The 69584-nt window shown below is 52.1% G+C and overlaps 3 protein-coding genes and 1 pseudogene across 3 annotated transcripts; 3 read left to right on the plus strand and 1 right to left on the minus strand.

Annotated features, from left to right (window-relative positions):
• The first annotated feature begins 3053 nt into the window (after window positions 1-3053).
• Window positions 3054-5162, plus strand: LOC129131925 (serine/threonine-protein kinase pim-1-like). Its single transcript, XM_077192441.1, has 5 exons — window positions 3054-3593; window positions 3680-3730; window positions 3966-4329; window positions 4557-4733; window positions 5000-5162. Exons 1-5 carry the CDS (start codon window positions 3054-3056, stop codon window positions 5128-5130), a joined length of 1263 nt encoding a protein of 420 aa, XP_077048556.1. The 3' UTR covers window positions 5131-5162.
• A 16221-nt stretch (window positions 5163-21383) lies between these two features.
• Window positions 21384-34842, minus strand: LOC129131803 (olfactory receptor 14J1-like). The gene is made up of 2 exons (XM_054650805.2): window positions 34820-34842; window positions 21384-22167 (listed from the first exon to the last, which is right to left on the minus strand). Exons 1-2 carry the CDS (start codon window positions 34840-34842, stop codon window positions 21384-21386), a joined length of 807 nt encoding a protein of 268 aa, XP_054506780.2.
• Window positions 34843-35011: 169 nt separating this feature from the next.
• On the plus strand, window positions 35012-48199 carry LOC143696319 (serine/threonine-protein kinase pim-3-like; annotated as a pseudogene).
• A 9257-nt stretch (window positions 48200-57456) lies between these two features.
• On the plus strand, window positions 57457-59739 carry LOC129131851 (serine/threonine-protein kinase pim-1-like). The gene is made up of 5 exons (XM_054650841.2): window positions 57457-57996; window positions 58083-58133; window positions 58364-58733; window positions 58961-59137; window positions 59404-59739. Exons 1-5 carry the CDS (start codon window positions 57457-57459, stop codon window positions 59532-59534), a joined length of 1269 nt encoding a protein of 422 aa, XP_054506816.2. The 3' UTR covers window positions 59535-59739.
• Window positions 59740-69584: the final 9845 nt, after the last annotated feature.

The raw sequence follows: 69584 nt of genomic DNA on the forward strand, positions 1-69584 counted from the left end.
TAAAACAAGGAAACCTAGAGATGAGACCGGTGTTCTAGGCACAGGACTGGGAATTCTGAATAGCATTGATTCGGAAGTACTAATGAACAAATTGGCTGCTACGACTAGAGATCTGTCCAAATTACAGCAACCACAGATGTCATCTCTGTTAGCCTTGGGGACACACCAGTGGATGCTGTCAAACATTTTGCCAAATTGGGGAAGAGTAAATGTGAACGATCACAAATTGGTGATTGATGCACCCAGTGCTGCACAAAATAATGTTTCCTTAGCCCTCAGCTGTATCCAAGCACAATTGTGGATGCAGTCAGTTTCTGCCTCGATTGTAAGAGAAGGCGAGGAAGGCACTTTCCCCACAGAAATTCGGAAAATAATCTGGGACAATGTCACCGATTTTGAAAGAGAATTCCAATCCTGGTGGAAACTGGTGAATTTTACCTATAATGCCATTTCAAATACAGCTACTGCTTTTGTCTTGACCATACACAATGCCTCTGTACATCTAGTTTTTCCTGTTATTGCATTAGGAATAAACCATGACGGAGCTGTTCTCTATCCTATAGAACATAGGGGATGGGCTCATCAGTTTGATGGCACATGGCAAACTGTTGATTTGGAATCTTGTATTATCCGAGAACAACTGGGGTTCATCTGTGAAGGCAATGTAATTATAGCTCAAGATATCTGTTTAGACACGGAGCAAAACATCTGTCATTTTGAGATTCGTCCTAACGAGACTTCTAAAACAGTTCTTACATCCATAGGCAATGGATGTGCGTGTTTTAGAACTATTTGTGATTCTGTGCTTGTAGATGATATTGTGGTGGATACAAAGAATCACTCCAACTTCTGTGCTTGTAACTTCACTAAGATTACAGGGTGTGATATCGCTTATGAAGCTAAAGTCACCTCTCACCACCTATTCCAATCCAACTACACACTGCTTCACAAGCTAATGCCCACCCCGATTGGGATGAACTTCACTCTAGTGAGACGACTGATGCTCCATCAAGACCTGATCCAAATCCTCGAGAAAATCAAGGAAAGCGGACAGAAAACCCTGGTGACTGTTCATCATGATGCAGTAAAAATACACCGGGTTATAGAGAGGGTAAAGCAAGATGGCGAGCACAGGTGGTGGGATACCCTGTTCGGGTGGGGTCCTACTACCACAGGTGTCCTAAACAGTATATGCCATCCCATTGTTGTTCTTTTGATTCTGATTGTGCTTGGTTTTATTTTGTCAGCAGTTCTATTCGTTATGAATTGGAATATGATGAAAAAGCTAAGGAAATTGGCAGCTATAATTAGTGCACATAGCTTAACTGATGAGGAAACTCAGTTAACGCTTGCTAGTGTTAAAAATGTGAATCACTTGTTTCCAAAATTTTAAAAGTTTAATAGTAATAAAATATTTATAAAAATAGTAATACAATTAGAGTAATAATAATTTGGACAAACTGAATTAGGACAATATGAGACAATAAAGACAAAGAGTTACGGACGTCCGGGTACCTTTTTCTGGGCAGCACGAGCCCGAAAAAGGACCCCTGTTAACAAAGGATTAACCCTTAAAAACAATAGCCTGTTGCATATTCATACACTTCATACATGATGCATCAATTCCATTCAAATACAGGATTCTGTCTGGTCATCGTCAACTTCTTCCTCCAAGTCCTAACAGTGCCTTCGAGGCAGGAAGAAGTTGGTTTCTTCTGATAAGAGGGCCATAAATTCTTCTTCTCTGAAAGATTTAGGTGTCCTGTGGCTGCTATCTCGCTGCGAGTCCTTTCTTTTTAAAAAAGTATCCTACATAGCATCGTTTCTATTTTAATAATTTTTATAACCTAAAACTATATTTAACACAGTACTTAAGAAAACTAATACAGCATTACTTTCTAACACAACACATAGAATATTCATTTTAATATTTGCGAAAAGGCAATCATAAAATACATGCATTTTTCACACTAGGAAGGAACTAAAAAGATTTAATGATCAAAATTGGTAAAAAAAAAATGGGGGATTGTAATAAGTAGCAATACGTTTGTTCATTAATTAAATCAATAGCTAAAAAATTATACAATATCAAAGCAATAACTAAATAGCTAAAACCGCTTGATTCTTAAATGCGCAGCCACATATGGTTGCTTGGCTTGCAGGAATCGTATAGTGCTTTGGGAATTCCATGGTAAAGATATACCTTATAAGGAAAAGTTCACCCAGAGGTCACAGAGGAAGGCTGTAACAACAATCCTTAAACTCACAAGAATTGCCTAGGCTTGCAGGAATTGTATAGTGTTCTGAAAATTCCACTGTATAGATATGCCTTATAAGGGAAAGTTCACTCAGCGGTTAAAAGAGGAAGACTTGGAGCCTTCATCCCACGACCACCAGAAGGCAGAAAAAGACCCCCTAGCAACTGAACGAGCAAGAGCAAAAGACAGACCACGTCATCCCTGAACCCGGGAGAAGAAGGCAATAAAAGGTGAACCTTGGGGATAGGAACGGTGCGAGCCTAGAGGAGTGGAGACTCCCGGCCGCCCAGCGCTGAACTTTGCTTATTCTTGCTTGCATAATAATAATAATAAAAATAAAAATTGTATGATCCTTAAATCCAGTGAACTCGTTTATCACACCCATGAAATGTTGCGTCTCACGCAAAGAAGAAAGAAGCCACAAGCCAACACTCTTCTTTATTGCTACACTGTTTTCTTTGGTTACTTCTCTGATAGGAATGACTTTGGGGTGCGATTTGTTTGTTTCTCTCTTTCGTTCCTTGGGGCGCGCGGCGGCTCCTCCGTTGGGTTCGCGGGGCAACGGAGGAACGGCCGCGAGCTCCGGCGGCTCCGCAGCAGCAGCAGCAGCAGCAGCAGCAGAAGCAGCAGCAGCAGCAGCAGCAGCAGCAGCAGCAGCAGCAGCGCTTTTCTCAATCGATTTTCCGATCGACTTTTCCCTCGCTCCGCATCCCCTTCTCCCTCCCACTCACTGTATTCCCGTCCCGTTCCGTGCCGGGCCGTGCCGTCCGTGTTCCGCCTCTCCCAGCCCGGCTGATGCCGCGTCCCGCAAGGCGCCCCTCGGCGGGGCCGCCCCGTGCCCGCCCCTGCCCGGCCCGCCGTGGTTCCGCCTCGGCCGGGCTCTCTCCGTACCGGCTGTGGCGCCGCTGGAAGAGCCGCTTGCTCTGGTGCTGGCACAGCATCGCGGTCTTTTGGCTCGGCCTGGCGCGGGCTCTGGCCCAGCCCCGGCCGAGGCCCCGGCCACGAACGAAGCCCCTGCCGCGGTTCCGCCCGCAGCCGCTCCGCTGCCGCCTGGCTCCCGCCCCGTGGCCGAGAGCGTGGCCGGCAGCTTCCCCGCTCCGAGCTCCGCCGCTCGCCAGCTCGGCCGCCGGCCCCGAGCCGCCGCAGCCCGGGGCGGCTCGGCAAGCAGCAGCGCGCCGGGCGGGCGGGTGCCCCGGGCAGAAGAGCGGCAGCGCGGTGCCGCCCGCACGGGCGGAGAAGCCTCCCCTGGAGCAGCTCTACCGGCAGGGCCCGCTGCTGGGCAGCGGCGGCTGCGGCAGCGTTTACTCCGGGACCCGGCTCGCCGACGGCGCCCCGGTAAGAGACGGGGCCGGCTCGGAGGGCGGCGGCGGGCGGTGGGCGGCGGGCGACGAGCTCAGCCCGCCGTTCGCCTTGGCTCGCAGGTGGCCATCAAGCGAGTGTCCCGGGAGCGCATCTCGGAGTGGGCGCGGCTGGTGAGTGAGCGGGGCCAGCGGGAGGAGCCGGCGGGGCGAGCCGGGCGGGGCTGAGGCGAGGCCCGGCAGGGCGGCAGCCGGAACGCTGCGAGGGCAGCGAGCGTGGAGTGAGCGGGGGCCGCGCAGCGCCCCGGGCCGGGCCATGGCGAGCCGCGGCGGGGCCGGGCAGGGGCTGCCCGAAGCGCGGCGCAGCATCGGCCCCGCTGACGGCATCGCGGTCCCCCCGCAGCGCAAGGGCGCCCTTGTGCCCCTGGAGCTGGCGCTGCTGTGGATGGTGTCGCGGCCTGGCTTCCGCGGCGTCGTGCGGCTCCTGGACTGGTTCGAGGTGCCCGAGGGCTTCGCGCTGGTCATGGAGCGTCCGCAGCGCTGTCAGGACCTCTGGTACTTCCTGCACCAGCGGCGGTTCCTGACGGAGCCCGTGGCGCGGGGGCTGTTCCGCCAGGTGCTGGAGGCCGTGCGGCACTGCAGCAGCCGCGGCGTCCTGCACCGCGACATCAAGGCCCAGAACGTCCTCGTCGACCTGGCCACGGGCGAGGCGAAGCTCATCGACTTCGGCTGCGGCGCGATCCTCCAGGACACGATCTACACCCGGATGTCAGGTGAGCCCAAGCCGAGGCCCAGCCGGGCAGCTGAGTTCCCCGCTTTGCTGGCAGAGGGGGAAGAGGGGGGAAGGATGGAGGGGGAATCCTTCTTCAGCCAGCTGCAGCCAAGTTGCTTTTTGGCAGGGCAGGGGCTGGCTGTTGTGGAACGGGAGCTGGCTGGGAGGGAGGGAAGGAGGGCGGGAGGGAGCAGCAGGGGCCTGATGAGCTGCGCCTGTGTCCCATAGGAACGCCGGAGTACAGCCCACCGGAGTGGATCCTCTTTGGCTGCTACCATGGCCAGCCAGCCACTATCTGGTCCCTGGGCATCCTGCTCTATGAGCTGGTCTGCGGGCACCTTCCTTTCCACACCAACAAGGACATCGTCCGGGGCCAGCTCGTCTTCCCGCCTCGGGTGTCTCAAGGTGGGGATGCGCCTTCAAGGCACGAGGGGAAGAACGGGCTTGGGAGGGGCAGCTGGCACATAAGCATCCTGCTCTTGCAGCTGGTGAGGAGGTGGATCTCCTGGGCTTAGCTGGAGGAGGTGGCACCAGTGCCTCTGCGCTGGTGTCCTCCGCAAGAGAGGATCAATAGGAAGCTTTTGGGTGCAGCTCTGAGCACTGCTGGTGTTGCCTGGGCACTGTGGAATGTGGGAGAGCATGGACAGGAGCCTTCTGGTTTCTCTCTGCAGAGTGCCAGCACCTCATCAGGTGGTGTTTATCCATGGACCCCACACACAGGCCATGCTTGGAGGACCTTTTTGAGCATTCTTGGCTGCAGGAGCCCTGCCTGGCCCAGGCGACAGCAGAGATGCATCCCTGAGCACAGTAGGATCCAGGAGCCCAGCAAGCAGCAGCGGCACGCGTCTCGTGGCACTGGAAGGAAACCCCGGAGCGTTTCCTTGCGGCCGCGGCGGGGAGGAGAGAGCGCAGCCGAGGAGATGCTGCTTCCGCTGGTCCCCACGAGCTGTGGAGGGAGCGGCTCCGTGCTGCCCATCCCATTGGAGAAGTGGTGGCAGTGCAGTGAAGGTGACACGGATTGGGACAGAGGAAACATCCCCCTGCAGCTCAATGGCATCGTGATGTCCCCACAAGCCGAGGCACAGCTGGCGTGTTCTTCTGGAGCACAACGTGGAGCTTGGAACACCATCCTGGACCTGGCCGCTGGCGGGGCAGAGCCAATTGGTTTTGGCTGCGGCCCCTGCCTGAAGGACACGCTCTGCACTCCGATGGAATCAAGATGAGTCCCCAGCCGGCGCAGGGGCGGGGGGATGCTGGTGCTTCCAGGCAGGGCAGGGCTCGGCCTGGCCACGTGCCGGAGGTTCCCCGCTCGGCGGCGCTGGGGAATATTAATTTTTCTGCCGGCCACTGAGCTGCTTTTTGGCGGGACAGGGGATGGATATTCTGGAAGGGGAGCCGGCTCCTGGCCTTGCTGACAGCTTCTGCCAGCCAGCCTGGCACGGGCTGAGGCGGGGGCAGCCAGCCTGACAAAAGCATCCATCCATGTGGATGGGGGGTGGCAGATGGGGGGACGGGTTCTGAAGCCATGCCCCAGCTGGTCTGCTCTGCAGGCCCTTGAGGAAGGGGTGCGTTTACGGGCAGGAAAGGTGGGGATTTTCCCCACCCCTGGACAGGTTTAATTCTCACATGGAGTGGTCAGACCCTCCTCAGGCCTGTGAAACGGTGACAGGCTTTGTGCTTTTTCTTGTTTCCAGGTCTTGTTTTGAATTGACTTTCATGCAATTGTTCTTTTGTTTTCCCAGGAGGATTACACCTGGTGCCCAGACCGGACAGGGAAGCACCTGCAGCGTCCGTGGAGCGCGTTCAGTGCCAGCGGTGCCCCAGGGGCCACGGTCTGCAGGGACAGCCCCTTCCAGAAGGACGAGGACCTGGTTTGGGATCGGCTCCTCTCCTGGCAGCAGCTCTCCAGAGGTGGGCACCCGGCTCCACAGCTCGGCTGGCAGAAGGGCTCCGGGCAGACGGCAGCGGGCACACGGGCATCCCGCTCTTGCAGCTGCTGAGGAGGTTGCTGTGCCATGATTAAGCAGAGGAGGTGGAACGTGGCCTGCCACGCTGCCCTTCTCTAAAAACAGAGAATGGGTCGGGAGGTTTGGGCTCTGAGCAGAGCCAGCAGCCTGGCCCGGGCACAGGCCATGGCGGGACAGGGGGACAGGAGCCTGCTGCCACTGACCGTGGCTCTCTGGTTTCTCTTCGCAGGCTGCCAGCACCTCATGCCATGGGAATGGCACCGCTCGGCCTGCCAGCCTGGGAGGGCTGGAGGGCGGCCGGTGTTCATTTGCTGTCAAAATAAATTTGTTTGGGTTTTTTTTGTCATCGTCATCATCAGAGCATTTCTTTCCTCCTTTTCCAAGCTTTTGGCCTCCCTTTCTCCAGGGTAATCTTTTTGTGTCCTTCCTCAGCCTCTTGATGGCATTTAGCAGGGGGGTTAAGCAACGTGAAGAATTCAACAACAGCTCCTGTTGCCAACTGCAGCAGCTCCTTCAAGAGCCCCTTCCAGTGAGGTCTGCATGTGCCTTGCAAAAGGAAGTGCTTTGCAGCCATGGGGTTGTCGCCCTGCTGCAAAAGCTGGGAGGAACTCAGAAATGGCAAAATGCCAATTTGGCTCAACCACCACCCAGGTTCTTCATCTTTTCCCTCTGCTCCGTGATAGGGAGGCAGGGCTGGACTCCAGGAAGGTTCAAGTTCTTGGTGCTCCCTGGCATCAAAGTGATCAAGTAAACTCTTGCATGCAGGGACTGCAACAGGGCTACTTGTCAGAACCCAGGAAATTCCTCTGGCTGCCCTGGAGGACTCGAGCCCCTGTCCAGGGGGCTCAGAGACCTTGGCACAGAGCCCAAGACCCCTGTGCCTTTGATTTAGCCCTTGGATAAAACGATTACCAACCTTATATGAAGAATCGTGAGCCATGAAAGTTTTAAGTAGAATGAAAATGAATTTATCAGGGGATGAAAAATAGATTTTTGGGGTTTCTAGAATGGGGATTCAGGGGGCAAGATGGAGCAATCGGAGCATGTCCAGCCTTTCTCCTTCTTCTTCTTCTTGGCCTCCATCTTCTGCTGTGATGTTGGCTCTTTTAGATTGGTCTAGAGTAGAAGCTCACTGTCTAACATAGGTAATAGGTATTGGAAAATAATTGTAAATATCACACATGTAGTTTTTAGTATAAAAAGATAACACCACCTTGGGGCAGGCAGAATGCCTCTGTCTTGCTGAGCGGACCTCGTCAGGACAGGAGAAAGAATTTTATAGATAAGATACAAGAAACAACCTTGAGACCAAGAACGGAAGAGCTCTGACTCCTTCTTCAAGCGCTGGGATGGGAAAAGAGACTTTCTAACGTATATCAGGGTCACTCTGACCAGCTAGAGATCCTGAGATCTCCTAAGAAATGTTTTTTGGGTTCTTTTAAATGTTGTTATTTTCTTATACATGTTCAGCTGTTCTAAGAAGTTACTTGCAAGGTCTCTAGGAGAAGATTTTTTATTAAATAAAGAAGGGGGAGTTATGGGGGCCAGAGATCCAGCCAGGGAAGAGCTTGCTGTGCTCCCCTGGAGGGCCAACTCCTGACCCACTGACTTTCTGCAGTTAGGGCGAGCAAATATGACCCCCAGCTGCCTTTGCAACTTTATGTTGATCTCCCAGTACTCATTGGTCCTTCCCTTTGTGTTCTGCCCCTGAGCCCTTATCCCATTGGTTACCAGTTTTGTCCCGCCCCTTGCCTTCCCTATATAATCCCGTTTTTCCCTGGTTCTGAGAGTTTCTGTCCCTGGCTCCCTATGCAGAGTGCCCTGCTCTTAATAAAGGCTTCTTCTCTGTGGAATGCCATGCAGAGCTCCAGCCTTTTTTCTCCGTGTCACCTGAAGAAGGAAGCTGAACATCACACGCTGGTCTGGGAGGAGGATGTGCCTGTGCCCCTGAGCTGTCCTTCTTAGGAGGCTCTTCAGGAAGGTTGTGGCACCCTTACCACGGCCACCCTGCCGCCACAGCAAGCAAGAGCCTCAGAAATGCCCTTGTTCCTAGAGGCTGCTCTTGTTCACTTGCTACTGATGAGTAATTTGGGATCACAGCCACCAGGACAGTCCTGGAAGCCCTGGAAGTTTCCTGCTGAAATACTCAGCATCAGTCAATGAACAATACAGAGTGCAATACACATACTCCAGCCACATGGCTCTGTCCCATCAGCTTCTCCGTGACTGGATGTGACATGTTTGGGGATTTCTGCTCTTTGGGCATTTGTTTCCTCTTGCATTTCATTGGATTGAGGCAGTTGTTGCATATAGGTTTTATGGGCAATTTTTTTTCCTCCATAGGGAGAGTAGAAAAGAATACAGGGAGAGTAGAATAGAATACAGCAGCATGCTTAGTTGGTTTATTAAAATCAATGAGTTAGAAAGTAGAAAGCAGCTATGGAACTGAGGAAAAGGGAATATTAATAGACTATGATAAAACACTCCACAGAAAACACAATTATGCTAAAGAGTATCCTTCTCCTTTTGCAGAAAGGCCCCTCACCGAGGACATAACCAGGGTGGGACAGAAAGCTGCATCAAGAGCTTGTGGGGGGAAAGGGAGTTCTTTGTGTTGTAATGCCTATGGAAATTCTGTGCAGTGACAGAGATCTTGTAAGAGCTGTAAATTGGTACAATGCCTTCAGGCCTAAATTCCAGCTAGAAGCATGCTCCCAGAGCAGCAACCTTTCTGTCACTGCTCTTGGACTGCAGCTTCAGAAACAGGCAAAACAGACCTCAGCTTAGAAAATCTAAAAGCTCCTTTTCGGTTCCTTGATCAGATTCAGGATATACTAGATTGCCAAGCAGTATGGATTCTATTTGCCACCTGTGTGCCAGTTGTCTTCTGTTAATTGGGCAGTTTTCCTTATCTCTTCCACAGCCAATCCTCCCTCCAGGGGAGACATCTGCTGATAATGGGCTATTGAATGTCACTGCATGGCTGATAAGAACTACAGCATCCCATTGGGAGATGCTCCGCCCAGAGGGAGGAGCCAAGCATTCCTACCCAGATATAATCTTGAAATTCTGGAACACCAGCACAGCTTCTCCACTGGATTTCCCAGAGGAACAGCAGCTGCCTCTTCCACTGGATCTTCAGAGGAAGACTACACCTTTCTACAGGATCCCTGCTCCAAGAGAACCACACCTGACACTCCAGGAGGGTTGCAGCCACAATTCCAATTGGACTGCTACCAACACCCTGACCCACAGGGTGTCAGGTTGTATTCTGACTCTGTCAGTGCTGTTTTGGTTTACTGCATTGTTTATTTTATCTTTTTATTTTCTTCCCTAATAAAGAACTGTTATTCCTGCTCCCATATTTTTTCCTGAGAGCTCCCCTTAATTTAAAATTCATGACAATTCAGAAGGAAAGGATTTACATTTTTCCATTTCAAGAAAGGCTCCTGCCTTCCTTTGCAAACACCTGTCTTTCCAAACCAAGACAGAGGAGCCAGCTCTGTTATACATGTAAATACTTAACACGAAAAAAGCAAGAGCCTCAAAAAGGCAAAACAGCTTGGTAATTTGTAGAAAGTAACTTTGATCAAAACCAAAATGTGTTAATAGATCGGTCTGAAGATGACATTCACAATTTTCCTGGTGATATTGTACACTGTACTGTAACAGTGGATAGTAACTGGACATAGCCAGTAAGATAACTGCATATGCTTTTCAAAGTTAGTATTCATTGAATTATTCATTGAATTCTCATCCTTCTGTACACTTCAGCTCTGCTGTAAACTTCAGAGACATTTTTTCACAAGCTTCTAACAAGTTACTCTGGATCCATAATTCCTGAGACCAAAGGGAGCCCAAATGCCAAGTGGGATTACTCTTTCTCAAAGCCTGGAGTCACACAGAATGAAGCAGTACTTAAATCATCGTGTGCATCCCATACACATAACAGTCCAGTTACTGACCATCTGCAATAATTTTTTGACTTTTGCTACAAATTACCTTCAAGAGTAAGCTACAAATAATATCTTGAACCTGTTTAAATTCAGGGATGGCATTGCAATTGCCCTAAAAAATTCTAAGGGCACCTAGTGCTGTTGCAGTAATACAAGAGAACTGTAAGTGTGTATTACTAGTTGTTATTCATATTAGGTAAAAATGGATCAGCTCAGCTTTGCAAAGCAAGAAAGAAGTCATGGAGAGTTGAAATGATGGAGTTGGGACAGTGTAGCCAGTCTGCTTTTTGTGAGAGATGCTCTTAAGCAGTGGCAGCAGTAATGTACTCATCTCCTGTAACTTTGCTTCTTGTGATTTACTATCCACCTCTGCAATTTTTTCTGCTCTGTTTTTTTCTTTATTTCTTCAGCTGAGTACCAAAAGGAAACACAGAACTGCAATGTTGCTACAAAAATAATAGATCTTTCTTTCAAATTAAAAAATACCCAGAGCTTTTAGAAAACACAACAGAAGTGTTGCAAAGCATAAACAATACAAGATATTGAACAGTATTTTGACATTATACTACATCAGCCAAAGAAATGGATAGTGGGGCTTGAGGAACAAGGATAGAAATGAAGTTTTGTTAAAAGGGCTTATTTTGGTCTCTATGTGGTTACTGTCATCACCCTGATGTAAATACTTCACAATCTATTTAAATTTTCCTAAGTTGTATTATTTTGCAATCAGCTATGATTTTTTAAATTTCTCCTGCACCCATAACTGAATGATCTGAGCACAATCTCCAAACAAGACAAATGGTAAAGTAGCAAAGGGCTGCAATAACTGAGCAGCCAACAGGATAAGCCACACTGGCATCTCTTGGCTTTGCCAAATCCTCTGTGAGTGCTTTTGTTTCTTTTCCTCTTTGGTTTAAAATGCAACACATTTTCATTCCTTCTGATGACTCACCTCTGAAAGAAAAAGGCAGTAGCTGTTTTTGGCAGGGTAAGTTGCATTTGCAAATTGGCTCAGCTTGTTGGCAGCAGAACTGCATTTTTTCTTATCAAAGCTGCTCATCAGCTTGAGTGGGGAGAAGGCGCAAAAGGATGAGAGAGGCTGGTGGAGCTCTGATGGTGTGAGGATCCAATGGTGCAAAGAGCTGGAAGGTGAAATCCCTTTTCTTGAGTTCAGGGTCATTAGGCAAAGGGAGGGTGTGCCTGAGAGCTCAGTTCTGTCAGCCATATTCACCTAGTAAAAGGTTTTTTTCCTGCACCTGTGTGTGTGGCCAATGCCAAGGGATGGCAGCTCTTTCTGTTGTGGGGGCATTGCAGCCTCCAACTGCAGACTATGCAACCTGAGCTGCATTGAAATGTGTTCTCCAGGGCTCCGTTTTGGGGCTAGTCCTGGTTAACATCTTTATTGATGATCTGGAGGTGGGCATTGAGAGCACCCTCAGTAAATTTGCAGATGCCCAGTTGGGTGGGAGTGTGGATCTGCTGGAGGACAGGAAGGCTCTGCAGTGAGACTTGGACAGACTCGATCAGTGGGCCAAGGACAAGGGCGTGAGGTTCCACAAGGCCAAGTGGCACATCCTGCAGGTCACCAGCCGCCTCAGGGTGAGCCAAAGTGTGCCCAAGGGGGCAAGAGGCCAATGGCACCTGGCCTGGATCAGCAGCAGTGTGGGCAGCAGGAGCAGGCAGCGCCTGCCCCTCTGTGCTGGGCACTGCTGAGGCCACACCTCGAGTGCTGTGTCCAGCTCTGGGCCCCTCGGGAAAAAGGACATTGAGGGGCTGAGTGTGGCCAGAGAAGGGCAGCAAGGCTCACAAAGGCTCTAGAAAACATGGCCCATGAGGAGTAGCTGAGGGAGCTGGGTTTGTTCAGTCTGGAGAAGAGGCTCAGGAGGGACCTCACTGCTCTCTCCAACTCCCTGGTAGGAGCGTGCACTGAGGGGGGGCTGTTCTCTTGTGCTGGGCCTGCACTGAGAACCAGAGGAAGTGGCCTCAACTTGAGAGGAAATTCAGGTTAGATTTTAGAAAAAAAAATTCACTGTTCAGGTGTTCGGGCCTGGGAATAGGTTGACCAGAGAGGTGGTGTGAAACACAAAGCTGTGTTTCATGTCAGGTACAGACAGGTGACGTGTGTATTTGTGAATGCGAAATGTGTGGACCCCAACAATGGGAGAGCTCTGAATTCTAGTAATAACTGAGGAAAATAAAGCATGGAAAAAGGCCTTTGAACCTATCTTTTGTTTGCAATTAACCCTGGTTGATATAGAAGCATTGGAATTAAGGTGTTAAGGATGTTGCTTTTTGCTTGCAGTTAATCCACAAGGAGCTCTGCAATAATAACCTTTTGAAGTATAATTTTAGAATATTACTTATATCCTTGAAACTATAGCTTTGGAATATATATAAAGGAAATATGCTTATCTCACGCCCTATGGAAGCAGAGAAAAACAGCTTGAGAAAGGAAGATGAACATCACCTCAAGGATTTATGGTTTCAACCAAAGGGAAGCTGGACATCACTGTTGTTAGATTTATATTCTCTGCAATTAAAAGGTGGACCCACATCTGGGGAGCTGGACTCCACCAGATGGGAATCGTCTTTCTTCTTTCAGAAACTGAAAGAAGAAAGATGATCCCGCCACCATCTGGGATCCTCCTTTTGAGATACATCCTGAGAAACTAAGATCACAATAGTGTATAGAATTGTGATGGAATAATTTGGAATAAAAATTGCTGATGAGTAAAAAATTGGAAATAGAAACTGCTGAAAAAGCTGATGAGTACCCCTATAAATACCTGTAACCCTCAGCTATCGGTGTGCAGTTGGAGGGAAAACTTCCCCCACTGTACCCAGCACTGTATTGCTCATACTTTACCATATTAAAGAATAAATTGATTGCTGCTTGAATATTGGCCTAGTCAAGCTTCTTATTCATAACAGAAACTAATAATATTTGTAGTACTTTTCGTGCCATTTTTATAATATTTTTCTCTGATAGTGTCAAGGTGGGGGGGCACTTTGGGGTCCATGGAGACATTTCTGGGACACATTTGGGGCGGTTTTGGGTCTGGGGAGGGAATTCAGATAGAACTTGAAGGTCTGGAGGACACTTGGGGGAGCCGGGTGAGCACTTGGACGGGGCATTCAGCGATTCTGAGGGACAGTTCAGGGTCCGGGGCAGCACTTGGGGGTCCAGGGGGGCCCTTGGAGGTCAGGGAGGGGAATTCGGCGCCCTTCGGGGTCCGGGCGGGCCCTTGGGGGCTCGAACGGGGCTCTCTGGGGCCCGGGGGGGTGACTGGACTTGTAGGCGCGGGTATCATACGGTTTAACAGGGCTGCGGAGCATCACGGGAGTTCGAGGCGCAGCTGCAATGGCTCTCGGAGGCTCTCGGGGCATGACGGGAGATGAAGTCCTGTTTGGAATAGCGCTTTCCTGCGCCGCGGAGCATGATGGGAGCTGTAGTCCCGGAAGTGGTTGGAACGCGGCGTTTGGGGGTCCGGGAAGGCTCTTGGGGGACACTTTTGCGTCCGAGCCGCGAGTTGAGGTCCTCGGGGGGAGCGGAAACGCTTCAGGAGCCCTTGGGGGGAGCTCAGGGAGCTCCAACTGGGCTCTTTAGGGCGCCGGGCAGGGCAGGAGTTTTAGGCGCGGGACTGTGTTCTGAGGGGCTCTGGGGCGGCGGGGGATGAGAGGAGATGAATTCCCAGAAGTGGCTGTACCGGGCATCTGTGGGGTTGGGAGCACTCAGGGGCTCCGGGGGCGCTTTTGAGGTGTCCCGAATGGGCGCTGAGGGGGCACTGAGGGATCCTGGAGGGTATGGGGAACACTTATGGGACAGATGGGGGGGGATCCCGGGGTTCTGTAGAGCGCGGGACATGACGGGCATTGTAGTCCCGGCTGCAATGGGCTGTATCCGGCCGTGGGGCATGATGGGAGTTGTAGGCAAAAAGAAAATATGGCGGCCGTCTAGGCACCGCCCCCAGACCCAGATCGCTGGTGCTGATTGGCTGTGGTCGGTGATGGGCGGGAGCCTCTGCAAATGGGATGCGGTGAAGGTGGGAACAGCCAAATCACCCTCCTCCACTCCCTCCCAGTACCGCCCAGTTCATTCCCAGTACGGACCTGCATAAGCCCAGTAAAGCCCAGTTCATCCCAAGTCGAACCCAGTTCAAACCCAGTGCTCCTCCTATCCCTCCCAGTACAGCCCAGTCCCTCCCAATACACCCAAGTTCATTCCCAGTCGTTCCCAGTTCCTCACAATGTCATCCACGGTATTTCCCAGTGTCCCCAGTCTTCTCTGCAATCACCCCAGTGTCCCCAGTTTATCCCAGTATCACCCAGTGTCACTCCAAATATGTCCAGGGACTCCCAAAGCGTTCCCAGTGTTCCCCAGTATGTCCCAGTCCTCCCCAGTGTTTCCAAGGACAGTTTAATTTCTCACGGTGGCCGTGGCAGACAAACCCAGCAGTGGGGTCAGTGCAGTGCCCATGGCCACAGCCCCTTGCAGTGGCCCAGTGCAGCTTGGGCTGATGATCCACCCTCACAGCTGGCCCAGGGCAGCTCTGCAGTGGCTTTGGTGGCACCTGGGGCTGGCACACACCTGAGCAGTGTGTCTGTTTGCAGTGGGGAAACTCAGGAGTTTCAGATTGCTTCAAAAAACCCCAAAAAGGGAAAACCCCTCTTAGGCTGGGTGCAGCCAGCTCTCCAAGCACAGCAGGTCCCAGGGGAGTGAGGACAGACAGGATGGGGCTGGGCACTGTGGAGCAAGGTTGTCCACACTGGGTCAGAGCTCCAGGCACAGCTTCTGTGAGCAGGCCAGAGAAGCTGAGGAGAGACCCTGGGTCAATATCAATCACAGAATGCTGCAATCACCTCTGCTCTAAAGAGAAATAAAATAAAAATACATCATTTAAAATAAGAATGTCTGTTTCTGACAAGTTCTTTGAAATCTTTCTCCATCAGAGGAGTAGGAAAACTTTAATGACCTGCTCAGGGCTTTGGTGTTGTTTACATCAGACTCAATCCCTGAGAGTGTCTTCAAAAAACTTCTCAAGAACTCAAACTTAAATTGAAACTCCAAACTTTCTTGAAGTTTTAATGGATCCCACTGAGGGACACGACTGGGGAAGTGTCCCCAGGTTCCAGTTAGAGCAGAACCCTGGAGGCAGTGATGACAGCTGGGGACAAACAAGGCCAAGGTGTCTCTGGTGCTGAGCAAAGCTGGATGTGTTTGAGGAATGCCAAGGGCCAAGGCCTGAGCCCCAGGGCCTGGCCAGGCAGATGCTGTCCCTCCCTCCTTGCTCAGGGCTGTTGCCGGGATGGGCACTGGCATGTGAGGATGTGCAATGCCAAGGGCAGGAGCATGGGGCGGCCCCTGCCAGGCTGCTGAGCAGGGACAAGGAGGCCATGAGGCCCCAGGCCTGCAAGGGTCACTTGTCTCCTGCTCCTGCCTCAGGCCCAGGCCCAGCAGCCATGGCCAAAGTGCTGCCCAAGTTGGCTCTGGCAGGGCTGTCTTGCAGCTGCTGCCCATGCCTGTGCCCTGTGCAGCCCAGGCTGTCCTACGGTGTCCCTGCCCTGCGCCTCTGTCCCTGCAGGCTGTTGGCATCCCCCGGCTGCCCCACCTGGCTGGGCCCTTCCTTTGCTGACAGCTCTGCCTCCGGCCTGCCTCTGCCTGCCCACACAAAGCCTGGGGCTGATACCAAAAGGGTTCATTCCATTTTTACCCTGCCTGGGAACTTTCAGCACAGGAAAAACGCATGCAGGGGCTGCTTTCCCAGCAAGGATGGTTGGAAGAGAAGAAGACATCTGGCTCAAGGGTGCAGGGATAGAGAAAACAAGGAGTGAATCTGGGAACTTGGTGTGGGTTTTATGGAAATGGGTAAATTGTAATTCATATTTAGCCACTGTGTATAAGCAACACACTGGTAGAATTACATGTCCTCATAAGGTTAGGAGTTATTTCATGTTGCACCTTATGCATCAGTAAATGATGCGCTCTTTAATAGCAAATGAGTGTTATGGAGTCTTATTCTGATATTTCAGACATTTGGTGACAGCAGAGGCTGACAAGGACTCAGCTGTGACGCTGTGGAACCCCATGGAACAAAGGGTCCATTGTGATGTAGTTGAACCCCATGCAACCAAAAGTCCATTGTATCAGAGCAAGGCCTCATGGAACCAAGGAGAGCATTGCTGACCGTGTGGAAGCTCATGGAGCCATGGGGTCATTGTGACAATGTGGGGCTGCATGAAACCAATGGTCCATTGGGACACTGCAGAACCTTCTGGAATCAAGGGGATCATGTTCTGCTCTGGAACCTCAAGGAACAAAGGATCCATGGTGACACTGCAGTGCTCAGACCATTGTTGACAGTGTGAAAGCTCCTGGAACCAAAAGTCCATTGTGACACAGCAAGGCCTCGTGGAACCAAGGGTCCCTTGTGGCTCTGTGGGGCTTCCCAGAACCAAGGAGACCATTTGGACACTGTGGGGCCTCATGGAACCACCTGGCACTGTGACACAGTGGGGCCACATGGAGCCAAGGGGCCACTGAGACACTGAGGAACCTCATGGAACTAAAGGTCCATTGTTACACTGAGGGGCCCTGTGGAATCAATGGGACCATGGTGACACCGTGGTGCTCCATGGAACCAAGGGGCCATTCTGATTCTGCTTTGCCTCATGGAGCCAAGAGGACACCATGACACTGCAGGGCCTTGTGGAACTAAGGCAGCCTTGTGACACTGCAGGGCCCTTGGAACCAAGGGTCCATTGGGAGATTGCAGGGCCTCATGGAACCATGGAGACCATTATGGCCCTTCAGAACCCATTGGAACCGAGGGGCCATTGTGACACTGCAGGGCCTCGTGGAATCAAGGGGACCACAGTGACACTGTGGGGCTCCATGGGACAAAGGGGCCATTCTGACACTGTGGAACCGAGGAGACCATTGCTCTGCTATGGGCCATCATGGAACCAAGGAGACCATTGTGACACAGCAAGGCCTCATGGAACCAAGGGCACAATAGTGACACTGTGGGGGTCCCTGCGACCAAGGGAAGATTCTTAAAGTGCAGGACCAAGGAGACCACTGTGACACTGGGGCATCATGGAACCAAAATCCATTTTGACACAGGAGGGTCTCATGGAACCATGGAGGCCATTTTTACACTTTGAGGCCTGGTGAAACCAAGGGGCCATTGTGACACTTTGTGTCTCCATGGAACCAAGGAGTCCATTGTGACACTATGAGTCCCTGTTGGGGCCAAAGGGCAATTTTGGCCCTGTGTGGCACCACGGAACCAAGGGACCATTGTGACCCTACAATGCCCTGTGGAACTAAGGATTCATGGAACAATGTGGGACTCATGGAACCAAAGGTCCATTGTGACATTGAGGGGCCTCATCGAACAAAGGGGGGACAATTGTGACACTGTGGGGCCCAATGGAAGCAAGGGGCCAGTGTGACACAGCTGGGTCTCATGCAGCCAAGGGGCCACTGGGATCCTGAGGAGCCCAATAGAACCAAGGGGCCATTGTGACACTCTGCAGCTGTGGAGACCCTTAGAGGCATTCCCTGGGTTAGGGAGACACAAGAAGCTTCCCTCAAAAGCTGTTTGACCCCATTGGCTCCTTCCCCTTGTTCTGTGTCCCTCAGCCACTCCCTCCCCATTCCCCCATTGGCCCCCATCTTTGTACTGCCCCCATGGCACTGATCAGCCCCTTCCTCTGGAGATACAGAAACCTGGACTCCCCCCAGGAGTCCTGCCTTGTGACCCTGAACATCTCACTCCACGGCTGAATCAAACATCTGTGGATCCCATGCAAAGGCCCTTTGTGCTTCCCTACCCTGGGCTTTATTAGCAGCTATTCCAGCTGCAACAATGGTCCATCATGGCAGTGTGGATCCAAGGACACCATGGTGACACTGTGGGACCTCATGGATCCAAGGGGCCAATGTGACACTGAAGAACTTCATGGAACCCAGGGTCCATTGGGACACAGCAGGGCCTCATTGGAACACAGGAACCATTGCTGACAGTACAGAAACTCATGGAACCAAGGGGCCATGGTGACACAGCAGGGCCACATGGAACCCAGGAGGCCAGTGACATTTAGGGACCTCATGGAACCAGGGTCCATTATGGCACTGCAGAAACAAGGAGACCATTGTTGATGCTATGGAAGCTCATGGAACCAAGCAGCCATTGTGACACTCCAGGGCCTTGTTGAACCAGGCAGACCATTGTGACACCACAGAACCTCATGGCACTGAGGGTTTATTGTGACACAGCAGGGCCCATGGAGCCAATTGTCCATTGTGACAATGAGGATCTGAGGGGACCATGGTGACACCATGGAAGCTCATGGAGCCATGGATCCATTGTGACAAAGCAAGGCCTTGTGGAACCAAGGAGACCATTGGGACATCATGGAACCTTAGGGAACCAAGGAGACCGTTGTGACATCATGGAACTTCTGGAACCAAGGGTCCATTGTTACTGTCCAGAACCAAGGACACCACTGTGACTGTACTGAACCTCACGGGACCAAGATTCGATTGTTATGCACTGGGGCTTCATGGAACCAAGGACCCATTGTGACACAGCAGGGCCACATGGAACCAAGGGTCCATGGAGATACTGCAGATCCAAGGAGACCATGGTGATGCTGTGGAACCTCATGGAACCAAGGGGCCATTGTGACACTGTGGGGCCCCATGGAACCAAATATTGATGGTGACACGGCGGGGCTGCTTGTGACCAATTGTCCATTGTGACCCTGCAGATCCAAGAGACCAGGGTGACACTGTGGCAGTTGATGGAACCAAGGGGCTGTTGTGACACACCAAGGCCTTGTGGAGCCAAGGAGAGCATTGTGGCAGTGCAGAACCAAGGAGGCCATTTTGACAGTACGGAACCCAATGGAACCAAGGGTCCATTGTTCTACAGCAGGGCCTCATGGAACCAAGGGGCCATTGTGAAACTGTGGGGCATAATGGAGTCAAGGACACCCCTGATACTGAAATCTGCTGGATAGAAACTTCTGAGCGGACTTTTGAGTATTTGAAAGCAGGTCTTCTTTATTACAGCATGGTGGTCACTTGGGCCATCCTTCCTCCATTCGAGTGCACTGAGCATCAAATGAACAGGGTTTTTATCACACACACTCATTATGTATCCATTAGCTATGCCCACTTCCTTTGAGTTTATTTGACATAGTTGCACCCCTTATCACATGTCCTTTTATGGTTCTTTGGGTTTTGTCTTCAACATCCAGTGTCTTTTTTATGTGGCTGTTCTTTGACCCCCACTTTTGAGTAAGGGCAATATTATTGTTCTGCATAACTTGTGTTTTGTCAGCCTTGCAGAGCTGAGCTGGCATCCTGCTTGCATTTTGTGTGGCTTCTGTTTGCCAGAGGCATATCCTCAATCAGTTTCTCCAAGGCTGTGCTGTTCTGTTCTACTGTCCTTGACAAGAGTAAATGTTGTTCTGTTCTCCTGTCCTTGTCTCAGTGCTCGCCCCGCATGAGGCGTCTGCAACCCCCCCAACCGATGGGCCTGGGGTGGGCAAGTGTTCCTGGGGAACAGGGATGGGACAGCTGGGCTGGACTGACCCAAGGGATGTTCCACTCCATGTCACGCCATGATCAGCAATCACCTGAGAGAAGCAGAGGGACAAGGGGGGTAGGGGATTAATTTCTTTTCTAAGACATTTTTCTTTCAAAACCACACCTACACACACAGAACCCTGTCCTGCCACAAGGTGGTTAAATGTTTTCTGCTGATGGGAGATTTCCTGTGGATTTTCTTTTTTTCTGTTTGTGGTCTTTGCTTTTTGTGGTTGGTTTGTTTGTGGGGTTTTTGTGTTGTTGATGGTGGGTTTTGCTTTGGTTTTTTTGGTTGTGTTTGGAGTGGGTTTTTATGCTTGGGTTTGGGTTTTTCCCTGTTGAATTGCCTTTCTTCTGATACATGAGGATTTTTCTGCCTTTTCCTGTGTCTTGGTTGGCACCTGATGGGAAGAAAAATTTAAACAACTCATTCATCTTGCCCAATTCTGTTTTGCTGGGCAGCATAGAAGGAGTCAATGGACAGAGCTTTGGGAGAGGCTAAAGGGTTAAAAGGCAAAACCTCCATTGTGTGGATGAGCACGTTGCAGGAAAAATCCTTTGCTCCCAGCACCGTAATATTTTCTGTATTCAGTATTCTGTTGTATTTTTGATAAGGTTTTAATAAACCTTTTAAATTTTTTGGAAGTGGGCATAATTTCTCACACCTCCATGCAAGGACAAACAACCTCCTGCAGGTGGGGAGAGGCCAGTGCTGGTAATGGTGGCTGCAGGGGCTGCTGTGGGACAATTGCCCTGGGCCACCTTCCCAGGCTGTCCCAGAACAAAGACACAGCCCAGGCCCTGCTCTGCTGCTGCCTCAGGTCCATGCCAGGAGCTCTGGCTGGGCCAGGACACTGCTGTGAGCCCCCCCTGCACACTCCCCCCTGCCCCAGGCCCTGGGCTTTGCTGGGCCAGGGCATTCCTGGAGCACATTGCTGACAGCAACTCTGGAGGAGAGCAAAGCCTCCCTGCCCTGCCCTCAGGAGATGCCCTTTGCTGATGGAGCTGCTGTGCTGGAGCCCAGCTGTGTCCCAGCAGTGCCCATGGCCTGGCCCTGCCTGCGGCCACAGCAGGGACACGCAGCAGGACAGGGACCAAGCTGCCAGAGCACTCCGGCCTTCAGCCACAGCAGGGCTGGCAAGGACAGGGTGGAGCTGGGCAGGGCAGCTCTGAAAGGACCAATCCCTGTTTCTCCCTGGCCGTGCTGCTCTGCTGTGACTCTTTTCCCCTTCTGCCCTCTAACTTCATGCAGGTCTCTGAGCTGGGGTCCCACATAAAACAGGCACTGCAAGGTAGTTTATTTTTTTCAAATGCAGTGATAGCAAAATCCATGGTTTACAGAGCTTCTGCGTCAAATTCAAGAGAGGCGGACAGTGCATTTATTGAGGGTGATTTAAAAATTTTATTGAGGATAATTTTATAACAGAAAACCCCATTGAACACTACCAAAGACCTGGGCAGGCCTGTTTGGCCTGTCATGAGTTCCATTCTGAAAACTATGCAGAAGGAAACAGGCAATTGGTTGCTTCAGAAGTCATCCAGTCATCATTTTCCTCAGGGCAGCCTTGAGCTCCTGATTCCTCAGGCTGTAGATGAGGGGGTTCAGAGCTGGAGGCACCACCGAGTACAGAACTGACACTGCCAGATCCAGGGATGGGGACGAGATGGAGGGAGGCTTCAGGTAGGCAAAGACTGCAGTGCTGACAAACAGGGAGACCACGGCCAGGTGAGGGAGGCAGGTGGAAAAGGCTTTGTGCCGTCCCTGCTCAGAGGGGATCCTCAGCACAGCCCTGAAGATCTGCACATAGGAGAAAACCATGAACACAAAACAGCCAAAACTTAAACAGACACCAAGCAATGAAATCCAAATTTTTCTGAAGGTGGAATGTGAGCAGGAGAGCTTGAGGATCTGGGGGATATCACAGAAGAGCTGGCCCAGGGCATTGCCTTTGCACAGGGGCAGGGAAAATGTATTGGCTGTATACAGCAGAGCAGTGAGAAAGGCACTGGCCCAGGCAGCTGCTGCCATGTGGGCACAAGCTCTGCTGCCCAGGAGGGTCCCGTAGTGCAGGGGTTTGCAGATGGACACGTAGCGGTCGTAGCACATGATGGTCAGGAGGAAATACTCTGCTGACATAAAGAAAACAAAAAAGAAAACCTGTGCAGCACATCCTGAGTAGGAGATGGTGCTGGTGTCCCAGAGGGAATTGTGCATGGCTTTGGGGACAGTGGTGCAGATGCAGCCCAGGTCGCTGAGGGCCAGGTTGAGCAGGAAGAAGAACATGGGCGTGTGCAGGTGGTGGCCGCAGGCTACGGCGCTGATGATGAGGCCATTGCCCAGGAGGGCAGCCAGGGAGATGCCCAGCAAGAGGCAGAAGTGCAGGAGCTGCAGCTGCCGCGTGTCTGCCAGTGCCAGCAGGAGGAAGTGCCTGATGGAGCTGCTGTTGGACATTTGCTGTCTCCGGACATTGGAACCTTTTGAAGAAGCAATCACAGTGATAATTGAGGGGAGATTTCTCACAGAAAAGTCAAAGCCGTTTGTCACAGACCCTTTCCTGCCACTGAACACCTCCCCCTATGTCTAGGGGACCTTCCTTCACCTTTGTTGCTTGAGCCCTGATTGCTGCAGGCCAATGTTGTGTCAGGAGCTGGACCTTGGCCTACAGGACACCTGGGAGTCAGCCCTGACCCCCAGTCAGTGCAGGGGAACAGTGAGGCAGGGGCAGTCTGGGTTTCTGAACTTGGACAAAAAATCTTCCAGTAAGGCTGAAGAGTTGCCTGGGTGAAGGGATGGGGATAAGAGAAGGCAGAATGAGAGATTCTGCTGCACCTGAGGAGAAAAGAGAGTCCAGAGAGTCAGGAGGATTCTCTGAGGCTTAGTGCAGACTGAGGGGAGCTGCTCTGTCCCTCTCTCCTGTTCCAGCTGCCCTGGACTTGTACCTTTCTGAAATCCACTCCCGTGTTAGCCTGGACAGCCAGGAGACTCTGCTGAGAGCAGAGGGATCCCTGGCACACAAAGTGGCTCCTGCCTTTCCCAGAGTCAGGAGAGTGGGCTCATTGCCAGCCTCCCAGGCTGCCCTGCCCAGAGCTCCCCGGGCACAGGGAGCTGGGACACCCCATTGCTGTGCTCAGCCTGCACAGGAGGAGCCCAAGGGCTGGGCCTGGCCCTGCAGCTGGAACTGCCATTCCAGAGAGCCCCTCAGCAATGCCAGCAGCACCTGGGCAAGGCAAGGGGAGAGAGAGCCAGGCCTGAGGAAAAGCCTTTCCCTGCCCAGCCCTGCCCAGCCCCTGCCAGGCAGCAGCAGGGCAGGACAGTGGCCCTCAGGCCCTGGTCAGCAGGGAATGAATGGGCACATGGCCGGAGAGATGCCCTTCATCTCTGGGGCTGCTCTGCCGGCCCAGGAGGGACTGAGGGCCCCGAGCCCCCGGGCTGAGGGCTGTGCTGGCTGCGAGGGGACACAAGAGCTGTGCTGCTCAGGGCAGTGTCTGCCCTGCAGGGCAGGCCCGGCAGGTGCCACATCTGCCCTGCAGCAGGGCTGCCCTCAGCACTGCCTCCCTCCCTGCCCACGGTTCTGCTGCTGGAGCTGTCCCAGCCCCAGCTGCTCCTGTGGCCCCGGGCTCCTTCCCTGCCAGAGCTGCCAGAGCCCAGCCCAGCCCCTGGGCCAGCCCTGCCCTGCAGCTGCTCGGCCCTGCAGGGATTAAAGAACAGCTCCCCCAGCCTGGGCACCATGGAAAGGTGATGCTGCATGGATCTGGAGGCTGGGCAGGTACAGGCACTTGCTGAGGTGCCCAAGAATCCTCAGGTGATGGTTTAAGAGTCTCAGCCCCTGCACTCCTATGCACAGCTGAGTTTCCATTGCCACCCAGCTGAGCCAGGGAAAAGTGGGAGCACAGATTCAGGAAAGCAGAGACCCAAGCAGGAAACTCCTGCCCTGAATGAGCTCATGACAAGTCCCCTCAGAAGGGGAGCCCTGCTCTGCAGCACATCCTCCTCCTCCTCCTCCTCCTGCTCCTGTGCCACAGAGAAACTGGGAGAGTCCTCCTTACACATCCCCCAGGCTCTGGGGTGTGCTGGCTTCAGGAGATCCCTCCAGGAGCTCAGGGGACATTGCCCTGCACCCACACACTCACCATGCACAGGGCTGTGAAGATCTTTCCCCAGGTGAAGTCTCAGCTCATTGTCTTCCCAATCCTGATTGCCTTCAGCCTGTCTCTGCCTGGCTCCTGTCCCCTCAGTGCCTGCAGGCAGAGCCCTCAGCCCTGCTGGGCTGGGAGAGGAGCTGGCCCTGGAAGAGCTATTCCTTTAAAGCTCAGCAGCACAGGCACAGCACAAGGACTTTAATGAGCCTCTCGGGGATTTGGTGTTGTTTACATCAAAATCAGTCCTTTAGATTGTCTTCAAAAAACTTCTCAAGAACTCAAAATTAAAACAAAACAATGAAGTTTCTTGAAGTTTTAATGGGTCCCACTGAGGGACACGACTGAGAAAGTGTCCCAAGGTTCCAGTTAGAGCAGAGCACTGGAGGCAGTGATGACAGCTGGGGACAAACAAGGCCAAGGTGTCTCTGGTGCTGAGCAAAGCTGGATGTGTTTGAGGAATGCCAAGGGCCAAGGCCTGAGCCCCAGGGCCTGGCCAGGCAGATGCTGTCCCTCCCTCCTTGCTCAGGGCTGTTGCCGGGATGGGCACTGGCATGTGGGGATGTGCAATGCCAAGGGCAGGAGCATGGGGCGGCCCCTGCCAGGCTGCTGAGCAGGGACAAGGAGGCCATGAGGCCCCAGGCCTGCAAGGGTCACTTGTCTCCTGCTCCTGCCTCAGGCCCAGGCCCAGCAGCCATGGCCAAAGTGTGCCCAAGTTGGCTCTGGCAGGGCTGTCTTGCAGCTGCTGCCCATGCCTGTGCCCTGTGCAGCCCAGGCTGTCCTACGGTGTCCCTGCCCTGCGCCTCTGTCCCTGCAGGCTCTGGGACCAGGTCCCCCTGTGCCTTTTGGACACATACCTTGGCAGATTGGAATGTTGTCCACATGGATGGCTACAGAAGAGCAAAACATAAATTCTCATCCCTTTTTTCTGAAAATATAGGATCATAAGTCCCTATACTATGCTTTGGTGATTTTCGTTATAATGAAACTGACCTTTCTGAATAGAAGGGTGTCCTTCTCTGTGTGTAATATCTAATTCAAAGGTTAAAATATTTAGAATTATTTTAGGCATTGGAAATCATGACCATAGCACTCCAGGAAGGGGCCAAGTTAGAATCCATGCGTTTTGCAATACAACTATTGTTCTGGAAGCTTAAAACATAACTGAAGAGGACAACTAGGAAGTGACTTTGTCCTGCAGCCTTATGGTGCATCCTTTTAAAGAAATTCTTGTGTAAAATTATAACTAACCTGATGCCACTTGTATTTTTAGAGGACAAAAAGGGGTTATTAAGAGTAACTAAGGCCTATCCGTCAGACATTCTATAAATCTTTAGATTACTGAGCCCCAAAGGATAAGTTATCATGGTATACCTTGATAAAGGGTCCCTTTATCAACACCATATGGACCACCCCATAGCTGGCCTTTGGACACTCAACTTTTCAGCTACCTCATACAGACATGTTCATACACACAGACACGAGTGCAAAAAGGTTTCTCATCTGACTCCACCAGATCCCACTGTCTCTGCAGAGCAGTCAGAAAATACTCATTGAGTCTAATGAGGAAACAGGGCACTATGGAACAGTGCAGGCTTGGCCTTGCAAGCACACTGATCAGCATTTGTCAGCATCTGTCAGCATGACTGACCCCACTTATTGTATTCTTCCTCTATTTTCCTATGTCTATTTCTCTCCAAACCACCTTGATCCCTCCCTTTTCCTTCTTTGGTTCTTCCCCTAACATTCCATATTAAGTCTAGTGAAATTCAAAAATGCTGCTTCCTTGCACCCCAGTATTAACCCTGTAGCACTAGGCACTAATACCAGCCATTCTGCAAAGCCATCTGGAGAGCCACTCTGCTGATTGATGGTGATAAGTTTTCTTCCCAGACCATGAGGCTGACGCTCTCCTGCAACATCTGGGAATGATTTTATTTATTCATTTAGAAATGTATTTTTTAATTTATTGTATTTTAATTATTTATTTATCATCTTTTACCATGGTCCACATGTTCCATATGGTATACCATGTCCCCTGCTACAGAAGACTCCAGTATCACTGCTCTTACTTTCAAAATGAAGATAATACAGAATAAACTTCTGTCCTTCAGTGGAACCAAACTACTGACAGAGGTCTGATGTGAATATCTCCTGGTCACCTTATGTTACAGTGATTGACAATGGTGTTGGCCAAAAAATATCTCCCAAGGCTGCAGCCATCTTTTGGCAATGTGGAACAGGTCTTGGACCACAGAAGCCATGTTGTAAAACTCATCCCCCGGCTGCCCCACCTGGCTGGGCCCTTCCTTTGCTGACAGCTCTGCCTCCTGCCTGCCTCTGCCTGCCCACACAAAGCCTTGGGCTGACCCAGACCCCTTCTGAGGAAAGTGTTGCACCACAGCCCTGCCCTGGGTGGGAAATTCCTGTCTCCTTATGTCCAGTCTGGACCTCCCCAGCTGCCATTTTTATTAATTCTTTCTTTTTCTGTCTTTTTTCTATTATGTCAAAAGGATCCACCATCTCTGAAACCACCCTTCAATCCCTCCCAGGCCTCTCCTCTGCTGTCCTCAGTCTCCACCCCACTGAGCACAGAGCTCCTCTGTCCCTGTACAGTGCTCATGTGCTTGAGGCCATGGCTGCCTGGACAAGGAGGACGGTTCTTTTCTACAGGAAGGAAACCACAGAGCCCCAGGGTTTGGGGGCAGATCAGAGGCAGTCACCAGAGGCCAAGGCAAGCCAGACCTGTCTGTCCTTGCAGCTTTTGTCTGAAAGCAACCCTTGGATATTTGTGGAGTTTTGGAGGTGGAATTCCATTTCAGCCATGAGTGCCTGGACCAGAATGACAGTTCTTCTCCACAGGAAGGAAAGGGCAGAGCCCCAGTGTTTCAAAGGCTGATTAGAGGCAGCCCCAAGGAGGCCAAGGCCAGCCAGACATGTTTGTCTTGGCAGTGTTTGTCTGGGAGCTATCCTTGGATATAAGGAATTTTGGAGGCAGATTCCCAGTTTTGGTTATTGACACCTGCATTGAAAGATGTTCTTTTCCATGAAAAGCACACCCACCTTCTCCCCCATTGTTTTGAAGACAGATGAGAGGTGGCCCCCAACATGCCAAGGCCATCCAGAGCTTTCTGTTCTGGCAGGATTCATATGGGATAATTTGTGGATTTAATCAAATATGGAGGTAGAATCCCAGTTTCAGCCATGAACCCCTGGAGGAAAAAGAGAGTTCTTTCACCCAGGAAGGAAAGCACAGAACTCCAGGGCTAGATGAGAAGCAACCCTCAACATGCCAAGGTCAGCTGGACCAGTCAGGCCAAGCCAACCAGAACTGTTCGATGTTTTTGGATCCCTGGGGCCCTGCAGCATCACAATGTTCTCTTGGTTCCGTGAGGACCCGTAGTATGACAAAAGATCTTTGTTTCCATAAGGCCCAGTAATACCACAATGGTCTCCTTGGCTCTGCAGCGGCAGAATGGCGCCTTGGTTCCATGAGGTCTTGCAGTGTCAAAGTGGTTTCCTTGGTTCCATGGAAATGCACAATGGCACAATGGACCCTTGGTTCTATTGGGCTCCCCAGGATCACAATGGAGCCTTGGTTCCACAAAGCCTGGCTGTGTCACACTGGCCCCTTGCTTTCATGAGGACCTATAGTGTCACACTGGCCCCTTGGTGCCATGGGGACTCAGGGTGCCAGAATGTTCTCATTGCTTTCTCAAGTCCCTGTAGTGTCACAAAGAGCTCCTTGGTTCCACAAGGCCCTGAAGAGCCCCTTGATTCAACAAGGCTCAAAGTGCCATAATGGTCTCCAGGATTCCATGAGGCCCTGCAGTGTCACAAGGGCTCCTTGGTTCCATGAGGCTCTGAAGTATGGAATGGCCTCTTGATTCCACTGGGCCCCTCACTGTCACATCAGTTCACAGTTCCATGCAGCCCTGTAGTGTCACAATGGTCTCCTTGGTTCCACAGAGTTAAAATGTCCCTGTGGTCTCATGGAACCCCACTACGATTCCCTTGATTCCATGAGGCCCTGCCGTGCTACAATGAGCCCTTGGTTAAACGAGGCCTTGCAGTGTCACAATGGCCCCTTGGTTCCAGTGGGTCCAGAAGTGTCCTAATGGTCTCCATGGTTCCATGAGGCCCCAGAATGTCACAATGGACTTTTGGTTCCGTAGGGTTCCATATGCAAACAACAGTCTCCTTGTCTCCACAGTGTCATAATGAATCCTTTGTTCCATAAGGCGCCTGGCCTTCCACAGCCTCTCAGAGACTGTTTACCCCTCAGGGTCCCCAACAGCCCCTCATGGCCTCTCATGACCCTCACAATACATCACAGTTCACAGCCCCTCATGGCCCCTCACTGCCCCTCACAGCCCCTCTCAGCCTCTCAAGGCCTGTCACAGCCCTTCACAGCCCCTCATGGCCACTCACAGCCACAGGCCTGGGGCTCCTCCCAGAGGAGAAGGGGTCAGGCCCTGCTTGTTCTCCTTTTATTTCGGTCCCTTCACAGCCACGAGTGCAGAAAGGCTGAAATGGAGCCTTTCCCCAGCGTTTCCCTCGGGGTTAACTGCGGGCTGAAGCTCTGTGCTGGCGCTGGCCCCAGCGCCACCATCCCTGCAGCCTCCAGGCCTTTGCTGTCCCCCCGTGTCCGTTCCCTGTCCCTGACTCCCGCCCTGTCGTAACGGCGGGAGAGATGCGACACACCATATGCGATGAATAGCAAATCTCGAAGTTTATTGAAAGCTTACACATTTTTATATTAGTGTTAATGAAGCTTATGCATATTGCAAAATCTGAGCTCATTATTGGTTAAAGCACACTATAATCAAACACACCTACTTCTATCTCTTAACAATTATTTTGCTTCTATGTGTACATTCTTCTAATTTCTCTACCTTGGGATAACTACATTTTCTGGCAAGCAATTTTCTCCCCCGTCTTCCCGTTTTAGAGAAGGTCACTGTGACCTTCGTCAGTAAGTAGGCACCGGTTGCTCAGTTCCCAGCTTGTTTCTCTTACCCTTATCCATCGGCACCACATCGGAATGTCCCTTCTCAGCTAACCAATTCTCCAAAAAGCTCTCTACATCTCCCCTGTTTTTCTGTTGAACAAGCATAGTTTGATTAAATGCAGTAGTTATCATCTTTCTCACCATATTCTGTAAGCATATACAAAAACAAGGCAAAACTAATACTAACAACAAAGCTACAATAGCTACTACAATGCTAACCTTAATAATTGAACGTAACCATGATCCTAAGTTTAAAGATTTGAGCCATCCCTCAATACCAAGGCCTGATCTGTGTGAAGCCTTTGTTTCAGTGAAGTCTAACGTATCAACAAAGTCTTTCAGCATCTTGGTTAAACACAGGAAACAGAGAAAAATAACTCAGAACTAACTCACCTATAAAATATTAAGAAATACAAATCAGATGATGTGTTTTAGATCGGATATTTGAGACAAATAAGCAGTGTAGAATAACTCATGTGCTTGTGAATCTCCTTATGCAAAGCCAGTGAAGAACTTAACACATGTGAGACAAGCTACAGCTCACACTGATTATTTTCAGAGGGAAAAAAATATATAAGAAGTGATGGAGAAGTTATAAGTTGAGTCAGGTGCTTAGAGTATTGCAGGTTTGCTTTGAATTGAACAGGTACAAGAAATATCTTTCTGAGTGCAAAGGGACGTTAATGCTGTGGTATAATTTTTTAAACTCATATTCTCTTTCAGATTAAAATGTAAATTAAATGAGAGAATATTTTAAATGACATATTGTGTTCTCACTTGGACAAAGAAAAAGGATAACAACTAAGTACAAAATACTCTTTGTTCGATGTTACAGGAAAAGCTAAGCAACAGTTTTCCTGTAGACTGAAATCATTATTCAAACAATAGAATGAATGTTTTCTAGGCCTCAAACATCAGTGCTTATGCTTTATGTTTTAAAAGTCAATTGATGCTTAAACAGTAGGGATGAATATATTCTTTTTGGTAATTATTTATCAGAATTGTCCACAATAATAATAATAATAATATTAATATTATGGTTGGAAGTCTATTATATATTTTAGTATCTGTTTTGAGTGGAAGTTTTGTTGTTTTTGTTGTTTGGAGGGAGTTGGTTTTTTGTGCAAACTAACATTCAGGTTAAATTATAATTCTAAATGTTACATGACATCCAGTCCAGTTTTCTAAACATATAAATGTATACAATGAGTAACAGTTGTTTGGATTTTCTTCCTGCACCTGTGTAAGCAGTTATAGCATCCGATAAGGGCTTTAGTGATCTTTTTGGGCATTAAATCTAACTCCACTGTCCTATCACGACCTTTTTTGAACAAATCAGTTAAAATTTCAATTTTCTGAAAAAGAGTTTTCTGTTGTTGAAGTGGAGGAGATATCCATTCCAAGGCCCATGTCTCCCCCGTTTTTCTGTTATGCTAAGTGCACCCAGTAAAATTTTTTTGTCTACACCAAACTGTCAGCTGTACAGGGAGATCAAAATCACGTCTCTGAACACTGCCTTGTGTAACACAGTCTAATATCTGCTGCAGTGTCTCAGCCTGTTCAGGGGTTATACGAACAGGCTGTGCTGGATTAGTTCCCTTTAACAAAGGTCAAAATGCATCTAACAGTTCATTGTTCGATTCGCATAGGTGGAAAAAGAATATACAGCATAATAGAACTCTCCCCTACATAGCCAGCGTCCATTATTCAAGATAAAACAAACAATCCCAACACTGTAGCCGAGAAATGTCCTAAAAGCAAAACTCTCACAGATAATTCATCAATAATGAGTGGTCTCTTTACTCTCGTTGGGACTTTTGTGGGTGAACAGTCACCAAAATCACTGTTTGCTGCTGTTGCTAGGTCTACTCCGAGGCTCCCGGCGGTTGCGGGCTGAAGGCAGGTTTAGCCGAAGTGGTGATAGCTGCTATCTGTGTCCGGGCGCGGAGAGCTGGTGGCCGGGAAGCAGAACTGCGCCGGGCAGCCGCGGGGCGGGCGGACTCACCGGAGCCTGCTTCCGCACGGGGGGCGGGAGGCCCGTCCTGCTGTCCCCCCCTCGGCTTGGGGGCTGGGCGGCTGCGGAGCGGTGCTGGCGGCTGCGGAGCGGGAGGCGGCCGCGCTGCAGCTGCTGAGTCGCCCAGGGCCGGGGCCGGCACGAGCCTCTCCGGCGGGGCGGCTGCGGGCTGTGCGCTGCGGCAGGGCGGCGGAGGGTGCGGGTCCGGAGCGGGAGGAGGCGGAGGCGGTGCAGGGTTTAACACCGGGGCAGGCGGCGCGGACGGCACGGCTGGAATACGCGCGGGGGGGCTGCTGCCCGCGGAAGAAGCCGATAGCTGCAGGGAGCTGCTGTTTAGAGCAGGAGCTTGTATCGGCGGGGACCCAAACCAGTCTCTGCAACTCCTGTTGCTTTCACGGGCTGCACTAGTCTGCTGGGCAGCTCTTTCCTCTGCCTTGTATTTCAAGAATTCAGCATGCACGACTCGCCATAAATTTCCCAACTCTTTCGCGGTCTTATCCTCATCTATGATTGCACGCCACAGCTTATTCCCGAATATACACCATTCCGACAACTCATGCACTGTATGCGGATTACGAAAAAGCTCCTGTGCACACCCATAAGCTAACAACCCAGGAAGTTCTTTCTGTAAATCTATCCCTCTAATCTGACGCCCTCGTAAAAAGTCAGTAAATAAATCATATGCTGCTTGCCTGTCTTTATCCATTTTAACGACGATTGCGTGCTTCTTGCGGCTCTATTCAGGTCCGGCAGCACGTAGCAGCCGGGCTCTCCTCTGAGGTCACCCGGGGCACGAACACCTTCCTTTTTCAGCGGTGTTTTTTGCCGTCCCCAGCCGCGAAAGGACCTGCACTTGACTTTTACGCCTCCGACCGTGGCTAGTCCCGAAGGAACACGTCCGGGGTCACCATTTGTCGTAACGGCGGGAGAGATGCGACACACCATATGCGATGAATAGCAAATCTCGAAGTTTATTGAAAGCTTACACATTTTTATATTAGTGTTAATGAAGCTTATGCATATTGCAAAATCTGAGCTCATTATTGGTTAAAGCACACTATAATCAAACACACCTACTTCTATCTCTTAACAATTATTTTGCTTCTATGTGTACATTCTTCTAATTTCTCTACCTTGGGATAACTACATTTTCTGGCAAGCAATTTTCTCCCCCGTCTTCCCGTTTTAGAGAAGGTCACTGTGACCTTCGTCAGTAAGTAGGCACCGGTTGCTCAGTTCCCAGCTTGTTTCTCTTACCCTTATCCATCAGCACCACATCGGAATGTCCCTTCTCAGCTAACCAATTCTCCAAAAAGCTCTCTACACCGCCCGGCTCTGGCAGCAGCAGCAGCCGCAGCGCAGGGGGTGCCGGCCCGGCCCAGCAGGGGCTCCCGGCCAGGAGCAGCAGCAGCGCCGGCCCCTTCCCACCTGCTCCTGCCTCGGCTCCCAAGGGCTTTTTCCAGCTCAATTCTGGACTAGAGCAACAATCACCCACACACATCCCTGACTCCTCAGGGCCTGCCTGTGCTGCCCTGAGCCAGCCCTCAGAGAAAGAAAGGATCGGGTTCCAGCGCTGTTTTCAGCACTGTTTTACTCACCCTGAGCTGACAGCAGGAGCCTGCTGCTGCCTTTGCCTTTGGGAACTGGAGATCATGGCTGCTCTTGCCCCTCTTCTGCTTGCCACTTGAAATTTATCTGTAAAACTGCAATTGCCTTTTTTGATCAGCGCTACCCAGAGTGCTTTTGTGACAGTGAATTTAAGAATCCTTGAAATTAGAGGGGTTTGAGAAAGCTGCAAAAGGCAGACCTCAGAGACAGCAGAACTGGGATTAGAGCTAAGTGGTAGCCATACGATTTGTCAGCAGAAAAGTTGTATTAGAAGTAGAAAGTAAGGACAAATAGAACAATGGTTTTTGTATTAACGCTTGGTAGACTAACTCCCTAAGCTACAGAGAAGTATATCTAGTGAGATATTAGGAAGTTCTAAGCTTGAGCTCTGTGCATTGTGTTTTAAGGCTAACAAGCAGGTATTGTATTCAAAATAAGCAAGCATTATTTTAACCAAAGGTACCTGTGCTTATAGTGGTTGGATAGAACTACTGTCAATATGCTTTTGCTTTGTGGGATTAATAAAAAAACTTTTAAAGTAAGTTGTAACATTGAGTTCTTTGTCTGCTGCTGAGGACACGAGCTGCAGGCATCATCCCATTGTCATAACCATGTAATGAGACTGATGCTGGAAAATAAACAGCTCGAGACACGTTCCTCAGCAGTCCCATCCTGTTGGTGATTTGTACATTGCCCCTGACCGGGAATTGGTGAACTCAGGCTTTTGGTCACAGGCATCATGATTAGCAGATCCTGAAATGCTCTCAAGTCCCTGAGCACAAAGTCAAAGAGAATTAAAGCAGCCACACAGGCCATATTTGCAGTGCTCAAACACAGGCCTGCTTCTGCTCCTGCTGCTGAAATAGAATCAACTGACAGAGGCCATCACAGAAATTGCCTCAGGAATGTCAAATCAAATGAAGGAATCCACCAGGAGAAAGAGAAACCAGAACTTCTTGACTCCCTCCATTGTTTCTTCTTCCGAGCAGCAGCAGCGAATGGAGATGCCCAGAGGTATTTCCAGCTGCTGCTGATCCCAGCTGGAGCCCAGCCTGCTGCCCAGGCCCAGCGGGAAGCTGAGCCCAGCCCGGGGAGCTCCCGCAGTGTCGGGAGCTCAGCGCACGCGGGGCCAGGCCCAGAGCCCCGGGCACGGCCGCCCATTGCGGGGCAGCGGCGCAGACGGAATGTCCTGCGGCCCAAACCTCCTGCTCCTGCCACACAGCACCAGCGCTCTCCCCCTCCTCCTCCTCTCCCAGCACGGCACAAATTCCAGCTCCGAGGAGGCTGCCCCAGAGAGGGCTCAGGCTCTTGCTCCAGCCTCAGTGTCCCTGCAGAGGAACAGGGCATCTTTCAGGCACTTCCACAAGCTCAGGGTTCTCATTGCATGGGGAAACTGGGATGAAAAGGCGTTCGCTGGGAAGGACAAAAGTGGAGGGAATGGATTGGAAATTATTAGGAAAAATGATCCTTTGTACAGCCAAAGCTCACTAAGTAATTCCCTGAATTTCTCCTTTTCACATTCTTTCAGTCATCTCCTCAGAGGTCCAGCTTGTTCTGGTGCCTTTCGTGAACTGATTGTACTCTTGATTTATATCAATGCAGGAGATGTAGAAGCAAGCACCTGAACTGAACACTGAAACAAACTCCCTCTGTCAGCCCATTTTAATGGTCTACAGCACTTTCAAGATGTCCCAGGGGATGTTGGAATGATTATCACACAGCTCTCCATTTCTGGCTGCAGGCTCTGGAGATTCTTTCTCTGCATTCAGTCAGGCTTACATTCCCTAACAATTCCTGATAGCCCATTATGTTTTCTTAGGGTAGAACAGTAACCATGAAAACCTCACCAATGGCACAAGTGCCCAACCCACAAGGAAAAGAAAGAACAAGCTGTACAGTTCTTCAAACATTTGTCCTGCTTTGCAGCAAGAGTCGTGCTGCTCGCACGGTGTGGAAAGCCAAGAGAAGCTGCAGCTGGCGGCACATCTTGTGACAGAAGCTGCACCTGGTTCTCCAGGAAAGGTTCTTGGAAAGAGCAAACAGGACTGTGGACAAGATTCTGGAAGAACTGAAAGAGCTTTTAAGAAATGAAATGAAAACAGAAAGAAACAAACCAAGATGTTTTACTGTATTTATTTTTATCCTCCCAATTTCCATGTTGCACTGCTTCTCCATCCCATTCATTCCAAATGCATCTCACCTTGAAGATCCATGACTTGGCATGTTTAAGACACTGTCAAATGCCATGAGCTGCATCCAGTTTGCCTTCCCATTTGTTTTTTTTTTTTTTTTTTGAAAGCAATGCTGGAGAGGTGAGTTCAGTGCTTGGTTCAGGTACAAATTCTGCATTCAGGGAATGCGCTCTGATAGTGTTTGACCCTCAGCAGGTACAATGCACAGCAGAGACCGAGGGGATTCCTGTGCCGCTGTGCAGGAGTCCAGACTCTGGGTCTTGGCTGAACAGGGCAAAGTTCCCGTGTTTGGACAGGCTCAGGGGCTGCCCCCGGGGAGCGAGGGCTCGGCGCGGGGGTGAGCGGGCAGCGGACAAACGGACACAGGGACAAACGGCCCCAGAGCTTCAGTTGCAGCGGCAGCAGCGGCAGCAGCAGCGAAAGAAGCGACTTTGTTGACTCCCTCTCGCTTCTCCTCTCCCTCTCCCGCAGTCCTGTACTCTGTCCCGCTCTCCCTTTCCCGGTGACCCTCCTCTCCCAGTCTCTCTCTCCCCCTGCCCCCGGCCCACCCCCAGCCCCGGGCGGGGCTGCCCCGTGCCCGGCCCCGGGCATCCTGCTGCGGTCTCGCCTCCGGCCGGCTCTGGCCGTGCTGGCGCTGGCGCTGCTGGGCGGGCATCAGCCTGGGGCTGGGGCGGCATCGCCTCCCTTTGGCTCCACCTGGCCCCAGCCCGGCCCCGGCCCCGGCTCCTCCCGGGCCCCACAGAGGGCACAGGCGGCCGCTGCGGCTTGCCCAGCCTGAGCTCTGCTGCTCGGCAGCGCGGCTGCCGGCCCCGAGCCGCCGCCTGGGCATGGCCGGCCCGGGGCACTTGAGGGGTGCTCAGGGGCCCTTGCTGGCCTCGGGCCGAGCGCTGACAGCCGCGTCCCACCGGCAGGGAAGGCGCAGCAGGGCCTGAAGGAGCAGGACAGGCTGGGCTCGCTGCCGGGGCACGGCAGCTTTGGCAGCATCTTCGCGGCCACGCGGCTCTCGGATGGCGCCCCAGTGAGCGGCGGGGCCGGCGGCGGGCACAGGAGGAGGGGGCAGACGAGGAGGTGGGCGGAGGATGGGTCTGGGCAGGATGGGCGGTGAGCTGAGCCCGCTGCTGCCCTTGGCTTGCAGGTGGCCATCAAAAGGGTGCCACGGAAGCGTGTCCGGCACTGGGGCGAGCTGGTGAGTGAGCGGGGCCAGCGGCAGCAGCCGGGGCTGCCGGGCGGGGATGAGCCGAGCCCCGGCAGGGTGGAAGCCGCCAGGATGCCCCGAGGGAGAGCGGGCGTGGGGCCAGCGCAGGGTGCAGAGCATCCCAGGCTGGCTGAGGGCTCCCCGAGCCCCGGCACGGCATCGGCCCCACTGAGGGCATCGTGCTCCTCCCGCAGCCCGACGGCACCAGCGCACCCCTGGAGATCGTGCTGCTGGCCAAGGTGTCCACTGGCTTCCCTGGTGTGGTCCAGCTGCTGGAGTGCCTTGAGCTCCCCAACGACATCGTGATGGTGCTGGAGCGCCCGGAGCGGTTTCAGGACCTGCAGCGTTTCATTGGGGCACGGGGGTTCCTGCCCGAGGAGGTGGTGCGGGAGCTGTTCCGCCAGGTGCTGGAGGCCGTGCGGCACTGCACCAGCTGCGGGGTCCTGCACAGGGACATCAAACCAGAGACCATCCTGCTTGACCTGCACACCGGGCAGGCCAAATTGATTGACTTTGGCTGTGGCACCTACCTGCAAGAGACAGCCTACACTCACTTTGCAGGTGAGCCCATGCAGGGGTGTGCTCCTGGTCCCAGCATCTCATGGCCCAACATTTCACAGCCCTAACTGGGTGTGGCAGCAGGGATTCTCTCTCTTGCTGCCCTTCATGGCACTGAGTCTTCAGCTGAGTTGTTTTTGAGCAGGGCTGAGTAGGGAACCAGCTTCCAACCCTGCTGGCAGCTTTTGCCAGCCACTCTGCCCGGAACTGGGGCTGGGGCAGCCAGCCCAACAAAAACACCCGTGGGTAAAGGTAGCAGAGAGGGGGAAGCGGAACCTGTGCCCCAGCCAGTTTGGTGTTCAGGTGAGAAAGGGCTTGGACTGCTCCACTCACCTGGTCTGTTTTGGGTTGATAATGTTTTTTGGGGCAATGCAGGCAGGGATAATGATGTCATGGTATTTCACCAGCACTGAGTGGGTTCTTCCTTATTATGGTCGGGCCTTGCCAGGGCTTTCGCTGCCCTCTTCCAGCACCAGTGGCTTCTTTCCCAACCCCAAGTCTGTACACAAGTCCCAGGTGCTGCCGAGAGGGCAGTGGTCACCCCGTGTGCCACTGGGGCAGCCCCCACACGCCCAGGGATGCTGGGGCCAGGCTCTGGGAGCAGCAGCATCCCCCTGCTGAACTCCATCTCTATTCCATAGGAACATGGTCATACAGCCCCCCGGAATGGACCCACTTTGGCTGGTACTATGGCAAGCCAGCTACCATCTGGTCCCTCGGCATCCTGCTGCACCAGATGGTCTGTGGGGAGCACCCTTTCAGGAGGGGCCAGAACATCAGCTGGGATCATCAGCTCTCGCTGCCACAAGGGCTCTCTCGAGGTGGATCCTCATCTCTGGCCACGGGGGGAATCCCAGTGCTGGGAGACAGCAGCAAGCTCGTGGGCATCCCGCTCTGGCAGCTGCTGAGGAGGTGGCACATGTCCTGCTCTCCTGCTCTCCTCCAAAACAGGGAATTGATGGGAAAGCTTGGATCCAGCTCTGAGCACATCCAGCACAGCCTGGGCTGAAACTGAAGCTGCTGTGTCTCCTGTGGCATAGCAGCCCAGTGCCCTGTGCGGGGAGCCCCAGCCCCAGAGCACAGCACACAACAGTGCAGTCCGGGCTGCAGCAGCTGCCCTGCAGCCCTGGCTTGGCTGTTTGTGGCAAGGGAATGCTCCCTGTGTCCAGCTGTCCCTGCAGGATGGCCCCAGGGCAGAGCCCAGCCGGGCTCCCACTGCAGCCCCTGCAGCCTGGGGCAGACAGTGCTCCCAGAGCTGGGGTTCCTGGGGAGCACCCGGAGCTGTGCCTTGCACTCTGTTGCCGTGTGTCACAGTGCAGGCTGGCTCATGCTGTGTGAATGTACCAGCCCTGGTTTGACTGCCAGGGGCCTCGCCCAGTCACATCTCTCCCAGGGCTGCAGCATTTCACTGGCCAGAATCTGACAAGGCATAGAGATCACAGAAATGAAATTATCCAGACTGGGTATTTCAAAGGGCCTTTAGAAGGAAGGGCTTCACAAAAAACGCTCTCTGTTTGCCACATGAACATCGGGGTGAGTGCTCTCTCTGTCTCCACCACCCCCCCCACCCCCAGCCAATGTTACAGACACCCACTCCCTCACACATCCCCCTCTTGCCTTCCCACTGCCGTGTCCTGTGAGAGCTTCCCAGCCCCTCATCCCTTCATGGCCCCGTCCCCTCAGGGGCTGCCCCAGCCTGGCCAAGCTGCCCGGCAGCAGCGCCGCAGCCCCACAGCAGCTCCAGAGGAGCCCCATCCAGAGGCACCCGGGAGCCCTCAGCAATCCAGCCAGCAGCACACGGGCAGGAGGACACAGAGGGCACTTCCTGCCTGGCACAGGGCTTGTGGCCATCTCCAGGCACCGCTCTCACAGGGATCCCCGCAGCTCTGGCCCCTGCCCAGCTGCTCTGTCACCAGCACAAAAGCTTCCGCAGAACCACCAAAGGCCAAGGGGCTTCTGGCCATTTTCCCTGCAACACTGCACGCCTGGGCAGCTGGCCGAGACCAGGCACCCTTGTCCCCCTCTTCCCCTAAGCCCTGCACAGCCTGGGTAGCAAAAGAAAGCTCCTGGGAGTCTGTGTATGCTAACAAACTCTATATTCATATACTAAAGAAAAAACAAAAGGAAGAAAAGAACAATCTGAAAGAAATGGAAAATTCCCGCTGCCTCAGGTGGTCCCAGCAGACAGAGCCTCTGGCATCAGCTCTCTGCAGAGCTGCAGCAGCGCAGCCAGCCGAGCGCCGAGAGACCAGGCCGAGTCCTCCATGCCCTGTGGAGCTGATCTTGCAGCCTCTGGAAGACGGAATATGGCTCACTCTGCAGTGCCTGGAGGACATGCAATGTTGCAAGTGCCACGTCTGACATGGCACTGCTGGTGTCCTCTGTCAGGTGTTGAAGGGCTGAAAGAGAGAGGGACAGAGCCATGGTCAGATGCCGCATCTGCGGGGAGCCGAGGAGAGCGCCCTGGCAGGGCCATGGCAGCCGGCTCTAGCCATGGCCAGGAGGGAGCAGGGACCAAGGGGACCAGCCCGAAGCTGCTGGCCACCAATGCCCCGGGTGGCCCTGAAATCTCTGTGTGCTCTGCCCACGCCGGCCATGGTGCACACAGGAAGCAGAGCTCTCGGCAGCCGGGGCAGGGCTTGCAGCTCCCCCGGCAGCCCCCGCTGGCCTCACTCACCGTTGCAGATGAGCCAGAGCTCTTCCTTCTTCCCCCTCAGGTGCCGCGCGGCCATCCCTGTGAACACAGAGCCTGTGAGGGCGCCAGCAGCACAGCTCCCTGCCAGCGGCGCTGCCGGCGCTGTGGCCACACGGGCTGCTGGCCCGGCAGGGCTCAGCCCAGCCCTTGGCGCACGCTGCCGCCCCAGGGCACGGCTGCCAGAGGGCGGCAGCAGCAATGCCCAGGCCAGCGGGGGCTCCACGGCGCCGGGCCCGGCTGGCGCTGCCGGGGCAGCAGGTGGGGCTGGGGCCGAGCTGCGGTGGGCCGGGCTGGGGAGGGAGCCCGGGCTCGTGGCTCACCCGTGAACCTGATGGCCGCCGCTCGCAGGGACTCCTGTGGGCTCTGCAGGTAGGGCAGGGCCCGGCGCAGGTGCTCAGCCGCTCTGCTGCTGTCTTCTGCCAGCTGGAGAGAGCGGCAGGAGGGAAGGCTGGGCCCGGGCTCAGCCCCTGGGCCGGGCGCTGCCTGCACCGCCCTCAGGGGGCTTCTCTGGGCTGAGGCTGGGGCTTGCAGGCAGTCCTTACCAGGCACTCGCTGAACTTCCACAGATTCTGGTTCTTCACCAGTCTTTCAAGATCCTTCCTCTTCAGGAACTTGGCCACACAAAGCAGCGTTTTCCCAGAAGCCTGGAGAGCAGCAGAGACGCGGAGTTGGCCCCACAGCCCAGGGCTCAGGACCCGCGTCCCTGTGCCAAGGCCTGCAGGAGGCTGCAGCCCGGCAGGCGCCAGGCCAGGAGGCAGCCGAGCCCCCTGCCAGGGGGACAGCAGCAGCCCACGAGTCCTCACCTGTGCCACAAGCCAATTGCCATCATGGCAGTGGAAGAAGAGGGGCAGCAGGCGCTGGCGCAGGGGTGTCTTCAAGGCCTTTTTTTCCCTTTCCTGTGGAAGAGTCACCAATGTTCGGAAGAGCAGGATGGACATCAGCTGAACCTGCCAATTGTTCTGTATGGAAGCAAGAAGACAAGACCTCAGCATTGCGGCTGCACGGGGCTCAGCTTGGCGCAGGCCTGCAAATGCACAGGACACAGTGTGCGGGCAGCAGCCAGTGGCCGTGGCTGGGGGCAGTGAGCCTTACGTGGTCAAAGAGTGGCAGGAGCGCCTCAAGCAGCTGCAGTGTGATGGGGCCGGGCATCAGCGTGTCGCTGTCCAAGATGATAAAGCTGAGTAGCATGACTGTCATGAAAACTATCTCTCCATCTGCATCCCACAGGAACTGCACAAGACTTTCAGTCAGGCTCCACATTGTTTTGGTCTGTGCGGAACACAAGTTTGTGAAATGCCATCCTGCTGCCGCAGGGCCCAGAGGCCAAAGGCCTGCCCCCAAGCACTCGGGCAGCTGAACGGGGAGGCGGGAGAGCTGGGAGCAGCTGCCCCAGCGCCCAAGGCCCTGCCAAGCCCAAGTGACTGCATTCCCCAGCTCAGCCTCAGCCGCTGCCCCTTTCTCACCATGAAGGGCTCCTCAATGAGCTCAAGAAGGGCCCTGAGCGCCAGGCGATGCCTCTCTCTGCACTCGCTCTGCAGCTGCCTTGACAAGATTGTCAGGACTGTTAGCACCACGTTGACTCAAGTCCAGGAACTGGAGGACCTGAAAGGCACAGGCCAGTGACAGGGGAGCCGGCCGGCGGCAGCCCGGAGCCGCACAGGCCGGGGCCTGGGCAGCAGCACAGGGCGCGGGCACCGTCCCAGGCAGCTGCGGCTCCCAGAGTGCAAAGAGCTGGGAGGCAGCTGAGCCAGGCAGCGCTGGCCATCAGGCTCACCTCCACAAGGAAGGCCAGGGCGGGCAGCTCCCAGCATGGCTCCTGTGTGCTGAGCAGCCGCAGCAGGTAGCGAGCGATGCGGGAGCACAAGGGGATGGAGACACAGCACATCTCCCTGGCAGGAGAAAAAGGAGCCAAGCCTGTGGGCCAGGGGGACAAAGCTCTGCCAGGACTGATGCACAGAGCTCTGCTCTTTCCCCAGCATCCTGCAAGGGGCCCTGGGCTATTTGGGAGGCAGCTCCTGCTGGGCACCCTCCTCTGCCAGCCTTTTCCAGTCTGTTTGGCCATCCCTCAATGACAAGGCCCTCTGACCCACAACCACAGGGACTGTGTGGAGCTCCCTGGGCCCGGAGCACAAATGTCAGAGGCTGTGGGGAGAAGGGGCTCTCACCTGGCCAGCAGAGCCACGGCATAGTGGTGGGTGTCAGCACACAGCAGCGTGTCCCAGCCACAGTTGCCTTCCATTGCCACCACCACATCCTGGTGCTGCATGCGGCAGAGCAGGGACTTCAGGGTCTGCACTGCAAACCTTCGTGCGCAGCAAAGGCCAGGTCACGCTGGGAGCACTGGCTCCGGGCCAGGGACATGGCAGGGACAGGAGGAGTGGGATGGAGCACCTGTTGGGGCTGGTGGCAAGGCCGTATTGCTCCTGGCATCCCTTCCAGAAGGCATCGACCTCCTCTGGCATATCCAGAGTGCTGAAGAACACTTGGGAGAGCAGATGCACAAAGAGGCGGGGGAAATAGACCGTCACCATATGTGGGACACAGGGCACCTGGAGGATCTTCCACATCACCACGGTTGCCTGCAAAGGACAAAGCCCCCGAGAGAGCGCTCAGTGCCCAGGTGTCCGTGTGGCAGGGCCCGAGCTTGGCAGGGAGAGGCCCGGAGAGACCTTGGCAGGGGAGCACGGGGCCTGCTGGGCCTGGAGCTGCCCCTGGGCCAGGTTTCAGGCCAGCGCCTGCGGCAGGGAGATGCAGTGGGGGAAGGAGGATGGAGAGCTGCTGGAGAGGCGGCCTTGGGGCCAGCAAAGGCCAGTTAGAGAAACTCACAGCCAGGACAAAGACACCCGTTTTGTCCCCGTCGGAGGTGCACGCGCTGTGCTTGGGCCAGTTGCCCAGCACATGCAGGAGGATCAGCAGCGCCGGCTCTTCAGTCCTGGGCGAGCACATGATGCTCTTCCACATGGTGAAAGCAGCTCTGTGGGGTTAGAGCTCTGTCTCAGGGGGGTCTCAGACACAGCACGGGGGCCTAGGCAGCAGTGGGGACCTGAGCTGGCTGCCAGCTCTGCCTCTGCCCACTGTCACTGGCCAGCAGCAGCCAGGCAGCCCAGGCCTGTGGGGACAGGCCCCTGAGGGGCAGCGAGGGAGCATGGCAGCAGGCTCGAGGCCTGACGTGCCAGGTCTTGCAAAGGGAGCAGCCAGAGGGCCCTGGAACTCTCTGTTGCTCGGACACCTGGGCCCGGCTGTACAGGCTGATGGGCTGGGGAGCCCTGAGCCCTCTGGGCAGGTGGGCCCCATACCTGTCACAGGACGGGGCCACACGCAGGAGCGTCACGACTACGTCAGCGGGCTGTGCTTCCGTCAGATCCAGCAGGCTCCTGTTCAGCCTGTGCTCAGAAAAGTGATTGGCCAGGAGCCACTGGTGGATGGACCTGACCAGGGCAGGCACCTGGAGAAGGCACGGGGACACTTGGAAAGCGGCCAGAGGGAGGAATGTGCCCAGCTTCTCCAGACAAGTGCTTCCCTTGCCACCATGCTGCCATGGCCTCCAAGAGTTCCAGTGACCAGCAGGCATGGCTTGGGAGAGCAAGCAATTCCTGGGAGGATCAAAGCCTGGCCACAGGCTGCTTACTTGCTTTGGGTTGGAAAAGCCCTCCTCTACCAGCATATCCAGCAGAGCAGCACTGGTCTTAGTTTTGAAGATGTGCGAATAGGCTCTGAGCCCAGTGCCCATGGTGCTGGTCTCTTCCGCCCGGATTTTCTTGATGAATTTGCAAACCAGCTGTAGGAGAAGGGCAAGAAGCCAGGGATGTTGCAGGGAACGCTGCAAGTGCGGTGCCAGCAGGCCCAGCCCAGGTGGGGATGGCTGCAGGTACCTGCGCTGTTCTGCGGAAGAGGCCACAGGCGGGCTCCTGCTCTTGTGTGCGCTCCAGGGCTGCACCTGGCAAAGAGCGAGCGCAGCCAGAGCTGAGGGGCTGCGGGAGAGGCCGGAGAACACGGCCCAGCCCTGCGCTCCCCAGGCAGGGAGAGCTCCGGGATGCCCCAGGGGATGGAGCACGGCCCCTGCGGGGTGTCTGCCCAGCCCCTCTTCCGTCCTGTCCATGGGCATGGCCCAGGGGATGGGATGGGATGGGATGGGATGGGATGGGATGCAAAGGTGCCAAGCGGGCTGCAGGCACCAAGCCTGCGGCCCAGCGCTGGCACTCACCCTCCTGTGGCGGCCCGAGTGTCACCACCTCTTTGGTTTCCTGTGTTGGAGCAGGTCCACGGCCTTCTTCCTCCTCCTCCACCCAGGGCAGCTTGGGCACTCTTGGGTCTCTCTGCTCCATGTCTTCTTCATCCTTATTCCATTCTGTCCATGGGAACATCCCCAGGAGATGGGATGGGTTGGGATGCAATGCGATGGGATGTGATGGGATGGGATGCAGTGGGATGCAATGGGATGGGATGGGATGGGATGGGATGGGATGCAAAGGTGCCAAGCTGGCTGCAGGCACCAAGCCTGTGGCCCAGCTCTGGCACTCACCCTCCTGCGGCAGCTCAAACGACACCACCTCTTTGGTTTCCCATGCTGGGGCAGCTGCAGGGCCTTCTTCCTCCTGTTCCCCCCAGGCCACCTTGGGCGCTCTCAGGGGTCTCTGCTCCATGTTAGTGACTGGATTTGTGGCTACTTGCAGGAGAGATGCCTTGGAAAAGCTCTGAGTCAGCAGGTCCTGCAATTGTGCCTGGAAGGCACCTTCAAGACAGAAGCCTGGGGAAGGCTACAGGACAGCAAGTCCTGCACTCTGGTCTCCAGGGTTCCTGCCACAAGGACAGGAGATTCCTGTCAAGGATTGTGGTGGGGCCTCGAGGACACTGGTGGCAGGGATGGGAGATGCCTCTGGGGCACCAAGTGCCACACTCTGCCCTCAAGAGCACCTGCAGAAGAGAAGCCTCGGCAAGGCCACGGGTCACCAAGTCCTGTGGCCTGGCCTCGAGCTCAGCTGCAGGAATAATGCCTGGGAAAGGCTGCGGGTCAGACAGGAACGAGTGCGCTGTGCGGGGGCTCCTGACGGCACCGCTCTGTCCCGTTGTGCCCCGTGGCCTGTTCCCAGCAGCCGGGCAAGCTTCTATTTCCCACGTGTCACAAAGGGCCCTTGGTCACCGGGTTCCGTTCCATGGCATGGTGACCGTGCTGCAGCGTGCCAGCCAGGGCCCTTGCACACACTGCCTTCGGCCCTGGGGCCGCCCCCAGCCCAGCCAAAGTGGCCCAGCTTGGAAGGAGTCCCTGGCCCCAGGTGTCTAAGACAGCCCGCACAGGATCTTTAGCAAGGGCTCAGAGCATCAGCAAACACTGCCCGGCTCTGCGGGCTCACTCCTATCCCCATATCTTTCCCTGAGAGCATTTGAATTTCTAAATTAGAATCATTTGAAGGGAGGGCATGTTCATTTTCCATTTCAGAGAAGCCTTCTGCCTTCATTAGCAGATGCCTCTCTCTTCAGAGCAAGGCAATTGTTTATCATCTTGCAGATCCGCAGTTGCTGGGGAGCCCCGTTTTACACCAGGCACCTGGAGAACCATTGCCAGCAATTGGGAAAATCCTAGCTGCTCCATCCAGCCGTAGATGAGCTCTCCAAATTTGCCCCAAAATTGGGTCCAGCTCTTAGAGGCCACAAAGAGCAAGTCCAAGCGACTTGATGATATTTTTAGCCCAGAAAGCCCTGCAGCTGATGGCACACTTGACAATCAGCAGGGGACACAGCTAGGCCAAAGGCCAGACCTCTGCTGGGAGCCTTTCTCCTCAAACACCCTTCAAACAAACCTCCATGCAAGTCACTTGGGAAAGTTTCTTCAAATGATCCATTGCTGGCACACAACTACACAGCCGTATGGGAAAGATCCTAAAGCAGCTGCTCTGGAGTCAAAGAGCCAGCACTAAGAGGAATCCTTGTCATCTATTTGCAGCTGAATGCCACTTTGGGGGATTTGAAGGAGTTTGGAAGGAGCTAGAGAGTGGACCTCTGAGTTTTTTAAAGGATGCCATTGCTTTTACTTCTCTTCTACATAGCCAAGAAGGGTGACTTTGGCTCACATCTCCACTGCATGACTCACAAGGCCGCAAGACTTGTAGTTCCAAGAGCTTTGAAGGATTTCTTGGCCAAGAAGACACTGCCAACAAGGATATTTCTGTTTTGGAGCCAATGCTTCGATATTTCCTCTTCTGGCCTCACGCTACAGTAGAAGCTTCCTTAGCCAATCATGTTAGGACACACAAACCTACAGCACTGCATCCTAAGCTTCTTGTTTACCATTGGAACCACTTTGATTTTTTCTAGATCTTCAGCCCTAAAATTCTCAACTTTCCTCCACTTCAACTTTCCTCCCCATGTCTCTGCTCTAATCAACTAGAAATCCGCATGCTGGCTTCTAGCACCTAAGTTTGGAAGCCCTTTCCAAGGTTTCCGATGAAATGCTGTGTTTGATTCTAAGCTTTGCTGACAAGTCCAAAGGCCTGAGATTTCCCTGCGTTTGGCTTTCCAACAGCACCGATGCTGTTAGTTGCAGAGTGCCCAGGATCCCTCTTGCAAGTCAACTGTGGCAGGAAGAAGGCGGCTGCCAGGGGGCTGCTTGTGGCCTCTGACAGCCCCATTGCTCAGGGCTTGCCAGCGCCCCAGCCCCTCAGGGGCTGCCCCAGCCCAGCCAAGCTGCCCGGCAGCAGCGCCGCAGCCCCACAGCAGCTCCAGAGGAGCCCCATCCAGAGGCACCCGGGAGCCCTCAGCAATCCAGCCAGCAGCACACGGGCAGGAGGACACAGAGGACGCTTCCTGCCTGGCACAGGGCTTGTGGCCATCTCCAGGCACCGCTCTCACAGGGATCCCCGCAGCTCCGGGCCCTGCCCAGCCGCTCTGTCACCAGCACAAAGGCTTCCACAGAACCATCAAAGGCCAAGGGGCTTCTGGCCATTTTCCCTGCAACACTGCACGCCTGGGCAGCTGGCCCAGCCCAGGCACCCTTGTCCCCCTCTTCCCCTAAGCCCTGCACAGCCTGGGTAGCAAAAGAAAGCTCCTGGGAGTCTGTGTATGCTAACAAACTCTATATTCATATACTAAAGAAAAAACAAAAGGAAGAAAAGAACAATCTGAAAGAAATGGAAAATTCCCGCTGCCTCAGGTGGTCCCAGCAGACAGAGCCTCTGGCATCAGCTCTCTGCAGAGCTGCAGCAGCGCAGCCAGCCGAGCGCCGAGAGACCAGGCCGAGTCCTCCATGCCCTGTGGAGCTGATCCTGATCCTGCAGCCTCTGGAAGATGGAATATGGCTCACTCTGCAGTGCCTGGAGGACATGCAATGTTGCAAGTGCCACGTCTGACACGGCACTTCTGGTGTCCTCTGTCAGGTGTTGAAGGGCTGAAAGAGACAGGGAATGAACTGTAATAAGTAGCAATACGTTCGTTTATTAATAAATCAATAGCTAATTAATTATACAATATCAAAGCAATAACTACATAGCTAATACCACTTGATTCTTAAATGTGCAGCCACACATGGTTGCTTGGCTTGCAGGAATCGTATAGTGCTTTGGGAATTCCATGGTAAAGATATACCTTATAAGGAAAAGTTCACCCAGCAGTCTCAGAGGAGAGCTGTAACAACAATCCCTAAACTCACAAGAATTGCTTAGGCTTGCAGGAATCGTACAGTGTTCTGAAAATTCCACTGTATAGATATGCCTTATGAAGAAAAGTTCACTCAGCGGTTAAAAGAGGAAGACTTGGAGCCTTCATCCTACGACCACCAGAAGGCAGAAAAAGCCCCCCTAGCAACTGAACAAGCAAGAGCAAAAGACAGACCACGTCATCCCTGAACCCAGGAGAAGAAGGCAATAAAAGCTGAACTTTGGGGATAGGAACGGCGCAAGCCTAGAGGAGCAGAGACTCCAGGCCACCCCACGCTGAACTTTGCTTATTCTTGTATGCATAATAAAAAAAAAAATTAAAATTGTATGATCCTTAAATCCAGTGAATTCATTTATCACAATTTGGTGCCGTGACTCGGATCCAGAAAACGGGGTTGGTTCGAGAATCCTGGGGGAGCGCCCCACGACCTGGTGGCCCTGGCCTTCTCACCCGACCCCTCATCTGGACTGACAAACCTAAATTCGGGAATAAGCAAGGAAAACACCGGTAACCCTGTAAACTTTGTGCACGAAGATCTGAGCGACGACGCAGGACGCGTGAGTATACGAGGTGAAGCGCTCGGTTGGGGTTGGGATCCCAGGGCACGGTGAATGAGACGTCCACCTGCGGACGACGTGAGAGGGACCCTCGAGTAGTGCGGTTCTCGTAGCCCGCGAGGGAGCGAGCCACGACCGAGGGGTTTTGTGTGTGTGTGTGTGTGTGTGTGGAGGTGCCTTGGAAGATGGGGCAGAAGAAGAGCAAGCCTTCTGATCCCATGGGGGAAGGTCCCCAGTTACCCCCAATACCTAAGGACAGTCCGTTAGGATTAATGATCAAGTATTGGGATGACTTTCCCTCCAGAAAGGGGAAGGATAAGGCAAAAATGATAAATTATTGCATGGTAGTGTGGGGAGGTAAGAATCTGGATTCAGGAAGTATATACTGGCCCGTTTTCAGATCCTTCGAGGATTGGGCCTGTCAAGCCCTGAACATTTATGTGAATTCTAAAGAGCCGGTGAACCTGGAGGAGAGTGCACATGCTAAATTATCGTTGGTAGGAAGTAATGAGCAAACAGCTAGGTTGTTCCCCCTTAAGGGAAGTCAAGGGGAGGAAGACAAAAAGTCTCGACCGGAGGAATATGTTCCTATTTATCCTCCCCCGTATATACCACCAGCTCCCCCTGAACCCCTCCCAAACGCACCCCAGGCATCGGCCCCTAATAGACAGCAGGTCACGGACTCCCCGGATTGCAGGAGGCGTACTCGGAGTCAGATGAGGACAGTAATTGAGGAAGGAGAGAGCAGTGGGTTGTTCCCTCTCAGGGAAATAGCATTAGGAGGACCTGAAGCTGGGATGGGGTTTGTCACTCTCCCCTTGAACTCAGGAGATGTCCACGAGTTTAAGAAAGAGATGGGAAAATTATTAGAAGAGCCTATAGGAGTAGCAGAAAGAGTGGATCAGTTCCTAGGGCCAAACATATATACTTGGGTGGAGATGCAATCCATTCTAGGCATCCTATTTACAACAGAGGAGAGAGGGATGATTAGAAGGGCAGGAATGAGGATTTGGGACATCCAACATGTTCAAGGTCCCGCGGCTGATGTGAAATGGCCCTTGCAAAATCCCAGCTGGAACAATCAGGACCCCAACCATCGTGGTCATATGCAGGACTTAAGAACCATCATAATCCAGGGCATACGAGAGGCTGTGCCCCGAGGACAAAATATAAGCAAGGCGTTCAAAGAGTGCCAAGGAAAAGATGAGACCCCCACTGAATGGTTGGAAAGATTAAGGAAGAGTTTTCAGTTATACTCAGGGGTGGACCCAGAGAGGCCAATGGGGCAAGCGCTCCTTAAAACACAATTTGTAGCCAAATCATGGGAGGATGTTTGAAAGAAATTAGAAAAGTTAGAGGATTGGCAGGGCAGAGGGCTTGATGAATTGCTCAGGGAGGCTCAGAAGGTATATGTTAGACAGGAGGATGAGGCACACAAAAGACAAGTTCGGATGATGGTGGCGGCAGTCAGGGAGGGACAGCGAAACAACCCTCCACCACGAGAAAGAAATGGCATGAGGAGAGGTCCCCGGGATTTAGGAGGACCTCCACCTGGAGGGAGAGAAGGAACAGTGTGCTACTGTTGTGGTGGAAAAGGACACATGAAGAGGGAATGTCGAAAGAGGCTTAGGGATGAGAAAATGTTCAAAGAGGATTAGGGGGGTCAAGGGCTCTATCTATTGGGGACCCAAATGTCATCGGAGCCCTTGGTAAAACTTAAGGTGGGTCCCCAGCAAACCCCCATAACCTTCCTTGTAGATACAGGGGCTGAGAGATCAACAGTTCAATCTTTGCCCCCAGGATGTAAGATTTCACCTTCCACAGTACAGGTTTTGGGGCAAAAGGAGAACCTTTCAAGGTTCCTGTAATTAAAGATGTTTTATAGAATCAGAGAAGAAAATAGGGGTAGGATCACTGCTACTGGTCCCTGAAGCTGATTACAATTTATTAGGAAGAGATTTAATGGTGGAATTAGGGAAAAATATAAATATTTAAGAAAAACAGCTAAAAGTCAGGTTGTGCCCCTTACGGCCACTGACGAAGAGAAAATCAACCCAGAAGTCTGGTATACCCCTGATACAGCAGGAAGATTGAATATAGAGCCCTTCACAGTCAACATTCAAAACCCAGAAATCCCAGTAAGGATAAAACAATATCCCATGTCAGATGAGGGGCAAAGGGGACTAAAACCAGAGGTAGAACGGTTAATACAACAAGGGCTCTTGGAACCTTGCATGCCTCCCTTCAACACCCCCATCTTACCTGTAAAGAAACCAGATGGAAAATACCGATTAGTACATGATCTAAGGGAAATAAATAAGAGAACCATTGCCCGGTTCCCTGTAGTAGCAAACCCCCATACATTGCTCAGTCAATTGAAACCAGATGATCACTGGTATAGTGTTATAGATTTGAAAGATGCCTTTTGGGCGTGCCCCTTGAAAGAAGAATGTAGAGATTATTTTGCATTTGAATTAGAAGATCCTGATACCCACCGAAAGCAACAACTAAGGTGGACAGTGCTCCCACAGGGATTCACAGAATCCCCAAATTTGTTTGGGCAGGCACTAGAGCAAATAATGAAATCCTATACCCCGAACCAAGGAATAACCATTGTTCAATATGTAGATGGCCTTTTAATTGCTGGAAAAAGCGAGGAATCAGTTAGAGAAGAAAGCATTAAGCTTCTGAACTTTTTAAGCATCCAGGGGCTGAAGGTGTCCAAAAGTAAATTGCAATTTGTAGAAGAAGAAGTGAAGTACCTAGGACACTGACTTAGTAAAGGAACTAAAACACTAGACCCAGGGAGGGTTAAGGGAATCCTCTCCCTTCCTCCCCCAAGAAATAAGAGACAAATCAGGCAGCTATTGGGTCTTGTAGGATACTGCAGACAATGGATTGAAAACTTTAGTGGTCAAGTAAAATTTTTGTATGAAAAACTAACTGCTGAAGGTTTGATGAAATGGACTGAGAAGGATGATGAATCATCAGAACAATTAAAAGAGGAATTGGCTAATGCCCCGGTGCTAAGCCTCCCGGATGTTAGGAGACCCTTTTATTTGTTTGTTAACACTGAGGCAGGAGTAGCATTTGGGGTACTGGCTCAGGTCTGGGCCGGCAGTCGAAAACCAGTAGCATTTATTTCTAAAATCCTAGACCCTGTAAGTAGAGGATGGCCAACATGTTTGCAGATTATAGTGGCAACAGCCCTCTTAGTGGAAGAAGCTCTCAAAATTACCTATGGAGGAGAACTGAAAGTCTTTACCCCCCATAACATACGGGCAGTATTGCAACAAAAGGCAGAAAAATGGATAACAGACTCAAGACTTTTGAAATACGAGGGCATTTTACTGTCATCCCCTTGGTTGATACTTGAAACCACCTCTCTGCAAAACCCTGCTGAATTCTTGTTTGGAGATCCACAGGAGAATTTAACTCATGACTGCCTACATAGCATAGAAAAACAAACAAAAATTAGGCCGGACCTCGAAGAGGAAGAACTGGAAGAGGGAGAAGGGTTATTTGTGGATGGGTCCTCTAGAGTTGTTGAGGGAAAGCGAATCTCTGGATATGTGATTGTAGGAGGTGAAAATTTGGAAATAATGGAATCTGGACCTTTGAGTCCTAGTTGGTCAGCCCAGACCTGTGAGCTGTATGCAGTATTGCGGGCTCTAAAATTCTTGGAAGCTAAGGTTGGGACCATCTACACGGACTCAAAATATGCCTTTGGAGTGGTACACACTTTTGGGAAAATTTGGGAAGAAAGAGGGTTAATAAACTCCCGAGGAAGAGAATTAATACATCAGGAACTAATTACTCAGGTACTACAAGCTTTAAGAGGCCCAAAGAAAATAGCAATCGTACATGTTAAAGGACATCAAAAGGGTCTGTCCCATTTGATCAGAGGAAACAACACAGCAGACAGAGAGGCAAAGGAAGCTGCTCTCAGAAAATTCCAGGATCAGGGGAAAAGGAGAACGCGAGATGATGAGAAAGTTCCAGTCCTGAGCTTTACAGCCCAGGAAAAGGAGAAATTAGACAAAATGGGAATAAAAGAGAATGGGGGTATCCAAAAATTGCCTGATGATAGGGAGGTACTGCCAAAATCTATGGCCCAAGAATAGTGCAGCAGCTGCATGACCAGACTCATTGGGGAACCCAAGCCTTAGTAGATCAATTAACTATTAAGTATATGTGTATAGGAATTTACGATATAGCAAAACAAGTAGTTAGGGGATGTATAACATGCCAAAGAGTTAACAGACATCAGGCTCGAGAAAGGATTCCAGGAGGAAGGGAATTAGCACACAGACCTTTTTCACATGTACAAATAGATTTCACTGAGCTACCAAAAGTAGGGAGATACAAGTACTTCTTGGTACTGGTAGATCATCTAACCCACTTTGTAGAAGCATATCCTACATCGCGGGCTACTGCAAATGTGGTGATTAAAACCCTGCTGGAAGAAATAATCCCTAGGTATGGACTAGTAGAAATATTAGACTCTGATAGAGGTCCCCATTTTGCAAACAAAGATCTGAGAGAGGTAACCATGGCCTTAGGCACTAAATGGCAATATCACACCCCTTGGCACCCTCAAAGCTCAGGGAGGGTGGAAAGGGAAAATGGAGAAATCAAGAAGCAACTCACCAAGCTCATGGTAGAAACTAAAATGTCTTGGGTCAGATGTTTACCCATGGCATTGCTAAACATTAGAACCCAACCTAGGACGGATGTGGGAATCTCTCCCTTTGAAATGCTTTATGGAATGCCTTACAACTTAGAACTCCCGGGGAACCATCCTTGCATGCAAGATAGTCAAATTCAGGGTTACATACAACAGTTAATGAAACGGAGGGAGGAATTAACACAAAAAGGGCTATTGGGACAAAGACCCCCTTTGGATATAATAATGCATAAGCTTACACCCGGAGATAGGCTCCTAATTAAGACTTGGAAAGAGACATCCCTAACACCCCACTGGGAAGGTCCCTATGTTGTCCTGTTTACCACAGAAACAGCCATCCCAACTACTGAAAAAGGCTGGACACATGCCAGTCGAGTGAAAGGACCCATCCCTGCAGACACCCCTTGGGAGGTGACCAGTCGCCCTGGAGATCTACGGCCAACCCTTCGGAAGGCACAGGGACCTGCGCCAGCTGGGAACGGGAATGACTGAATTAGGGGACAGAGAGCTATACCGATTGAGACTCTTGGCAAGAAAACCCCTACAGGAACTGGAACAGGAGTTAAAGTGCCCTCTGCCGTGGAAAACCTGGAATGAACTGACGCTTGCTCTTTCAGTAGTGGCTGAAGTGAGATGAGAATTATTCAATTACGCCGAGTGTCTTAAATGTCGGGAATCTTCTTGTTGGGCGTGGGTAAAAATCTTTTGTGGGGGCTGTAAAGACAAATGGTGGATTCTCCAGTCACATTTGGTGGGGAGTGCATGGTGTCTTCCTTGTGATTGGGATTGGAGAAGAGCAAATCCATTAAGAGCCTTAAGAGAATTTATAAGGATCCCTGGAGAGCGGGAGATCCCCGACAGAGAAGCAGCATCACTAGTTGAAAATCTAGAACAGAGAAGAGATTGGGCCCTGGCATGGGAATTCCAACACCAATTGCAGAGGATCACACGCCAAAACCAGACAGTCATATTAACTACCTTGTGTAAGAAGGGAATCCACGTTCCTCTGGGGTGGCAAGTGAGGCCTGACGAGTGGAATAGCACGATTCGCCGCTATTCCCGAGTCTATCAACAACAAAAACGTAGGGAGCGTAGGGAAGAACGACGTAACTCTAGGAAGACAGGAGAAAGGGAATAAAAGGCAAAGGGTAGACCCTAAGTAGGTGTGGGACTCAGGCCCTGTAAAGCTCGCTAGGGACGGCAGAGAGTCCGTCGTAAAATCAAAGAAATCCTTTGCAAGAGACCCTTTGCCTGGAGGCCTGACAGCCTGCCCTTAGGAGTGGGGGCAGGAGTTAAGGAGAAAGCCCAAATAATGCACCCCCTGAAGACTCCCCCTGCTGCCGAGAAGATAATGATCCCTGCAGAGCGACGCACCCAGGCTGGCAGGCGAGGCAGAGAGGTGAGGAGTAGTGGGGGAGAGCAACAGAGCACAGGAAGAGGAACGGAGCCCAGGAAAGCCCCAGGTAAAAGAGATATGAGTACAAAAGGAGAAAGAAATTTGTTGCTAGGACCCTGCCCTGCTTGGCGAGCTCCCTTAATTATTATAACCCTGAGCCTCCCGGCTGCCTGGGGAAACCCTCATCAGCCTTACAAAGAGAACATGATCCCCCTAAATAAATGGACCTGATCCCTGACTGGTATCAGGCCTTTTTGCAATCTACTGGATCTATGGGGAATACCACAGGTTTAAGTTTACTAACATTAGTACTGCATGACAGTACGCTAGACACGAATGGAAGAAGCAGAAAACCTGGCAGCTTCAAGGAGTAGTGGGAGAACAAATTAATATTGGATGTTGAATGTTTAATGGGTCTGACTATACTAACACAATTGCAATCAGTGTTTCCATGGGTCAGAAGGATAAACAAATAGCAGATTGTGCATACCCAATAATACGAGACTGCTGGCAAAACTTCACATTAACTCACACTGCAGAGGTAGTTTGTCTCTGGTCGAAAGATACACAGGGCCTTTCTTTTAAATTTATAATAGATACTAAAACGCACTCTACCACTGCTGAACCTCACAATATCACCACTCCACCTGCACCACCAGTCATACTCACCCCAAAAATTTTCGAAATTGGACTTTATATAATCAGGAAAACTGGTCAACAACAAATATTATTCAATCCAGCATGGTCTCTCAAACAGGTCAAACTGCTGATGCAGACCAATGTTTCAGACATCCAGCCAGCTTGTTCTTCGTTTTTACAAATATCCTTTGAAGGCTGAACCATTTGGCTCTGGAAACGCAGCTCTTTTAAAACAAGGAAACCTAGAGATGTGACCGGTGTTCTAGGCACAGGACTGGGAATTCTGAATAGCATTGATTCGGAAGTACTAATGAACAAATTGGCTGCTACGACTAGAGATCTGTCCAAATTACAGCAACCACTGAAGTCATCTCTGTTAGCCTTGGGGACACACCAGTGGATGCTGTCAAACATTTTGCCAAAGTGGGAAAGAGTAAATGTGAACGATCACAAATTGGTGATTGATGCACTCAGTGCTGCACAAAATAATGTTTCCTTAGCCCTCAGCTGTATCCAAGCACAATTGTGGATGCAGTCAGTTTCTGCCTCAATTATAAGAGAAGGCGAGGAAGGCACTTTCCCCACAGAAATTCGGAAAATAATCTGGGACAATGCCAACGATTTTGAAAGAGAATTCCAGTCCTGGTGGAAACTGGTGAATTTTACCTATAATGCTATTTCAAATACAGCTACTGCTTTTGTCTTGACCATACACAATGCCTCTGTACATCTAGTTTTTCCTGTTATTGCATTAGGAATAAACCATGACGGAGCTGTTCTCTATCCTATAGAACATAGGGGATGGGCCCATCAGTTTGATGACACATGGCAAACTGTAGATTTGGAATCTTGTATTATCCGAGAACAACTGGGGTTCATCTGTGAAGGCAATGTAATTATAGCCCAAGATATCTGTTTAGACACGGAGCAAAACATTTGTCATTTTGAGATTCGTCCTAATGAGATTTCTAAAACAGTTCTTACATCCATAGGCAATGGATGTGCGTGTTTTAGAACTATTTGTGATTCTGTGCTTGTAGATGATATTGTGGTGGATACAAAGAATCACTCAAACTTCTGTGCTTGTAACTTCACTAAGATTACAGGGTGTGATATCGCTTATGAAGCTAAAGTCACCTCTTACCACCTATTACAATCCAACTACACACTGCTTCACAAGCTAATGCCCACCCCGATTGGGATGAACTTCACTCTAATGAGACAACTGATGCTCCATCAAGACCTGATCCAAATCCTCGAGAAAATCAAGGAAAGCGGACAGAAAACCCTAGTGACTGTTCATCATGACGCAGGAAAAATACACCGGGTTATAGAGAGGGTAAAGCAAGATGGCGAGCACAGGCGGTGGGATGCCCTGTTCGGGTGGGCTCCTACTACCACAGGTGTCCTAAACAGTATATGCCATCCCATTGCTGTTCTTTTGATTCTGATTGTGCTTGGTTTTATTTTGTCAGCAGTTCTATTCATTATGAATTGGAATATGATGAAAAAGCTAAGGAAATTGGCATCTATAATTAGTGCACATAGCTTAACTGATGAGGAAACTCAGTTAACACTTGCTAGTGTTAAAAACGCCAATCACTTGTTTCCAAAATTTTAAAAGTTTAATAGTAATAAAATGGTTATAAAAATAGTAATACAATTAGAGTAATAATAATTTGAAAAAACAGAATTAGGACAATATGAGACAATAAAGACAAAGAGTTACGGACGTCCGGGTACCTTTTTCTGGGCAGCACAAGCCCGAAAAAGGACCCCTGTTAACAAAGGATTAACCCTTAAAAACAATCCCCTGTTGCATATTCATACACTTCATACATGATGCATCAATTCCATTCAAATACAGGATTCTGTCTGGTCATCGTCAACTTCTTCCTCCAAATCCTAACAGTGCCTTCGAGGCGGGAAGAAGTTGGTTTCTTCTGATAAGAGGGCCATAAATTCTTCTTCTCTGAAAGATTTAGGTGTCAGGTGGCTGCTATCTCGCTGCGAGTCCTTTCTTTTTAAAAAAGTATCCTACATAGCATCGTTTCTATTTTAACAATTTTTATAACCTAAAACTATATTTAACACAGTACTTAAGAAAACTAATACAGCATTACTTTCTAACACAACACATAGAATATTCATTTTAATATTTGCGAAAAGGCAATCATAAAATACATGCATTTTTCACACTAGGAAGGAACTAAAAAGATTTAATGATCAAAACTGGTAAAAAAAATGGGGGATTGTAATAAGTAGCAATACATTTGTTCATTAATTAAATCAATAGCTAAAAAATTATACAATATCAAAGCAATAACTAAATAGCTAAAACTGCTTGATTCTTAAATGCGCAGCCACATATGGTTGCTTGGCTTGCAGGAATCGTATAGTGCTTTGGGAATTCCATGGTAAAGATATACCTTATAAGGGAAAGTTCACCCAGCGGTCACAGAGGAAGGCTGTAACAACAATCCTTAAACTCACAAGAATTGCTTAGGCTTGCAGGAATCGTATAGTGTTCTGAAAATTCCACTGTATAGGTATGCCTTATAAGGAAAAGTTCACTCAGCGCTTAAAGAGGAAGACTTGGAGCCTTCATCCCACGACCACCAGAAGGCAGAAAAAGACCCCCTAGCAACTGAACGAGCAAGCGCAAAAGACAGACCACGTCATCCCTGGACCTGGGAGAAGAAGGCAATAAAAGGCGAACCTTGGGGATAGGAACGGCGCGAGCCTAGAGGAGCAGAGACTCCAGGCCACCCCACACTGAACTTTGCTTATTCTTGTATGCATAATAATAATAATAAAAAAATAATAATTGTATGATCCTTAAATCCAGTGAACTCGTTTATCACACCCATGAAATGTTGCGTCTCACGCAAAGAAGAAAGAAGCCACAAGCCAACACCCTTCTGTATTGCTACACTGTTTTCTTTGGTTACTTCTCTAACAGGAATGACTTTGGGGTGTGATTTGTTTGTTTCTCTCTTTCGTTCCTTGGGGCGCGCGGCGGCTCCTCCGTTGGGTTCACGGGGCAACGGAGGAACGGCCGCGAGCTCCGGCGGCTCCGCAGCAGCAGCAGCAGCAGCAGCAGCAGCAGCAGCAGCAGCAGCAGCAGCAGCAGCAGCGCTTTTCTCAATCGATTTTCCGATCGACTTTTCCCTCCCTTCGCATCCCCTTCTCCCTCCCACTCACTGTATTCCCGTCCCGTTCCGTGCCGGGCCGTGCCGTCCGTGTTCCGCCTCTCCCAGCCCGGCTGATGCCGGGTCCCGCAAGGCGCCCCTTGGCGGGGCCGCCCCGTGCCCGCCCCTGCCCGGCCCGCCGTGGTTCCGCCTCAGCCGTGCTCTCTCCGTACCGGCTGTGGCGCCGCTGGAAGAGCCGCTTGCTCTGGTGCTGGCGGAGCATCGTGGTCTTTTGGCTCGGCCTGGCGCGGGCTCTGGCCCAGCCCCGGCCGAGGCCCCGGCCCCGAACGAAGCCCCTGCCGCGGTTCCGCCCGCAGCCGCTCCGCTGCCGCCCGGCTCCCGCCCCGTGGCCGAGAGCGTGGCCGGCAGCTTCCCCGCTCCGAGCTCCGCCGCTCGCCAGCTCGGCCGCCGGCCCCGAGCCGCCGCAGCCCGGGGCGGCTCGGCAAGCAGCAGCGCGCCGGGCGGGCGGGTGCCCCGGGCAGAAGAGCGGCAGCGCGGTGCCGCCCGCACGGGCGGAGAAGCCTCCCCTGGAGCAGCTCTACCGGCAGGGCCCGCTGCTGGGCAGCGGCGGCTGCGGCAGCGTTTACTCCGGGACCCGGCTCGCCGACGGCGCCCCGGTAAGAGACGGGGCCGGCTCGGAGGGCGGCAGCGGGCGGCGGGCGGCGGGCGACGAGCTCAGCCCGCCGCTTGCCTTGGCTCGCAGGTGGCCATCAAGCGAGTGTCCCGGGAGCGCATCTCGGAGTGGGCGCGGCTGGTGAGTGAGCGGGGCCAGCGGGAGGAGCCGGCGGGGCGGGCCGGGCGGGGCTGAGGCGAGGCCCGGCAGGGCGGCAGCCGGAACGCTGCGAGGGGAGCGAGCGTGGAAGTGAGCGGGGGCCGCGCAGCGCCCCGGGCCGGGCCATGGCGAGCCGCGGCGGGGCCGGGCAGGGGCTGCCCGAAGCGCGGCGCAGCATCGGCCCCGCTGACGGCATCGCGGTCCCCCCGCAGCGCAACGGCGCCCTTGTGCCCCTGGAGCTGGCGCTGCTGTGGATGGTGTCGCGGCCTGGCTTCCGCGGCGTCGTGCGGCTCCTGGACTGGTTCGAGGTGCCCGAGGGCTTCGCGCTGGTCATGGAGCGTCCGCAGCGCTGTCAGGACCTCTGGTACTTCCTGCACCAGCGGCGGTTCCTGACGGAGCCCATGGCACGGGGGCTGTTCCGCCAGGTGCTGGAGGCCGTGCGGCACTGCAGCAGCCGCGGCGTCCTGCACCGCGACATCAAGGCCGAGAACGTCCTCGTCGACCTGGCCACGGGCGAGGCCAAGCTCATCGACTTCGGCTGCGGCACGATCCTCCAGGACACGATCTACACCCGGATGTCAGGTGAGCCCAAGCCGGGGCCCAGCCGGGCAGCTGAGTTCCCTGCTTTGCTGGCCGAGGGGGAAGAGGGGGGAAGGAAGGAGGGGGAATCCTTCTTCAACCAGCTGCAGCCAAGTTGCTTTTTGGCAGGGCAGGGGCTGGCTGTTGTGGAACGGGAGCTGGCTGGGAGGGAGGCAAGGAGGGCGGGAGGGAGCAGCATGGGCCTGATGAGCTGCGCCTTTGTCCCATAGGAACGCCGGAGTACAGCCCACCAGAGTGGATCCTCTTTGGCTGCTACCATGGCCAGCCAGCCACTATCTGGTCCCTGGGCATCCTGCTCTATGAGCTGGTCTGCGGGCACCTTCCTTTCCACACCAACGAGGACATCGTCCGGGGCCAGCTCGTCTTCCCACCTCGGGTGTCTCAAGGTGGGGATGCGCCTTCAAGGCACGAGGGGAAGAACGGGCTTGGGAGGGGCAGCTGGCACATAAGCATCCTGCTCTTGCAGCTGGTGAGGAGGTGGATCTCCTGGGCTTAGCTGGAGGAGGTGGCACCAGTGCCTCTGTGCTGGTGTCCTCCGCAAGAGAGGATCAATAGGAAGCTTTTGGGTGCAGCTCTGAGCACTCCTGGTGTTGCCTGGGCACTGTGGAATGTGGGAGAGCATGGACAGGAGCCTTCTGGTTTCTCTCCGCAGAGTGCCAGCACCTCATCAGGTGGTGTTTATCCATGGACCCCACACACAGGCCATGCTTGGAGGACCTTTTTGAGCATTCTTGGCTGCAGGAGCCCTGCCTGGCCCAGGAGACAGCAGAGATGCATCCCTGAGCACAGTAGGATCCAGGAGCCCAGCAAGCAGCAGCGGCACGCGTCTCGTGGCACTGGAAGAAAACCCCGGAGCGTTTCCCTGCGGCCACGGCGCGGAGGAGAGAGCGCAGCCGAGGAGATGCTGCTTCCGCTGGTCCCCACGAGCTGTGGAGGGAGCGGCTCCGTGCTGCCCGTCCCATTGGAGAAGTGGTGGCAGTGCAGTGAAGGTGACACGGACTGGGACAGAGGAAACATCCCCCTGCAGCTCAATGGCATCGTGATGTCCCCGCAAGCCGAGGCACAGCTGGCGTGTTCTTCTGGAGCACGACGTGGAGCTGGGAACACCATCCTGGAGCTGGCCGCTGGCGGGGCAGAGCCAATTGGTTTTGGCTGCGGCCCCTGCCTGAAGGACACGCTCTGCACTCCGATGAAATCAAGATGAGTCCCCAGCCGGCGCAGGGGCGGGGGGATGCTGGTGCTTCCAGGCACGACAGGGCTCGGCCTGGCCACGTGCCGGAGGTTCCCTGCTCGGCAGCGCTGGGGAATATTAATTTTTCTGCCGGCCGCCGAGCTGCTTTTTGGCACGGGCTGAGGCGGGGGCAGCCAGCCTGACAAAAGCATCCATCCATATGGATGGGGGGCTGCAGAGGGGGGGGACGGGTTCTGAAGCTGTGCCCCAGCTGGTCTGCTCTGCAGGCCCTTGAGGAAGGGGTGCATTTACGGGCAGGAAAGGTGGGGATTTTCCCCACCCCTGGACAGGTTTAATTCTCACATGGAGTGGTCAGACCCTCCTCAGGCCTGTGAAACAGTGACAGGCTTTGTGCTTTTTCTTGTTTCCAGGTCTTGTTTTGAATTGACTTTCATGCAATTGTTCTTTTGTTTTCCCAGGAGGATTACACCTGGTGCCCAGACCGGACAGGGAAGCGCCTGCAGCGTCCATGGAGCGCGTCCAGTGCCAGCGCTGCCCCAGGGGCCACGGTCTGCAGGGACAGCCCCTTCCAGAAGGACGAGGACCTGGTTTGGGATCGGCTCCTCTCCTGGCAGCAGCTCTCCAGAGGTGGGCACCCGGTTCCACAGCTCGGCTGGCAGAAGGGCTCCGGGCAGACGGCAGCGGGCACACGGGCATCCCGCTCTTGCAGCTGCTGAGGAGGTTGCTGTGCCGTGATTAAGCAGAGGAGGTGGAACGTGGCCTGCCACGCTGCCCTTCTCTAAAAACAGAGAATGGGTCGGGAGGTTTGGGCTCTGAGCAGAGCCAGCAGCCTGGCCCGGGCACAGGCCATGGCGGGACAGGGGGACAGGAGCCTGCTGCCACTGACCGTGGCTCTCTGGTTTCTCTCCGCAGGCTGCCAGCACCTCATGCCATGGGAACGGCACCGCTCGGCCTGCCGGCCTGGGAGGGCTGGAGGGCGGCCGGTGTTCATTTGCTGTCAAAATAAATTTGTTTGGGTTTTTTTTGTCATCGTCATCATCGGAGCGTTTCTTTACTCCTTTTCCAAGCTTTTGGCCTCCCTTTCTCCAGGGTAATCTTTTTGTGTCCTTCCTCAGCCTCTTGATGGCATTTGGCAGGGGGGGTTAAGCAACGTGAAAAACTCAACAACAGCTCCTGTTGCCAACTGCAGCAGCTCCTTCAAGAGCCCCTTCCAGTGAGGTCTGCATGTGCCTTGCAAAAGGAAGTGCTTTGCAGCCATGGGGTTGTCGCCCTGCTGCAAAAGCTGGGAGGAACTCAGAAATGGCAAAATGCCAATTTGGCTCAACCACCACCCAGGTTCTTCATCTTTTCCCTCTGCCCTGTGATAGGCAGGCAGGGCTGGACTCCAGGAAGGTTCAAGTTCTTGGTGCTCCCTGGCATCAAAGTGATCAAGTAAACTCTTGTATGCAGGGACTGCAACAGAGCTACTTGTCAGAACCCAGGAAATTCCTCTGGCTGCCCTGGAGGACTCGAGCCCCTGTCCAGGGGGCTCAGAGACCTTGGCACAGAGCCCAAGACCCCTGTGCCTTTGATTTAGCCCTTGGAAAAAACGATTACCAATCTTATATGAAGAATTGTGAGCCATGAAAGTTTTAAGTAGAATGAAAATTAATTTATCACAGGGTGAAAAATAGATTTTTGGGGTTTCTAGAATGGGGATTCAGGGGGCAAGATGGAGCAATCGGGGCGTGTCCAGCCTTTCTCCTTCGTCTTCTTCTTGGCCTCCATCTTCTGCTGTGATGTTGGCACTTTTAGATTGGTCTAGAGTAGAAGCTCACTGTCTAACATAGGTAATAGGTATTGGAAAATAATTGTAAATATCATACATGTAGTTTTTAGTATAAAAAGATAACACCGCCTTGGGGCAGGCAGAATGCCTCTGACTGTCTTGCTGAGCGGACCTTGTCAGGACAGGAGAAAGAATTTTATAGATAAGATACAATAAACAACCTTGAGACCAAGAGCGGAAGAGCTCTGACTCCTTCTTTGAGTGCTGGGATGGGAAAAGAGACTTTCTAACATATATCAGGGTCACTCTGACCAGCTAGAGATCCGAAGATCCCCTAAGAAATGTTTTTTGGGTCCTTTTAAATGTTGTTATTTTCTTATATATGTTCAGCTGTTCTAAGAAGTTACTTGCAAGGTCTCTAGGAGAAGATTTTTTATTAAATAAAGAAGGGGGAGTTGTGGGGGCCAGAGATCCAGCCAGAGAAGAGCTTGCTGTGCTCCCCTGGAGGGCCAACTCCTGACCCACTGACTTTGTAGTCAGGGCGAGCAAATATGACCCCCAGCTGCCTTTGCAACTTTATGTCGATCCCCCAGTACTCATTGGTCCTTCCCTTTGTGTTCTGCCCCTGAGCCCTTATCCCATTGGTTACCAGTTTTGTCCCGCCCCTTGCCTTCCCTATAGAATCCCGTTTTTCCCTGGTTCTGAGAGTTTTTGTCCCTGGCTCCCTATGCAGAGTGCCCTGCTCTTAATAAAGGCTTGTTCTCTGTGGAATGCCATGCAGAGCTCCAGCCTTTTTTCTCCGTGTCACCTGAAGAAGGAAGCTGAACATCACACGCTGGTCTGGGAGGAGGATGTGCCTGTGCCCCTGAGCTGTCCTTCTTAGGAGGCTCTTCAGGAAGGTTGTGGCCCCCTTACCACGGCCACCCTGCCGCCACAGCAAGCAAGAGCCTCAGCAATGCCCTTGTTCCTAGAGGCTGCTCTTGTTCACTTGCTACTGATGAGTAATTTGGGATCACAGCCACCAGGACAGTCCTGGAAGCCCTGGAAGTTTCCTGCTGAAATACTCAGCATCAGTCAATTAACAATACAGAGTGCAATACACATACTCCAGCCACATGGCTCTGTCCCAGCAGCTTCTCCGTGACTGGATGTGACACGTTTGGGGATTTCTGCTCTTTGGGCATTGGTTTCCTCTTGCATTTCATTGGATTGAGGCAGTTGTTGCATATAGGTTTTATGGGCAATTTTTTTTCCTCCATAGGGAGAGTAGAAAAGAATACAGGGAGAGTAGAATAGAATACAGCAGCATGCTTAGTTGGTTTATTAAAATCAATGAGTTAGAAAGGAGTAAGCAGCTATGGAACTGAGGAAAAGGGAATATTAATAGACTATGATAAAACACTCCACAGAAAACACAATTATGCTAAAGAGTATCCTTCTCCTTTTGCAGAAAGGCCCCTCACCGAGGACATATCCAGGGTGGGACAGAAAGCTGCATCAAGAGCTTGTGGGGGGAAAGGGAGTTCTTTGTGTTGTAATGCCTATGGAAATTCTGTGCAGTGACAGAGCTCTTGTAAGAGCTGTAAATTGGTACAATGCCTTCAGGCCTAAATTCAAGCTAGAAGCATGCTCCCAGAGCAGCAGCCCTTCTGTCACTGCTCTTGGACTGCAGCTCAAGAAACAGGCAAAACAGACCTCAGCTTAGAAAATCTAAAAGCTCCTTTTCGGTTCCTTGATCAGATTCAGGATATACTAGATTGCCAAGCAGTATGGATTCTATTTGCCACCTGTATGCCAGTTGTCTTCTGTTAATTGGGCAGTTTTCCTTCTCTCTTCCACAGCCAATCCTCCCTCCAGGGGAGACATCTGCTGATCAGAAGCTATTGAATGTCACTGCATGGCTGATAAGAACTACAGCATCCCATTGGGAGATGCTCTGCCCAGAGGGAGGAGCCAAGCATTCCTACCCAAATATAATCTTGAAATTCTGGAACACCAGCACAGCTTCTCCACTGGATTTCCCAGAAGAACAGCAGCTGCCTCTTCCACTGGATCTTCAGAGGAAGACTACACCTTTCTACAGGATCCCTGCTCCAACAGAACCACACCTGACACTCCAGGAGGGCTGCAGCCACAATTCCAATTGGACTGCTACCAACACCCTGACCCACAGGGTGTCAGGTTGTATTCTGACTCTGTCAGTGCTGTTTTGGTTTACTGCATTCTTTATTTTATCTTTTTATTTTCTTCCCTGATAAAGAACTGTTATTTTTGATTTTTACCTGAGAGCCCCCCTTAATTTAAAATTCATGACAATTCAGAAGGAAGGGATTTACATTTTTCCATTTCAAGAAAGGCTCCTGCCTTCCTTTGCAAACACCTGTCTTTCCAAACCAAGACAGAGGAGCCACCTGTGTTATACATGTAAATACTTAACACAAAAAAAGCAAGAGCCTCAAAAAGGCAAAACAGCTTGGTAATTTGTAGAAAGTAACTTGGATCAAAAATAAAATGTGTTAATAGATCGGTCTGAAGATGACATTCACAATTTTCCTGGTGATATTGTGCACTGTACTGTAAAAGTGGATAGTAACTGAACATAGCCAGTAGGATAACTGGATATGCTTTTCAAAGTTAGTATTCATTGAATTATTCATTGAATTCTCATCCTTCTGTACACTTCAGCTCTGCTGTAAACTTCAGAGACATTTTTTCACAAGCTTCTAACAAGTTACTCTGGATCCATAATTCCTGAGACCAAAGGGAGCCCAAATGCCAAGTGGGATTACTCTTTCTCAAAGCCTGGAGTCACACAGAATGAAGCAGTACTTAAATCATCGTGTGCATCCCATACACATAACAGTCCAGTTACTGACCATCTGCAATAATTTTTTGACTTTTGCTACAAATTACCTTCAAGAATAAGCTACAAATAATATCTTGAACCTGTTTAAATTCAGGGTTGGCATTACAATTGCCCTAAAAAATTCGTAGGGGACCTAGTGCTGTTGCAGTAATACAAGAGAACTGTAAGTGTGTATTACTAGTTGTTATTCATATTAGGTAAAAATGGATCAGCTCAGCTTTGCAAAGCAAGAAACAAGTCATGGAGAGTTGAAATGATGGAGTTGGGACAGTGTAGCCAGTCTGCTTTTTGTGAGAGATGCTCTTAAGCAGGGGCAGTAGTAATGTACTCATCTCCTGTAACTTTGCTCCTTGTGATCTACTATCCACTTCTGCAATTTTTTCTGCTCTTTTTTTTTCTTTATTTCTTCAGCTGAGTACCAAAAGGAAACACAGAACTGCAATGTTGCTACCAAAATAGTAGATCTTTTTTTTCAAACTAAAAAATACTCAGAACTTTTAGAAAACACAACAGAAGTGTTGCAAAGTATAAACAATACAAGATATTGAACAGTATTTTGACATTATACTACATCAGCCGAAGAAATGGATAGTAGGGCTTGAGGAACAAGGATAGAAATGAAGTTTTGTTAAAAGGGCTTATTTTGGTCTCTATGTGGTAACTGCCATCACCCTGATGTAAATACCTCACAATCTATTTAAATTTTCCTAAGTTGTATTATTTTGCAATCTGTTGTAGTGTGTTTTGTTAAGTTATTAGGTTGGTTTGTTCCAATGCCCTTCCGTCTGAAAATGGTTCTGCCCCAGTTCTCCCTTCCCGCCTTTGGAGCTGTCTGTCTTCCTGGCTCCACCCCAGCCAACAATGTATCCCCTAAACTCCGCCCTGGTTTCCCTGGAAACCCTTGGATCTTTTCTTCTGATCCCTCCCCGGTACCCTGCCAATCACTCTCACTGCCCGCCCTTACTGCTAGAATGTTCCAGCAGGGGAGTTCGATGGTTGGCTGAGGAACCGGGGCCCCTCCCCAGAATGTTTCCCATTGGTGTTGCCCACGTGTCAATCCCTTGGACCCACTCCCCACTACACCCCCATTGGCCCAATGCCTGGCACCTCCCTACCCCTTAAAACTTGCTGTCACCCCTTCCCCCCGTCTTCTCCTGTCGGTCCCTCTGGGATTCATTAAAGCCTGGATTAAGCCACAGTTGGAGTCCGCCGTCTTCTTTCCGCTGGTTGCAGCCTGTACTAGACTCCGTCCTGCACAAGGTGTGCCTACAGCCGGAAGCTGGGCACTGCCTTAGGCGCTATCCCGAAGCCAGCTCTCGGGAGAAGTGCTCCCTCGTGCTGCTAGCAGTGCTGGAGCTAGCCGGACGCTGACAACTTGGTCGCACTGCTGCAGCAATCAGCTGTGATTTTTTAAATTTCTCCTGCACCCATAACTGAATGGTCTGAGCACAATCTCCAAACAAGACAAATGGTAAAGTAGCAAAGGGCTGCAATAACTGAGCAGCCAACAGGATAAGCCACACTGGCATCTCTTGGCTTTGCCAAATCCTCTGTGAGTGCTTTCCTTTCTTTTCCTCTTTGGCTTAAAATGCAACACTTTTTCATTCCTTCTGATCATTCACCTCTGAAAGAAAAAGGCAGTAGCTGTTTTTGGCAGGGTAAGTTGCATTTGCAAATTGGCTCACCTTGTTGGCAGCAGAACTGCATTTTTTCTTATCAAAGCTGCTCATCAGCTTGAGTGGGGAGAAGGCACAAAAGGATGAGAGAGGCTGGTGGAGCTCTGCTGGTGTGAGGATCCAATGGTGCAAAGAGCTGGAAGGTGAAATCCCTTTTCTTGAGTTCAGGGTCATTAGGGAAAGGGAGGGTGTGCCTGAGAGCTCACTTCTGTCAGCCATATCCACCTAGTAAAAGGTTTTTTTCCTGCACCTGTGTGTGTGGCCAATGCCAAGGGATGGCAGCTCTTTCTGTTGTGGGGGCATTGCAGCCTCCAACTGCAGCCTATGCAACCTGAGCTGCATTGAAATGCGTTCTCCAGGGCTCCGTTTTGGGGCTGGTCCTGGTTAACATCTTTATTGATGATCTGGAGGAGGGCATTGAGAGCACCCTCAGTAAATTTGCAGATGCCCAGTTGGGTGGGAGTGTGGATCTGCTGGAGGACGGGAAGGCTCTGCAGGGAGACTTGGACAGACTCGATCAATGGGCCAAGGACAGGGGCGTGAGGTTCCACAAGGCCAAGTGGCACATCCTGCAGGTCACCAGCCGCCTCAGGGTGAGCCAAAGTGTGCCCAAGGGGGCAAGAGGCCAATGGCACCTGGCCTGGATCAGCAGCAGTGTGGGCAGCAGGAGCAGGCAGCGCCTGCCCCTCTGTGCTGGGCACTGCTGAGGCCACACCTCGAGTGCTGTGTCCAGCTCTGGGCGCCTCGGGAAAAAGGACATTGAGGGGCTGAGTGTGGCCAGAGAAGGGCAGCAAGGCTCACAAAGGCTCTAGAAAACATGGCCCATGAGGAGTAGCTGAGGGAGCTGGGTTTGTTCAGTCTGGAGAAGAGGCTCAGGAGTGTTTACAAGCAAAAAATTTGCCAATGTTTTTTGTGAGAAAAAAGTTACAAAAAATTGTCAGACCAGTGTTGCTGCTAAAGTGCTACCTGTTTGTTATGATAATTATGAGTCGTTCTCATTAATGGTTCTTTTTTCTGTATCAGTAAAGGCCCTGGCTAGGGCTACTCCCGAGACAGTGCAGGGAGGGGACCTCCCCAGACAGTGATGAGAAGGGACGAGAGGTAGGAGGGGGCATGCAAAATAACCTCAGGACCAGCATGCCATGAGAAGCTACTACTCCAAACTTACTGAAAAAAACCCCAAAACAAAGAGCCAATATAGAGTTGGGAAATTGGAGTGATGTCTGGACATGAGGAACAGAGTGCTGGGCCTGCAGAGATGCTGAAAACCTTCATTGCCCCTCACCCTTAGCAGAAAATCCTCTCAAACCGGGACCCAGAGAGAGAGAGAGAAGTTGTAGAGATCAACATCTGGGTCATGCCCACAAGAATTGGACCCCCAGCTCTGCCCCTAATGGACAAAGCTGCGCAGATCCTCCTCCTCTGAGTCACCCTGGGAAAGAAGATGGAGACTGCAGACCTGTTGAGCTTCCCAATCTTGAGCTGATCACTTTTAATAAAGGCATTAAAAGCAGAAATGCTCCCCTGCCCTGTTTATTTCAGCTGGGGTTTTGTCCGGGATAGCCACGCCAGAAGAGGACACCGGGAGTGGCCATCTTGGACCTCGAGGACAGCTGGCCATCAGGACCAGAGAGATCGGCTGGGGACCAGTGACGCTGAGGAGCTCCGGACTGGTGAGAAATCCGGTGGCGGGAGTAGGAGAGGAGCGAGTGTGTGTGTGAGTGAGACGAGGGCCGGACCCTCGGAGCCAGAGTGGACCCCTCAGTGCCGCGTTCCCGGACTCCTGCGAAGGGCCCGGCCGGGAACAGGGGAAGCGCATGGAATCAGCGTGAGTGAGTCGTCTCCTAAGGGGGAGAGAGGGCCCCCCCTCCGGGCGTGCGGAGGAAATAGTTGTATGAGTGCCACGCACCCCCAAAAGTCCTGACAGAGGGAAGTCAGGCAGATTGCAAGTCCCGAGGAGGGTTCGGGCAAGCTCACGATTCCTGCAGGCAAATTCAGTCCTGACAAAGGGGTCAGGCACAAATCCCAGCGAAGGAAGATGGGGTTTGTTTTTAAGTCCTGATGTGGTGAGGCCTGACATTTGGAAGGTTAGGCAAACTAGAAATCAGGCAGTTGTTTTTCCTGACAGAGGGGAGTCAGGCACGAACCGGCTTCTTACGCCAGGGTTTCGTGTTTTCAAGTCCTGATAGATATAAGACCTGACATTAATAAAGGTAGGCAATCGAGATCAGGCAGTTGTTTCAGTGTAAAGTCCTGAGTATCAGGCAAATAAATTTTTCTTGAGATTACCTGTCAGTAGAGGCACCTTTGGGATTTTTTTCTGTTGAGACCTGAAAAATGGGAGGGTGTAATAGTAAAAAGACAGGCAAGAGACTGAGGAATATACCTCCCAATAGCCCCTTGGGGGAACTGTTAGAGAAATGGCATTCTATAGAGGCCACAGAGGGATTAGATAAGGTGAAGATGATCCACTATTGTGTAGAAGTCTGGCCAGAATTGGAGGTGCAAGGAGGATGGCCTTGGTGTGGGGCAAGGGACAAGTGGATGTGCCAACAACTGAGTCATTGTCTGACAGCTCGAGGAGATACCGATCCTGAGCAATTATTGTATGTAGCTTGCTGGTTAAAGAACGCTATTGGGGATGAAGGGTGCGAATTTGTAAGGTACAGAGGAAGAAAGAGGGGAATGAAGGAGAGGATGCTGGAATTGGTAAAAGATGGGACCCCCTGGATTATTTGCCTCCTTCTGCCCCTCCACCTTATAATCCTCTTCCTCGGGCACCTCAAATGGCAGGTCCGGTTCTTCCCCCGGCTGCCATCTCATTACCGCCTGCTCAAATTCCTCCTTCTACCTCTTAGGCTTCCCCTATGGTAGACCCAGTATCTCCCCTAGTAACCACTCCCTCACCACCCCCTTTGGCTCCTCCAGTTCCTTCTGCACCACCACAAGTGCCTGCCTACTCCACCTGCTGCATTCTCCACCCCTTCTCCAGCTCCACTTAATATGTACCCAAGCTCTTCTCCCCCTCCCATTGCTGTCCCTTTACCTCCTCCTAGTTGGGACACAAATGTCTCCTTGCCCGGTAAACAGCTATCACCAAATACACCTGCTGATCTGCAGAAAGTTCAGGGTAACCCTGATATCCCTCAAACTGGTAGCATGGTGCCTGAAGATGGGCTGTACTGTAGTACCAGATCCAAGACCTCCAAGGCAGAGAGACTTTTTCCCCTCAGAGAAGTTCCTATGGGAGGAGTAGTGGGAGGTGTTGGCTTTGTCAATGCTCCTCTAACAGCTTCTGAGGTGAGAAGATTCAAGAAAGAGTTAGGGCATT

The sequence above is a fragment of the Agelaius phoeniceus genome, chromosome 33 (assembly GCF_051311805.1).
Source record: "Agelaius phoeniceus isolate bAgePho1 chromosome 33, bAgePho1.hap1, whole genome shotgun sequence".
Classification (NCBI taxonomy): Eukaryota; Metazoa; Chordata; class Aves; order Passeriformes; family Icteridae; genus Agelaius; species Agelaius phoeniceus.

Excerpts from the sequence above, each read along its gene's own strand:
- LOC129131851 (XM_054650841.2), top strand. The coding sequence starts at position 57,457 with ATGCCGGGTCCCGCAAGGCGCCCCTTGGCGGGGCCGCCCCGTGCCCGC. Across the intron at positions 57,997-58,082 it reads GGCTCGCCGACGGCGCCCCG|GTGGCCATCAAGCGAGTGTC; the intron begins GTAAGAGACGGG and ends CTTGGCTCGCAG. Across the intron at positions 58,734-58,960 it reads GATCTACACCCGGATGTCAG|GAACGCCGGAGTACAGCCCA; the intron begins GTGAGCCCAAGC and ends TTTGTCCCATAG.
- LOC129131803 (XM_054650805.2), bottom strand. The coding sequence starts at position 34,842 with ATGCCAAGTCATGGATCTTCAAG. Across the intron at positions 22,168-34,819 it reads CCAAGTCATGGATCTTCAAG|CGCCGTAGCCTGCGGCCACC; the intron begins GTGAGATGCATT and ends CCTCATCATCAG.
- LOC129131925 (XM_077192441.1), top strand. The coding sequence starts at position 3,054 with ATGCCGCGTCCCGCAAGGCGCCCCTCGGCGGGGCCGCCCCGTGCCCGC. Across the intron at positions 3,731-3,965 it reads TCTCGGAGTGGGCGCGGCTG|GGCGCCCTTGTGCCCCTGGA; the intron begins GTGAGTGAGCGG and ends CCGCAGCGCAAG. Across the intron at positions 4,734-4,999 it reads CCCGCCTCGGGTGTCTCAAG|AGTGCCAGCACCTCATCAGG; the intron begins GTGGGGATGCGC and ends TTCTCTCTGCAG.